General features: G+C 45.4%; 2 protein-coding genes across 3 annotated transcripts in view; one reads left to right on the top strand and one right to left on the bottom strand.

Annotated features, from left to right (window-relative positions):
• LOC120919288 (serine/threonine-protein phosphatase 4 regulatory subunit 1-like) overlaps window positions 1-16,618 on the bottom strand; it is a 77,917-nt gene extending 61,299 nt beyond the window's left edge. The window contains exons 1-2 of one of the 2 annotated variants that reach the window (XM_040331369.1): window positions 16,518-16,618; window positions 4,132-4,176 (exon numbers count right to left, since the gene is read on the bottom strand). In XM_040331369.1, coding sequence (XP_040187303.1) covers window positions 4,132-4,176; window positions 16,518-16,524 — 52 coding nt within the window. In that variant the 5' untranslated portion in view covers window positions 16,525-16,618. The remainder of the gene's footprint in view (window positions 1-4,131; window positions 4,177-16,517) is intronic. The other variant, XM_040331368.1, reaches the window with a different exon arrangement.
• A 16,610-nt stretch (window positions 16,619-33,228) lies between these two features.
• Window positions 33,229-58,031, top strand: RAB22A (RAB22A, member RAS oncogene family). Its single transcript, XM_040330747.1, has 7 exons — window positions 33,229-33,365; window positions 44,347-44,426; window positions 46,823-46,904; window positions 47,740-47,811; window positions 49,478-49,584; window positions 54,081-54,190; window positions 57,390-58,031. The coding sequence occupies exons 1-7, from the start codon at window positions 33,330-33,332 to the stop codon at window positions 57,482-57,484; spliced, it is 582 nt and encodes a 193-aa protein (XP_040186681.1). The 5' UTR covers window positions 33,229-33,329; the 3' UTR covers window positions 57,485-58,031.
• Window positions 58,032-61,542: the final 3,511 nt, after the last annotated feature.

Here is a 61,542-nt window from a genome sequence, read left to right as displayed (position 1 = left end):
CTTAAAGGGCTTTTCTAATCCAGTTAATCCAGCTCTGAGCAATCCTAATTTTATTGTTCAGTGAAACAAAACAGACTTCCAGATAAAGACCAAAGTCCTTGCTTGAGTGACAGGTTATTTACATATTTCATGCACTAGCTTGCAGACATGCACAGCTTCTGTAAAGTGCACAATTCACGTCCCCTCTCCTCTCCTCTACCCTCCAGCTCTCGCAGGATTGGCTGTCTTTCCTGTGTTTTGATTAAATGTTTTCAAAACATGGGGTGATCCACAGTACAGTGTAAATAAACAGCCATCAGAATATACATAGACAAGAAGCTGTGCATGTCTGCAAGCTAGTGCACGAGATATGTAAATAACCTGTCACTCAAGCAAGGACTTTGGTCTTTATCTGGAAGTCTGTTTTATTTCACTGAACAATAAAAAGAGGATTGCTCAGAGCTGGATTAACTCTGTGTGGCAAGACTGGGCACAGATGATAGGAAATCTTATAAGTTTTTTTGGGGGGTTTACATCCACTTTAATACATTCTATGCATTAAGATAAAAAACCTTTTGTGTGTAGCAACCCCCCCCCCCCCCTTAATTACCTACCTGAGCCCCATCTCTCTCCAACGATGTCCACAATCCCCTCAGCCACCCAGGACACTCCTTCTAATTGGCTGAGAAAGCAGTGGCGCCAATGGCTCCCGCGGCTGTCAATCAAAGTCAGTCAGCCAATTGGGGGTGGGGGGGGGAGTGAGGGGGTCAGGGCTGTGTCTGAATATATACACAGAGTTCTGACTCGGCTTTGGTGCCCCCTGTAGCAAGTTTCTGGCTGAGGGCCACTTAAAGGAGGGAGGGGCCAGGAGCAGCAAAGAGGGACCCAAGAAGAGGAGGATCGGGGCTGCTCTGTGCAAAACCAACTGCACAGAGGAGGTTAGTATAAACATGTTTGTTATTTATTTTTTTAAATGAGCCTTAACAATCACTTTTAGTAAATCAAATCTTATATCTGTGTGCTGTTTGATCTGCAAGGATACATAGAAAACAATGACTCTCTATGTATGTACACTGTGTAATCATAGCAGGGATGCTGCATTTGTACGCAGTGCAGCGAGTCACAACGTGCTTTCTGGTACATAGTGCTCAACTAAATGTCATAGTTACAAAAAAAAAAAAAAAAGAGCGAAGAAGTAGTAAACATTGTGGTGTGTTATAACAAGGCATTGCACTGCCCTTACACAGTGCACGCCGGCGTGCACGCGTTTTAGTGTACAAGTGGGTGTAAGCGAGATCTTACTCTGCCTGCGATTCTGGTACACTGTTGGTAGACTCGGGTTTAGATTGCTGTGCAAACAATGGAAAACTAGGCTCTGATAACTAAAACATACATCCCTGACCTTAGTGTTAAAGGGAACCCGTGTTCTGCTGCACCTCGGGCGCGCTGGCATACGTTGTGTAGGGGCTGGTCGGGTGCGTCAATACAGACATTTTTATAGAAATGGTGCAGTGACATTCCGTGGCGTGCCTGGCACTACATGTACAGGGTACTTCAATTACAATTGTGCCCTTGCCTTGAGCCTGCGTTTATATACACAGCTCGATGGATATCTGCTGTCTTTTACCGCCCGCTCCTCTTCAATAAAGACCTCCACCCCTGGGCCTGTGTGAATCTGATCTTTGCAGGTTCTCCTCTTACCTATCTCTTCACACCATCTGAGTCACTTACAACTCTACTTCCTCTTCTCCTCTTCCTCGTTCAATATTTCCCATTTTTTCTATTCTCTATCTACAACTTCTCCCCGGATCACCCGATGGCCTCCCATGCCTTTCAACTACCATGTCTTTGTTGATGACACCACAACTCTGTCCACTTCCACTTCACAATTATGTGCCACTTTGTGCTGGTCTATCACATAAAATACACTTAAGTTTTTGGTTGTATCATGACAAAATGTGGAAAATGTCAAGGTGAATGAATACTTTTTCAAGGCACTGTAAATAAACTGTACTTTTTCTATCAGCTCATCCCTAACACGTATAACCTTTTGTCTCACTTGACCCTTTCTTTTAGATCAGGGGTCTTCACACTTTCTACCAGTTTACTGTCCTTCAGACTTTAGGAGTGCTGGACTGTGGCCAGTGGAATTAGATAATGTCCTGGCATCAGTGGGAGGAATAGTGACCCACCATTGGTGTCAGTGGGAGGAATAGTGACCCTCCATTGGTGTCAGTGGGAGGAATAGTGACCCTCCATTGGTGTCAGTGGGAGGAATAGTGACCCTCCATTGGTGTCAGTGGGAGGAATAGTGACCCTCCATTGGTGTCAGTGGGAGGAATAGTGACCCACCATTGGTGTCAGTGGGAGGAATAGTGACCCACCATTGGTGTCAGTGGGAGGAATAGTGACCCACCATTGGTGTCAGTGGGAGGAATAGTGACCCACCATTGGTGTCAGTGGGAGAAATAGTGACCCTCCATTGGTGTCAGTGGGAGGAATAGTGACCCACCATTGGTGTCAGTGGGAGGAATAGTGACCCACCATTGGTGTCAGTGGGAGGAATAGTGACCCACCATTGGTGTCAGTGGGAGGAATAGTGACCCACCATTGGTGTCAGTGGGAGGAATAGTGACCCTCCATTGGTGTCAGTGGGAGGAATAGTGACCCTCCATTGGTGTCAGTGGGAGGAATAGTGACCCTCCATTGGTGTCAGTGGGAGGAATAGTGACCCACCATTGGTGTCAGTGGGAGGAATAGTGACCCTCCATTGGTGTCAGTGGGAGGAATAGTGACCCTCCATTGGTGTCAGTGGGAGGAATAGTGACCCACCATTGGTGTCAGTGAGCAGATGAATTTGATCATTCAGCTGCTGAGTTTCACACTTCCCAGAGTGCAAACACAAGAAGAGAGGGGCGGGACATGAAGGAGCATATCGTCTTTCTCCTCTCCCATCAATGCGAGGGAGGAGGGAGGGGGAACTGTCAGTGCAGGCTCTGGGCTGTATGAGAGAGGCGCTCTCACCTCAGAGTCCTGCTGAGGAGGCACTGATGGGTGGCATTGATGAGCACTGATGGAGCGGCACTGATGATCAGAGCCCCGATTATAAGTGTAAACAATGTACTGACAGTCTCTTTTCCTCACACAGACACAGTGTGGGAGGAATGTACTGCCAATAATCGGCAAGTCTGTTTACATGTGATCAGCTGATCACACTGTAAAGGGCTGTTGTGATTGGCCCTTTACTGTGATTAGCTGTGTCCTAAGGACACAGCAGTCACAGAGCATTGTAGAAGCGCACCCAGGGGGGCACGCAGCAGGCAGGGTTCTGGGAGGAAGTCCACGGACACCCTCCTATAACCGGAAGCCAGTCAGATGGAAGGGGATGGGGTCAGGGGTGCCCTTCATTGTTTCCTGAAGGTTCTAGTCAGGCCTTTGCTGTCTCCCTTTATTTTTTGTGACACAAACCTATGGCTCTATATAAATCTTGTATAATAATAATAATAATAATAAAACTATAGTATGAACAAGCCCTTAAAAGGATAAGTTCCCCTTTGGCACCATGTTACATGTTCCACCTGTGTTTAGGGTGGAACATACATGTTTCCAATGCTGCAGCCGCTGCCCGATTACCCCGCCCACTGTGACAGCAGTACAGGGAGAAGTTCCCTGTACCAGCTGTCAGTTTTTGAAATCAGCATGGCTGTGTGGTGCTCCGCCCACATGGCTGCATCATTCATACACAAAGCTCTATGTATGAAAGAACTACAAATCCTGACAGCCTTTGCGGTTGTTGGCTTGTAGTTCTCATTGAACTACCCCGGCACTGTGGAGCACTGTGGTAGTTCATCGATTCTTCCTGTCAGTGTATCCGCTTGCCTGTACGGGATCTACAGGTACACGGATATGTCTGCAGGAGACCAGTGATCTGCGGATGGTGGGTGCAATGCTTTGCAGGCCCCAGCAAAAAAAAATGTGCATTTATTATGTCTTTTTGAAGTCCTATTTCCCAAGAGTTTAAAAAAAAAAAAAAAACAGTAGTGATTAGTTAATAATAGAACTTGAAACACAGGCTCTGGAGGAAGTAAGAGTCAAGTAAAAGGAGGAAGTGGAGGCGTACGGTGACGTACTACCCCCGCAATGTAGACTTACAGTCATCCAGATCATCTTGAAGGTCCACGAAGTAGAGAGGAATCCCTGAGAGGAAACACAGCAGGAAGTCAGCAAGACAGAACATTGACATGTAGAGGACGAGGAACACAAATAACATATAAAAGGAACAGTCCATTCTATCTTCATGTGTATACAATGTATAGAACTAACAAATACAGATTACAGGACGGAGATACAGTCCCCATAGTGAGAGGCATGGATAGAGCTCTTCAACAACATCATCTTCAAACTTTCGGCATCCCTTACTTGCCGTTATCAGTAAAAGACTTACCCTTAAAGTGATAATAAACTATTTTTTTACTATATAGGATGCTTGGTGCTATGGAGCCCCGCTAGACCCACCCTTTCATGGGGGCTCCTGGGAAGAGTACCATGAGAGAACGGAATGACGCAGCCTATGCCTACCCAGCAAAAGATATGCGTCAGGTAAATGTTTGAACACGGTTTGCATTGGTGCTATGAATTATGGGATATGTAGTACGGAGGGAAGGGGATCAGTTAGTGTTCAGCAGTGCGCACTCCCCGACCAGAAATTCAAGGACGGGATTTTGGGACATTGCCCCTCCAGGTACATTTATGGTGGCTGTGATGGCTGTCGCTTCATATATCAAGGTTAAGAAGGTAACAGGATTTTTTTTTAAAGCAGTACTCCAGGCAAAACCAACAAGATCCAAATGAACAACCCCATAAAAGATAAAATAACCTAACCAGCTTTTACTGCAATACTTGGCTTCAATCCAATGACTTCCCCTGCAGTGCTTTATTCTGCCCTTAGATGTCCACAGTCTGATGAGCTCCGTCTGATGAGCTCTGATTTTCCTGGACCCGCCCCCAGCCTGTGATTGAACAGCGATAGGAAAGGCAGCAGACTCATGAGCTCATCTCTGTGGCAGTCTGCTCTCTCTCCTCCTATCAGCATGCTTTTTGTCACTATTAGCTAGATTCAGAAAGACTGAGGCCTCGTACACACGACAGAGTTTCTCGGCAGAATTCGGCGAGAAACTCGGTCAGAGCCGGATTCTGCCGAGAAACTCTGTCGTCTGTACACTTTCGGCCCGATGGAGCCGCCGAGGAACTCGTCGAGAAAATAGAGAACATGTTCTCTATTTTCTCGTTGTTCTATGGGAGCTCTCGGCCCGCCGAGCTCCTCGGCGGCTTCAGGGCTGAACTGGCCGAGGAACTCGATGTGTTTGGCACGTCGAGTTCCTCGGCCGTGTGTACGAGGCCTCAGGCTGGCGTATCAGTAGATACGCCAGCCTAAGTCTGAATCTGCGCCGACGCTAATTTAAGCGTATTCTGGTAACCAGATACGCTTAAATTAGGCTCAGATACGAGGGGCGTAAGTGTCTTACACCGTCGTATCCTAAAGTGTAATTTTTAGGCTGACCGCTAGGTGGCGCTTCCATTGCGTTCGGCGTATGTAAATCACTAGATACGCTTATTCACGAACATACGCCCGGCCGACGCAGTACAGATACGCCGTTTACGTAACGCATTATCAGGCCTAAAGTGATTCCATCAAATAGCTGGAATAGTTTGTTAAGTATGGCCGCCAATCCTGCGTCGAAATTCGAAAATTTTACGTTGTTTGCGCAAGTCCTCCGTGAATAGGGATTTACGTCATTTACGTCCACGTCGAAACCAATAGGACCGTGCGGCGTACTTAGCCGCAATGCACACTGGGATATGTACACGGACGGCGCATGCGCCGTTCCAAAAAAACGTCAATCACGTCAGGTCAACCCAAATTAACATAAAACACGCCCCCTCAGCCTATTTTGAATTAGGCGCGCTTGCGCCCGCCGCATTTACGCTACGCCACCGTTACTTAGCAGGCAAGTACTTTGTGAATCGTGTACTTGCCTCGCTAACTTACGGCGACGTAGTGTAAATGCCATACGCTACGCCGCCGCAACTATGCGCTCGCCATCCTGAATCTAGCTATACAAGTCTCCTTGTACTTCTTCCCCTCACACTCCAGTGCTACTGTACAGTGACTACAAGAGGCAGACACAGGTCAAACTCAGGTACTTACATTTACAAAATACATAATAAAAAATGTATTCATGTCTACAGAGCCATGATCCGGCTCCCTTGTGTCAACCAGTGCAGCTGCAGGGGAGAGGAGGGAGCACTAACAAGGGATGAGCCATTAAAGCCTATGAGTGACATCACTGCAAAAAAGTGACATCACCCAACCATTGTGGGAGTGCTCCGTACTCTCCCCTGCAGCCACCACTGGCTGACACAGAAGATTATGTAACCAGACTGGACCGGCCTGAAGATAGGTAAATATATACACCTTTCTTACACAGGTTAGTAAGAATAGGTGTTAGGAGGGAGGGAGGGGACATTTTAAAGACTAGTTTGGGTAACCGCTTGCTGCCTGTCCACAGTACATTTACTGCGGAAGGGCGGCATCTGCAGGCTAAGCCAGGGCTCGACAAATCCCGGGCGCCAGGTCGCCATGGCGACTAGAAATAGGGTCCTGGCGACTTGGCTTGGAAGGGGGGCAAAAAAGCTGGCTCCATCTGGTGGTGAGCCGTTGGTATTACAAGTTATTACCACCAGATGTGTGAGCTGGCGCCATCTGGTGGTGGCCGTTGGTATTACAAGTTAAGCATTACAAGTTAAACAGCAATTCTAATGTAATGTTTCACTATCATCTTCTTCCCTCTAATTATAACCCCCAAACATTATATATATTTTTTATCCTAACACCCTAGAGAATAAAATGGCGATCGTTGCAATAATTTCTGTCACGCCGTATTTGCGCAGCGGTCTTACAAGCGCACTTTTTTGGGAAAAAATTACACTTTTTTTAATTAAAAAATAAAACAGTAAAGTTATCCCCATTTTTTTTTTATATTATGAAAGATAATGTTACGCCGAGTAAATTCATACCCAACATGTCACGCTTTAAAATTGCGTCCGCTCGTGGAATGCCGACAAACTTTTACCCTTTAAAATCTTCATAGGCGACGTTTAAAAAAATCTACAGGTTGCATGTTTTGAGTTACAGAGGAGGTCTAGGGCTAGAATTATTGCTCTCGCTCTACCAATCGCGGCGATATCTCACATGTGTGGTTTGAACACCGTTTACATATGCGGGCGCTGCTCACGTATGTGTTCGCTCCTGCGCGCAAGCTCGGTGGGACGGGATGCGTTTTCTGGCTCCTAACTTTTTTAGCTGGCTCCTAGATTCCAATCAAATTTGTCAAACCCTGGGCTAAGCAATGTAACTGTATGTCGCAGCCTGCTTCTGGGTTTTCGGGCGAGCGTGTGCGTGTGCTGACCCGTGCTATGATTGGACACAGCACAAGTTTGTTAGCAGGTTTCAGCCAATGATTTTGGTTTGGCTGTGGCCAATTACAGCACAGAGTTTGGTGTTTACAAATACACTGAACTCTGTACACAGAAAGGGATCTGGCTGTTTCTTCTCCCTGAAATCAACTCTGAGTTCAGGGAGAAAAAGCAGCCAGATCTGTAGGTTAGAGCACCACATATTACACTTGTTAGGGACACAGTTAACCCCTTCCCAGCCAGTGTCATTAGTACAATGTACAGTATTATCAGTGTCACTAGAGATGTTAGTGTCCCTCCCAGCCAGTGTCTGTTAGTGCCAGATTGTCCGCCACACTACAAGTCACTGATTTTTGCTATTACTAGTATAGCTGTATCTGTATGGATTAATATTTTGATCACGATCAGAACTACACCAATGTCCCCAATAATGCAATTTGTTTTTTAACCACTTACCGACCGACCGCCCACTGTATATATATATACGTCCTGTTTTTAAAGATGGATATCTCGGTAACGGCAGCAGCTGCTGCCACAACCGAGATATCCATCTCTTCAGTGAGCAGTCCTGTAAACGATAACGGCGGTCTCCGTGGCGGATTCTCCGCAAGATCGCCGTTATCGGTGGCGGGAGAGGGCCCCCCCCCTCCCGCGTCCTCCGCTGCTTACCGGAGCCGTCGGTAGCGGCGGAGGCGATCGGGTCCTGCTGCCTGCTGTGTGAGGATGCGAGTGAGGGCAAGATGGCCCCCACCCGTCCTCATAGCATTGCTGGGCGGAAGTGACGTCAAAACGTCAGTCCCGCCCAGCGTCTTAAAGAGACATTTTTTTGTTGTCATTTTTTTAAATGACAAAATTTTTTTTTTAATATGAGATGTGAGGTCTTTTTGACCCCAGATCTCATATTTAAGAGGACCTATCATGCTTTTTTCTATTACAAGGGGCGTAACATTATCTTTCACAATAATAAAAAAAAAAATTGGGCCAAATTTATTGTTGTCTTATTTTTTAATTAAAAAAAGTGAATTTCTTCCCCAAAAAGTGCGCTTGTAAGACCGCTGCGCAAATACGGTGTGACAAAAAGTATTGCAATGATCGCCATTTTATTCTCTAGGGTGTTCGAAAAAAATATATTTAATGTTTGGGGGTTTTAAGTAATTTTCTAGCAAAAAAAAATGTTTTAGTCTTGTAAACGCCGAATCTGAAAAACAGGCTCGGGGGTTAAGTGGTTAACTGAAGCCATGCAGCAGAATATGTTTTGACCTAAATTAGATTTTATTGAATAGGTTCTATAACAGAAAGTAGAAATAAATAAAAAAATCCCAGTGGTGACCAAATACCACTAAAAGAAATCTCTATTTCTGAGGGAAAAAATAAATCATATGAGTACAGTGTAGCATGACCGCACAATTACCAGTTAGTAAGGATGAGCTCCGGCGTGTTCGCAAAGCCCACGTGCAGAGCACGCCAGGAAGTCGGCGCTGCGCTAATCACAGGCAGTGAGACATTGTCCCGATGCGCGGCTGCAGAGATCGGAGAATGTCTCACTACCTGTGATTAGCGCAGCGCAGTACCGACGTCCTGGCGGGGTCTGCACGTCGGCTTTGTGAACACGCCGGAGCTCATCCTTACCATTTAGACCCCTTTCACACTGAGGCTCTCGAAAACTGCCCATACAATTTTGGGGGTTTTTGCAGCCCCCTTTCATACTGGGACGTTTTTCAGGCGTTTTTGGGCTAAACATAGCGCCTGTAAAACGCCTCCCCTGCAGCCCCAGTGTGAGAGCCCGAGTGCTTTCACACTGGGGCGGTGCGCGCTTGCAGGATGTTAGAAAAAGTCCTGCAAGCAGAATCTTTGGGGCGGTGCGGGAGCTTTAAAGGGGTTGTAAAGGAAAAAAATATTCCCTAAATAGCTTCCTTTACCCTAGTGCAGTCCTTCTTCACTTACCTCATCCTTCCATTTTGCTTTTAAATGTCCTTATTTCTTCTGAGAAATCCTCACTTCCTGTTCTTCTGTCTGTAACTCCACACAGTAAAGTGAGGCTTTCTCCCTGGTGTGGAGAAAGCCTCTTGAGGGTGCGAGTAGGAGTGTCAGGACGCCCACTTACACACAGCTCCTCTCTCTATATGCAAAGTAGAGAGTGTCCTGACTTGCCTGCTCGCCCCCTCAAGAGGCTTTCTCCACACCAGAGAGAAAGCCTTGCATTACGGTGTGGAGTTACAGACAGAAGAACAGGAAGTCAGGATTTCTCAGAAGAAATAAGGACATTTAAAAGCAAAATGGAAGGATGAGGTAAGTGAAGGAGGACTGCACTAAGGTAAAGGAAGCTATCTAGGAAAAAAAAAAATTCCTTTACAACCCCTTTAAATACACCACTCCCTCCACCGCCCCTGCCATTGAAATCAATGGGCACTGCTGCCAAAGTGATTCGGCAGCGGTGCTTTTAACCCTTTATTTGGCCGCTAGCAGGGGTTAAAAGCGCCCCGCTAGCGGGCGAAAAAAAAAAGGCTACCACAACAGCGGTAAAGCACCGCTAAAATTAGCGACACTTTGGAACATGTGACATTCTAAATATGGGTGTAACACAGCTTGACAAATCCCAGGCGCCAAAAAAAAAAAAAAAAAAAAAAAATCGCATCCTGGCACCTGGGCTTTTGTCAGCCCATTCACTGCTGTAGGGATGCACAATTTGTATCGCAAGATGCCCGGGACATGCAGTTCCGAGCACCGGGCGGGTCGTTTGTTTTCTACATTTAGCCCTGCTGCAGGCAAGCAGCAGGGCTCACTTGTTACATATATACAGTGGGGATCGAAAGTTTGGGCACCCCAGGTAAAAATTTGTATTAATGTGCATAACGAAGCCAAGGAAAGATGGAAAAATCTCCAAAAAGGCATCAAATTACAGATTAGACATTCTTATAATATGTCAAAAAAAGTTAGATTTTATTTCCATCATTTACACTTTAAAAATTACAGAAAACAAAAAAATGGCATCTGCAAAAGTTTGGGCACCCTGCAGAGTTAATATCTTGCACTGCCCCCTTTGGCAAGTATCACAGCTTGTAAACGCTTTTTGTAGCCAGCCAAGAGTCTCAATTGTTGTTTGAGGTATCTTTGCCCATTCTTCCTTCCTTCCAGTCTTCCAGTTGTTTGAGATTTCTGGGCTGTCTGTCACGCACTGCTCTTTTAAGGTCTATCCATAGATTTTCAATTATGTTGAGGTCAGGAGATTGTGAAGGCCATGGCAAAACCTTCAGTTTACGCCTCTTGATGTAATCCCTCGTGGATATTGAGGTGTGTTTAGGATCATTATCCATTTGTAGAAGCCATCCTCTCTTTAACTTCAGATTTTTCACAGATGGCATCAAGTTACCATCCAAAATGTTATTGAATCCATTTTTCCTTCTACTGGTGAAATGTTCCCTGTGCCACTGGCTGCAATACAACCCCAAAGCATGATTGATCCACCCCCATGCTTCACAGTTGGACAGAGGTTATTTTCATTAAATTCTGTGCCCTCTCTTCTCCAAACGTACATTTGCTCATTTTGGCCAAAAAGTTCTATTTTAACCTCATCGGTCCACAGAACTTGTTTCCAAAATGCATCAGGCTTGTCTATGTGTTCATTTGCAAAGTTCAAACGCTGATTTTTGTGGGGAGGATGTAGAAGAGGTTTTCTTCTGATGACTCTTCCATGCAGACCATATTTGTACAAGTATCTCTTTATAGTGGAATAGTGTACCACAACTCCAGTGTCTGCCAGATCTTTCTGGAGGGATCGTGCAGTCAAACGTGGGTTTTGAATTGCTTTTCTCACAATGCTGCGAGCTGTTCTGTCTGATATTTTTCTTGGTCTTCCAGATCTTGCTTTAACTTCCACTGTTCCTGATGACTGCCATTTCTTAATTACATTCCGAACAGAGGATATTGACATCTGAAAACGCTTTGCTATCTTCTTATAGCCTTCTCCAGCTTTGTGAGCGTCAACTATTTTCAGTTTCCGTTTTCTAGACAACTGCTTAGAAGAACCCATGGTGCTGATTGTTGGGGCAAGGTCAGATGAGTCTGGGCATTTAAAACCTTTGAGATTGACATCACCTGGTCTTCCCAGACCTTCCCAGGACCTTCCCAGGTCTTCCAATCCATGACACTGGCAGGTCTCAGCTTTGCAAAGGGGGCAGTGCATGCTATACATTCTGCAGGGTGCCCAAACTTTTGCAGACGCCATTTTTTTGTTTTCTGTAATTTTGAAAGTGTAAGTAATGGAAATAAAATATAACTTTTTTTGACGTATAAGAATGTCTAATCTGTAATTTGATGCCTTTTGGAGATTTTTCCAACCTTCCTTGGCTTCGTTATGCACATTAATACAAATTTTTACCTGGGGTGCCCAAACTTTCGATCCCCACTGTAATTACATAGTAGGTGAGGTCGAAAAAAGACAGAAAAGTCCATCAAGTCCAACCTATGTCAGGTGGAGGCATTCGGGTGGCTCCTCTGCACACATGTAGGTAAAGTGTCCCCCCTCCTTCCGCTATGTATCCTGGTCTTCCGACTGCCCATCTGCAGGCCCAAGACTGGCATAGCGGGTGCCACAGGGCAAAGGGGAGGCTCTTCTCCCCATCTTGTTCCTGACCCAGAAGGGACGTCACTTCCCCGTTGATAGTTCCCCCGGCCAGCAGCAAAGAATGTAATGCAGTGTGATGTGCATTGTATTCTATTCAGTGGAGCACATAGGAGACATGAAGAGTCTTTTAGATCCTGGACGTGTCATTAAAGAGAACCTGTCACCAAAATATTATCACATAGTTAAAGTGATAAAGCAGACCTTCAGTCATTTTTGTTCAACTTTGCATCTAATAAAGCTCCTGCCCTTGTTTTACCTTTGGATAGTAAAAGTATATCTAAATAAAGCTACATCTCTAAAAAAAATTCTGCCAATAAATACCTTCTACAGCCCACTTCCTGTTTCTTGTCTGATAATGACCAGACAAGAAACAGGAAGTGGGCTGTAGAAGGTATTTACTGGCAGAATTTTTTTTTTTATGATTATGACACCATGCACAGCTCTCTCTCACTCTCCTGAGTTTGAAAGGAAGGGAGGAGAGATGAGTCATAAGAGGGCCAATGAGAGCTGCAGAGCTGGAGGTGTGTCTGTATAAATCCAGGAAGTGAACAGGCAGGAGCTTCAGCTGCCCACAGTTAAAATGGCCGCAGTCAGACTCAGTGGAGGGAGATTTCTGCAGCACATTTGGCAAGGACAGAATCCCAGTATATATAAAATAATATGCAAAGTGGTTGGAGAGAAGCTTCAGAGTGGCAAAGATGTTTTTATTACAAATTATGTGAGCAGACTGCAGTTCCTCTATTAGCACATCTAACACTTTCCTCCTCCCAGACTGACAATGCCGCTGTGTAACCGTACCCCCTGTGCTCCTTCATCCAGAATGGGGGCACTCTAATACAGGAGGTGTGCGTTACTGCCCAGATCACCAGGTGAAAACAGAAGGAAAGAAGCCTAAAAAAAACGAAAACAAATGCAGCCACCACATCTAATGACTTGTAAGCTGCAATATATTACATGTGTGGTTTTCACACCACTCCCTGCTCTTCCAGATTTGATGCCAAGGTGAGAATGGCATTGGTTGCGCTGGAATGCAGATGCACGAGTTTTATGGCCGCTGCTATGGCAACGTGTAAACCAAAAACTTCCCCATTAGAGCTCCAGAAACTTTTTTTTTTTTTTGCTTATACCAAATGCCACATTAATGCCAACGCCAGCACCGCCGATCCCCGCGCACCCAGTGATCTAGGGGTTACATGGTGCCACAGTAAGGACTACGAGAGCCCCCCCCAATCCCTGTGCATGCGCACCCAATGTGTAAGCCAAATGATTCCGGCTAGAGTGCAATGTGCACAGGAATCAGAAGCCTCTTGTTTATCCCTTACTGAGGTGACAAGTAAAGGGACAATGCCCCAGGTGTGCAATGTCCCCATGTGTCATAGAGTAGCAGGAAGTAAAGGGACAGATAATCCGACCAGAGAATATGAAAACAAGAGCCGGCATCTGCCAGGGAAGATCTCTTTTCACAACATTCTTATTTTATTTCCCCAACGCAGGTGAAGTTCCTTTGGAAGAAGCCGTCTCCCAGCTCCGGAGTTTGCACTGTTGGAGCTCGGGCAGGTGACAGGCCAGGAATCCCTCTGACCCCTGACCCTTAAACTAAAGCATCAGGATTGATGTAAAAGGGCAGAAACGTGATGTATACTGAAGAGTGCAGAGTAAACCAGACCAGGACTAGGGGGGGTCATGACACTGGCAGACATGGAACTAATCTGAGGGCATTATACTACCCATTGTCTGCATGGAATACATAAAACCCCTTTATTCACCCCGATCCATACATGGGCGTGTCTTCACTGGCAGCAAACAAGGCAGATTTGGGGTGCTTTATTTTTTTACACCCCAAGAGGTACTGTCCACACAGACAGGGCAATGCAAAAAAATTTTTCAAAACATGGAGGTGCAGCCAAAAGACGACTACATCACGGGCCTCCGGTTCTGGGAGGACGTCCACGAGGCACATACATTGTTTACACTAACAGGGCAGCCCCATGAATGCCACCTATCAGTGCCCAAGGCAGCCTCATCAGTGCAGCCTCATCAGCGCACATCACTGCAGCCTCATCAGCGCATATCAGAGCAGCCTCATCAGAGCAGCCTCATCAGCGCATATCAGAGCAGCCTCATCAGAGCATATCAGAGCAGCCTCATCAGCGCACATCACTGCAGCCTCATCAGCGCACATCACTGCAGCCTCATCAGAGCAGCCTCATCAGCGCACATCACTGCAGCCTCATCAGAGCAGCCTCATCAGCGCACATCACTGCAGCCTCATCAGAGCAGCCTCATCAGCGCACATCATAGCAGCCTCATCAGCGCACATCACTGCAGCCTCATCAGCGCACATCACTGCAGCCTCATCAGCGCACATCACTGCAGCCTCATCAGCGCACATCACTGCAGCCTCATCAAAGCAGCCTCATCAGCGCACATCGCTGCAGCCTCATCAGAGCAGCCTCATCAGCGCACATCAGAGCAGCCTCATCAGCGCACATCACTGCAGCCTCATCAGCGCACATCACTGCAGCCTCATCAAAGCAGCCTCATCAGCGCACATCAGAGCAGCCTCATCAGCGCACATCAGAGCAGCCTCATCAGCGCACATCAGAGCAGCCTCATCAGCGCAGCCTCATCAGCGCACATCAGAGCAGCCTCATCAGAGCAGCCTCATCAGCGCACATCAGCACAGCCTCATGAGAGCAGCCTCATCAGCGCACATCAGCACAGCCTCATCAGTGCACATCAGAGCAGCCTCATCAGCGCAGCCTCATCAGCGCACATCACTGCAGCCTCATCAGCGCAGCCTCATTACTGCAGCCTCGTCAGCGCACATCCCTGCACCCTCATCAACGCAGCCTCATCAGCACACATCACTGCAGCTTCATCAGCGCAGCCTCATCACCGCAGCCTCATCAGGGCACATCAATGCAGCCTCATCAGCGCAGCCTCATTACTGCAGCCTCATCAGCGCACATCAGAGCAGCCTCATCAGCGCACATCAGAGCAGCCTTATCAGAGCAGCCTCGTCAGCGCACATCGCTGCAGCCTCATCACTGCAGCCTCATCAGCGCACATCAGAGCAGCCTCGTCAGCGCAGCCTCATTACTGCAGCCTCATCAGAGCACATCAAAGCAGCCTCGTCAGCGCACATCAGAGCAGCTTCATTACTGCAGCCTCATCAGCGCACATGAATGTCACATCAGTGCCGCCTCATCCATACACATCAGTGCACATGAAAGCCTCTATGGACCAGGTGTCAAACACAAAGCCCACGGGCCGAATCCAGCCCTCCAGGCCATTTCATGTGGCCCTCACACCTCTCCTGCAGCTGCAGGAGAGCTCCAGCCCTCCTCTGGTCCTACTCCAGACCCCTACTTTCTGCTTTCAAGCAATGCACCCAGCAGCAGCATAAGGTAAGGGGGTGCACTGTAAGGGAGAGTGGGGGACTCAATTTCTAAAGGTGGGGTGTCTCTTGACATCTAATGTAAGGGAAGGGAATGCGCTGGACATCTAATCTTACAGATACAAGCGGCCCTTTTGAGGGCAATCATAATGCGGATGAGGCCCCACTATGACATTGACTTTGATTGGCATTTGCCCCATCTATGTTTTGGGTGCAAAATTTCTTGCCTCCTCCACCACCGTCGCCAGTACTGGGGCAGGTTTGTACACTGCTCAGGGCAAGGAATTGGCGCTGTGCCCCCCCCCATTAAACATAGAATGAGTGTACCACCCTGCACCCTCCACATGGAGCGGGCACTACACATGCGTGGCCAATCGCTCGCTTTCCATCAGATAGAAGGTACCATGCACGGTGTTTATATGTTCGTCGGGTAGGTTGGAAAGCGAACATGCTGTGTGACGGGAACCAGCCAATCATCTGGACTCAACTACTGCGTCCCCTTCTGCCCACCCCTTGTCTTCACCCAGCAACCGTCCCCCGATCACATGATCACTGTGGCAGCCAATCACGTGATCAGGAAGCCAATGTAACGCCATGTTGTACTCTTAAAGGGCCAGCAGGAAGGATTTTAAAAAAAACGTAAACGCACGTTTGTGAGCGCTCAATAGGCAATGCGCCGCCGTTCTTTATAATATACACCGCGCCAAAATCCTGATGTCACCGTAATCCCCCAATACAGGAACGTACAACGCCACCGCACATGACAGCGCTATGTATACAAATAACTGATTGCAATACATAGAGGAATAAATAATGACCCGGGGCTGTGCTACAACGCCACAGCACATGTCAGCACTATAATAACAGGTCACACAGTGTGTATACATATCTATATACATACAGTGTACAGGAGGGGAGTCTATGGGACACAACAATGGGCCCCTCCTCCTTCACCACACACACACCAACCACCCCACACCCCCCATTACCAGCACACAGGGCCCCATACACCTCACACACACCTCACTGTACACTTACCGGCCATCTTGAGGGCTGAGCCGGGAGGACGGAAGCGCGTACCCTGCGCCCAGGCGCGTCCCCGAAGCTCGCCCCGCAGCTTGCGCGCGCTCTCGGCTGAGGGGCTGGGGCTGCGGGGCCGAGGGGTACGAGCGCAGCGGCGTTGGAGGATTACCGTCACGTGACGCGCGCGCCCCCTAGCGGGGATTCCTAGCCTAGGCAAAGCGGGTGCAGGGGATTGGCTGTTTACATTTTCAAAGACTGTTGTTTGCTTCTTTTTCTTTTTTTCTGTTTTGTTTTCGGGAAATGTTACATTGTTCGTTGTTTATATTTTCTAACGATACCTGAGTTCTGTTCCATCTACAAGAAACCGATCACTGGTCATCACTTGACTGGTTCATGTTTAAACGTAAAAAGAAGAGAAATGCAACATTGTGGCCCAGATTCACATATAATTACGTTGCTCCTGGGCAGCGTAACGTATGTGATTTACGATAGACCGCCGCAGGTTTACAGCGTTAGTGCCTGATTCTCAGAACACTTACCTGTAAACTTGCGGCGGTGTATCATAAAAGCGCTCGGCGAAAGCCCGCCCAATTCAAATGGGGCGGGCACCATTTAAATTAGGCGCATTGCCGCGCCGAGCGTACTGCGCATGCTCCGTCGGGTAAATTACCCGACGTGCATTGCGCTAAATAACGTCGCAGCGCCATTCACGGACGTTTTACGCAAACGACGTTGATTTTTTAAATTTCGACGCGGGAACGACGGCCATACTTAACATTGGCTGCGCCTCATAGACCCCAGGGGCAACTTTACGCGTCGCAAAGGCTACGAAAACGTCGTAAATTCTCTGCGTCGAGCGCGCGTACGTTCGGGAATCGTCGTAATTTGCTAATTTACATAAGCAACGGGGAAAACAACGTCGGCGACACCTAGCGGCGGGAAAAAAAATTGCATTTAAGATCTGACAGCGTAAGAGACTTACGCCTGTCAGATCTAATGGGTATCTATGCGTAACTGATTCTAAGAATCAGTCGCATAGATACCCGGGGCCAGATTAGGACTTACGACGGCGCAAATGGTGTTGCGCCATCGTAACGCCTTTGAGAATCTGGGCCTGTATGTATAACAATATACAGTATATGTGCATTTATCTATATCTATCTATCTATATGTATTTATAGATATATATATACAGATTGTATGTATGCATGTGTGTATATATAGATATAGATGGGCCAGATTCAGGTACATCTGCGGCGACGTAACGTATCGCATTTACGTTACGCCGCCGCAAGTTTTACGGGGTAAGTGCTTGATTCACAAAGCACTTGCCTGTAAAGTTGCGGCGGCGTAGCGTAAATCCCTCCGGCGCAAGCCCGCCTAATTCAAATGATCCGGGTAGGGGGCGTGGATCATTTAAATTAGGCACGTTCCCGCGCCGAACGTACTGCGCATGCTCCGTTTTGAAATTTCCCGCAGTGCTTTGCGCAAAATGACGTCGCACCGACGTCATTTTTTGAACGTAGACGTGAGTTACGTCCTTTCCAATTCACAGACGACTTACGCAAAAAAAAAAAAAAATTCAAAATTCTACGCGGGAACGACGGCCATACTTTAACATGGCAGGTCTATCTATACGCCACGAAATAGCAGCTTTAACTATACGCTGGGAAAAGCCGACCAGCGACGACGTAAGAGAATGCGACGGCCGCGCGTACCTTCGTGGATCGCCGGAAAAAGCTAATTAGCATACCCGACGCGGAAAACGACGCAAACTCCACCCAGCGGGCGCCGAAGTATTACACCTACGATCCGAAGGCTTTTTCCGGCGTAAAGTTACCCCTGCTATATGAGGCGTAGCTAATGTTAAGTATGGACGTCGTTCCCGAGTCGAGTTTTGAAAATTTTACGTCTTTTGCGTAAGTCGTTCGCGAATAGGGCTGTACGTAAGTTCTGTTCACGTCTAAAGCATTGACGATTTACGGCGTAATTTCGAGCATGCGCACCAGGATTTTTTCACGAACGGCGCCTGCGCCGTTCGTAAAAAACGTAAGATACGCGGGGTCACAGTTACGTAACATAAAACACGCCCCCATTACATCCATTTGAATTCCGCGCCATTACGCCGCCAAAGATACACTATGCCGCCATAACTTACGACGCAAATTCTTTGAGGATTAGAAAAAAAAGAATAAAGTTACGGCGGCGTAGTGTATCTTAGATACGCTGCGCCCGGCGCAGAGGTACGTGGATCTGCCCCTATATGTGCATTTATCTCTATCTATCTATCTATATCTATTTATAGATATATATACAGATTGTATGTATGCATGTGTGTATATATAAATATAGATATATCTATATAGATATATACACACACACATATATACATACATACAATCTGTATATATATATCTATAAATAGATAGATAGATAGATAGATAGATAGATAGATAGATAGATAGATAGATAGATAGATAGATAGATAGATAGATAGATAGATAGATAGATAGATGCACATATAGGGGTAGATTCACAGAGCAAGTACGCCGGTGGATCTACTGATACGCCGGCGTACTTTCAAATTTCCCGCGTCGTATCGTTGTTTTGAATCCTCAAAACAAGATACGACGGCTTCTGGGTTAGATCCGACAGGTGTACGTCTTCGTACGCCTTCGGATCTAAGATGCAATACTTCGGCGTCCGCTGGGTGGCGTTCACGTCGTTTTCCGCGTCGGGTATGCAAATTAGCTATTTTCGACGATCCACGAACGTACGAGCGGCCGTCGCATTTTTTTACGGCGTCTCTAGTCGGCTTTTTCCGGCGTATAGTTAAAGCTGCTATGTTAAATATGGCCGTCGTTCCTGCGTTTAATTTGAATATTTTTTTTTGGTTTGCGTAAGTCGCCGTGAATCGGGATGGACGTAATTCACATCTATGTTAAAAAAAATGACGTCCTTGCGACATCATTTAGCGCAATGCACGGCGGGAAATTTAGGGACGGCGCATGCACAGTTCATTCGGCGCGGGGACGCGCTTCATTTAAATGAAACACGCCCCCTAATCGCCGATTTGAATTCCGCGCCCTTATGCCGCCAGAGATAGACTATGCCGCCGTAACTTACGGCGCAAAATCTCTAAGGATTCGAACTAAAGCCGGGTAAGTTACGGCGGCGTAGCGTATCTCTGATATGCTGCGCGGGTGCAGATCTCTGTGGATCTGCCCCATACTTGTTATACATACAATGTTGCATTTCTCTTCTTTTTACGTTTAAAAAGAAAAAAGTGAAACACACACTGTATATTAACAATCATAAATTATAACTTTTTATAATTATATAATATTTATTATTATTAATAATAATAATAATAAATATAATAATAATGCGCTGCATAAACTGTTGGTGCTAAATTGTGTATAATAATAATTATTATTTTATAATTATTATAAAACACATTAATATAAAGATATCGTGTTCCATTATCTGCCACTGATTAGAACAACAAAAAAGCTCAGTTTTAATCACTTATGATCACTATTTAAAAGAAATATACAACAAAAAAAATACAGTTTTCCTTTTAATAATAAAAATGCAACATTGTATATACAACAATATATATATATCTATATAGATAATATAGATAGATAGATAGATAGATAGATAGATAGATAGATAGATAGATAGATAGATAGATAGATAGATAGATAGATAGATAGATAGATAAATAGACTGATAGATAAAGATACAAATAAAACCTTGGCTTGCAAATATAATTTGTTCCAGAAACATGCATGGAATCCAAAGCGCTTGTATATCAAAGAGAATTTCCCCATAAGAAATAATGGAAACTCAGATGATTCGTTCCACAACCATTTATTCATTGGTCATTCAGTTTATAGTCCATATAAAAAGATCATAGCAATGTGATAGGTTGTGTAACAATAAAATGTCCATCCACAAATGGAAGCCTCCATATAGGGGATCAGAAGCCAAATCCAGCAGGAGCTACAGAGTATAGAAGAGAAGAGAGGCACCTCTAAGTGTAGCAATAAGTTGCTATATGTTGTACCTTCATTAAATGTAACCGTATTGCTACACTTAGAGGCGCTTCTCTTCTCTTTTATACTCAGTTGTGACATGACGCTACTCTTATATCAAGACATCACTTGTATATCAAAGCAAAATGTATTAAAACATTTTGTTCATCTTGCAAAACCTTCTCAAACCAAGGTTTTACTGTATAGCGCTGTGAATTTACGCAGCGCTTTACATATACATTGTACATTCACATCAGTTCCTGCCCTCAAGGAGCTTACAATCTAAGGTCCCCAACTCACATTCATATACTAGGGACAATTTTTTAGACAGAAGCCAATTAACCTATCAGCATGTCTTATGTTGCTAAATGTTGTACCTTCATTGAATGTAATCGTATTGCTACACTTAGAGGCACCTCTCTTCTCTTTTATACTCAGTTGTGATATGATGCTACTTGTATATCAAGACATTGCTTGTATATCAAGTCAAAATTATATTTAAAAAATTTAGCTTGTCTTGGAAAACGCTCTCAAACCAAGTTACTCTCAAACCAAGGTTTTACTGTATATCAGCTCCAAGAGTAGCCACAGCACTCTATGCATTGTCCAGTGCCAAGACAAGGTCATCTAGAGCCCGGGGCAAACATACCAAACTGCCCCCCCCCCCCCACAAGATGCATGAGCATTATGTGTCAGCAAAACTCCTCTCCACCCCCCCCCCCAAAAAGAAAACAAGCACTAATCTGCGATCTATTTACCCCCAAGCATAAATCCCCCCCCCCCCCCCTGCTGCTAAAATCCCCACTGCCAACACAAGTCTTTGTTTCCCCATCCCCTCTCCAAGCTCCAAACTTCTCTCTCACCAAATCCACCCCATACAAAAAATCACCTCTCCTAGCACAAATCCTCAACCATTTAAATTTCCCCTCCGAGCACAAATCATCCCCTGTCATCCCCAAATCATCCCCAGTCATCCCCAAATCATCCCCTGTCATCCCCTGTCATCCCCAAATCATCCCCAGTCATTCCCAAATCATCCCCTGTCATCCCCAAATCATCCCCTGTCATCCCCAAGTCATCCCCAGTCATCCCCAAATCATCCCCTGTCATCCCCAAGTCATCCCCAAATCATCCCCAAGTCATCCCCTGTCATCCCCAAATCATCCCCTGTCATCCCCAAGTCATCCCCTGTCATCCCCAAATCATCCCCAAGTCATCCCCTGTCATCCCCAAATCATCCCCTGTCATCCCCAAGTCATCCCCTGTCATCCCCAAATCATCCCCTGTCATCCTCAAATCATCCCCTGTCATCCCCAAGTCATCCCCTGTCATCCCCAAATCATCCCCTGTCATCCTCAAATCATCCCCTGTCATCCTCAAATCATCCCCGGTCATCCCCAACACAAATCCCACCCAAATCTCCATCGGTAGCATCCCTCCTAATTTCCCCTCCTAACCTCTTACACCATCCAACCTTTCCCTCCTAACACAAATCATTCCTCCCATCTCCTCGTGGAGCCCCCCCACACACACCTCCTATGATACCACATTTTAGTAAATATTTTCTTCTATCTTCTCATGTGACAACACTGAATAAATTACACTTTGCTACAATGTTGTGTAGTGAGTGTACAGCTTGTATAACAGTGTACATTTCCTGTCCCCTCAAAATAACTCAACACACAGCCATTAAAGGGTTAGTAAAGGAATTTATTTTTTTCCTTTAAAATAACAAACATGTGATACTTGCCTCCACTGTGGCCCCGATCCACGTCTTCTGGGGTCCCTCGGCGCCTCTCTCTGGTCCTCCCCATAAGTACTGACCACACTCATGTGAGAGAGCTCGCATGGTTGTCAGTAATTGCAGGCGCACTCCCGTGATACAGCGAGCGGCCCCGCCGCTCGGCGAGCCGCATCACTGGATGTGATTGACAGCAGTGCCAGCCAATGGCTGCGCTGCTCTCAATCCATCCGCTCTAGCCAATCAGTGGCCAGGCTGAGCGGCGAAGAGGATCTCGGGACTGCGCTGGACTTTCGAGGGGTCGCGTAAGTATAACGGGGGCTCGGGGGGGCCGGCAGCATCAGATGTTTTTTTACCTTAATGCTTAGATTGCATTAAGGTGATTTTTTTTTTACTTTACAGCTCCTTTAATGTCTAAACCGCTGGCAATTGATGGGGCACACAGCAGCGACCAATGCAATGCATGAATCTATCTATGGCGATAGACAGGTGAAGGAGAGAGGGGGAGGCGCTTCTGCTCCCTTTATGGACGCACCGCCACTGGGCTTAACTAAAAACCCGTCCCCCCATGCCAAGGTCCTAGATGTGTGTAATCCTAGACTCTGACCTATCCTTTGGGTCCCACATCCAATCACCGTATTGACTCGAGTATAAGCCTAGGGTGAGAATGCAGCAGCTACTGTAAGCGGAAAAGAGGGTCAACAATGCCCATTTGCAGCTTCACTGTGCCTATTTGCAACCTTACTGTGCCCATTCTCACTGTGCCCATTGTAGCCTTACTGTGCCCATTGCAGCCTTACTGTGCCCATTCTGACTGTGCCCATTGTAGCCTTACTGTGCCCATTGCAGCCTTACTGTGCCCATTCTCACTGTGCCCATTGCAGCCTTACTGTGCCCATTCTCACTGTGCCCATTGCAGCCTTACTGTGCCCATTCTCACTGTGCCCATTGTAGCCTTACTGTGCCCATTGCAGCCTTACTATGCCTATTCTCACTGTGCCCATTGCAGCCTTACTGTGCCCATTCTCACTGTGCCCATTGTAGCCTTACTGTGCCCATTGCAGCCTTACTGTGCCCATTCTGACTGTGCCCATTGTAGCCTTACTGTGCATATTGCAGCCTTACTGTGCCCATTCTCACTGTGCCCATTGCAGCCTTACTGTGCTCATTCTCACTGTGCCCATTGCAGCCTTACTGTGCCCATTGCAGCCTTATAGTGCCCATTTTCACTGTGCCCATTGCAGCCTTACTGTGCCTATTCTCACTGTGCCCACTGTAGGCTTACTGTGCCCATTCTCACTGTGCCCATTGTAGCCTCAGTGTACCTGTATTCTTGACAGGCTGCGGGCATCCATTTTTCAAAAGTCGTGGCTTCCTTCTGATTCCATTCGTTCTGTGATAGTGTACCTGTCGGGTCGCGGGCGTCCATTTTTCAAAAGTCGCGGCTTCCTCCTGGTCCGTGATAGGCGTTTGACACTGTGTTTTCGTCTACCGCCTATCGCGGAGGTCCTCTCATCCTCGGACTTTCCCAGCAGACACTGTGTTCAGTGTTCCACCAATCACGGACCTTCTTTCATCCTTGGACAAGAGGACGCCCATGATAGGTGGAACACTGAACACAGTGTTTGCTGGGAAAGTCTGAGGATGAGAGGACCTCCGTGATAGGCGGTAGCGGAACACAGTGTCAAAACGCCTATCACGGACTTTTGAAAAATGGACGCCCGCAACCCGACAGGTACACTGACTCGAGTATAAGCTGAGGGGGCTGAAAAACTCGGCTTATACTCGAGTATATACAGTATATACCGTATTTATCGGCGTATACCACGCACTTTTTTGCCCTGAATATCAGGGCAAAATCGTGGGTGCGCGATATACGCCGATCCCCGCTTTCCCGCGCCGAGTTTGAATGCTGCGCCGGCATATACCGAGCGCAGTACACTCGTGTATAGTCGGGCAGGCTCGGCTCCTCTCGCGCTTACGTCCTGGACGTACAGGACGTGAGCGCAAGAGTAGCCGAGCCTGCCCGACTATACACGAGTGTACTGCGCTCGGTATATGCCGGCGCAGTATTCAAACTCGGCGCGGGAAAGCGGGGATCGAGCGGGGAGGACGCCGCAGAAAGACGCCGGACCCGACGAAGAGGACACCTGAAGCCGCAGACGGACGCCGAACCCGACGAGGCCGCAGATGGACGCCGCGCAAGACACCAAAACTGTAAGTACTAAAATCTTTTTTTACAGGAATGTCGGGTCCACTTTAGGGGTGCACGCTATACGCCGGAGCGCGCAATACCCCGATAAATACAGTAATCAAATCCTTGAAGTCGGTGACAGATGTGAATGTAAAGTGCTGCCAAGGTTGTCTGCACTACATATAGTAAATAATAATAATTATTGAGTATATGATAATAAAGTGGAGCTTCAGTCCCCATAAAGCCGCCCTACCCCCTCACCAGCACCGCCATCTTTAAAAATCTGGCACATGTGCTGTGGTGCCAAAAGGCTTTGCCCGTCTTTCAGGACTTGGCAGAAATCTGCGGCACACGTGTGCAGGCGCCAAGTTTCATAAATATAAGAGAAATCTAAGGAGGCAAAAGTTTGACAATTGCACAAAAATTTGCAGCTGGACTTTTTTGGAAGGCAGTTGATGGCGGCAGTTGATGGCGGCAGTTGATGGCGGCAGTTGATGGCGGCAGTTGATGGGCGGCAGTTGATGGGCGGCAGTTGATGGGCGGCAGTTGATGGGCGGCAGTTGATGGGTTCCTTTTTATTGTCGATAACAAATATGTATTATCTGGTTTGCGATTCACCCTGAATAAACAGATGAGCAGGTTGTGAGTCATGGGATGATGTGCATTATTCCTGTGCACAGCGCACTTCCTGCTGGCACCCGTATTTGCCCGGACGCACAGGGCGGGGTCACATGATTCTGTATCACCTCTAATCACAGAGAAGGTTCGGGATTAGGTGCTGACAAAAGTGATTGCAACAGTAATGCTGAAATAAATATAACAGGTGCAGCAGATGTCATGAGATCCTTTTCTGTCCTAGTGACAACTTCTCCCTCATTACAGGTGTCAGAGAGACAGGAAGTGAGGGGAAATCTTCCCAATGGGGTCACACACAGAAATAAAAAGCTGTCGTACATTTTAAAGCTGAATTCAAGAAATTATGGGCCAGATTCAGGTAGAATCGCCCTACGCTGCGGCGGCGTAACGTATTACATTTACGTTACACCACCGCAAGTTTTCAGCGTAAGTGCTTGATTCACAAAGCACTTGCCTGTAAACTTGCGGCGGCGTAGCGTAAATCCGCCCGGCGCAAGCCCGCCAAATTCAAATGGAGCGGGGACCATTTAAATTAGGCGCGTTCCTGCACCGAACGTACTGCGCATGCTCTGTCCCTAAAATTTCCAGACGTGCATTGCGCTAAATGACGTCGCAAGGACGTCATTGGTTTCGACGTTAACGTCAATGGCGTCCAGCGCAAACGACGTGAATTTTCAAATTTCGATGCGGGAACGACGGCCATACTTAACATTTAGTTTTACGCCACGTATCTCTACGGAAACTACGTAAATTTACAGCGACGGGCAAAGCGTACGTTCGTGAATCGGCGTAACTAGTCATTTGCATATTCTACGCCGACCGCAATGGAATCGCCACCTAGCGGCCGGCCTAGAATTGCATCCTAAGATCCGACGGTGTAAGTCCATTACACATGTCGGATTTTAGGGATATCTATGCGTAACTGATTCTATGAATCAGCCGCATAGTTACGACGGGTGGATCACAGAGATACGACGGCGTATCAGGAAATACGCCGTCGTATCTCTTTTGTGAATCTGGCCCCATGTTTTGTTAAATTTCCATTGGTCCAGCTTGGCTGCATCTAATTCTTCATATCTCACATCCGAGGGGCTGCTGGGGATGCAGATCTTCACTCTAGTAGCCTGTGCTACTTAACCACTTTAATACCAGGCACTTTCACCCCCTTCCTGCCCAGGCCAATTTTCAGCTTTCAGCGCCGTCGTAATTTGAATGACAATTGCGCGGTCATGCTGCACTGCACTCAAACAAATCTTTTATCATTTTGTTCCCACAAATAGAGCTTTCTTTTGGTGGTATTTGATCACCTCTGCGATTTTTAATTTTTTGCACAACAAATAAAAAACGACAGAAAATTTTGAAAAAAAAAAAAAGTTTTTCTTTGTTTCTTTTAAAACTTTTTGGAAATAAGTAAGTTTTCTTCTTCAATGACGGGCACTGATATGGCTGCACTGACAGGCACTGATAAGGCGGCCCTGAGGGGGACCGATGAGGTGGCACTGATGAGGTGTCACTGATGGGCACTAATGATGGGCACTGATAGGCGACACTGATGGGCACTGATAGGTGGCACTGATGGGCACTCATAGGCAGCATTAATGGGCACTCATAGGTGGCACTGATAGGTGGCACAGATGGGCACTGATAGGTGGCACTGATGGGCACTCATAGGCGGCAATAATGGGCACTCATAGGCGGCACTGATATGTGGCACAGATGGGCACTCATAGGCGGAATTAATGGGCACTCATAGGCGGCACTGATAGGTGGCACAGATGGGCACTGATGGTCACTGATGGGCATGGATGGGCACTGATAGGTGGCACTGATGGACACTGATTGGTGGCAGCTTCCTTGGCTGAAAACGATAGGAGGGTTTACTTCCACATTAAACTCAAGACGTTCTCTGATTGGACGATGTGGAGATTGTGAAATCATCCTCCTGTCCAGCAATCCCAATGACAATTGTCATAGAGCCTGTTATGTTCTGGGAATGCTAGACATGTGCATGCCAGGAAATTTAGGGCCAGATTCACCAAAGAGATACGACGGCGTATCTCCTGATACGCCGTCGTATCTGTTGTTCTATCTATGCGACTGATTCATAGAATCAGTTACGCATAGATATCCATGAGATCCGACAGGTGTAATTGTTTTACACTGTCGGATCTTAGGATGAAATACCGCGGCCGCCGCTGGGGGGAGTTTGCGTCGTAAACCAGCGTCAGGTATGCAAATTAGGAGTTACGGCGATTCCCGACGGATTTTCGCGTTCACTACGTCGCTGCTAGTCTAGTTTCCCGTCGCAAAGTTAGTCGTCGTTTGACCTGCCCTAACTTTACTCAGCAATCGTATTGCTGTTTAAAGTATGGCCGTCGTTCCCGCGTCGAAATTTAAAACTTAACGTCGTTTGCGTAACACGTCCGGGAATATGGAAGTACGCTACGCGCGTCGCCGTTCGAAAAAATGACATCAGGGCGTGCAAAGCACAACGGGAATTGCCCCTTTGAATTGACCCGCCTTGCGCCGGAGGCCGCCGGCGTAGGTTTTCATTGCAAGTGCTCTGTGAATCAGGCACTTGCGATGAAAACTTGCGCCGGTGTAACGTATCTACGATACATTACGCCGCCGCTCACCTACGTGAATCTGGCCCTTAGTTTTGAATGCATTTGTTAGGTTGATATTAGTTTCTTTGCATTTGTTTTGTTGGTCTGGATAAAAAAAAAAAAAAAAATCGGGATTCCTTTCTTTTCTTTAGGATTTGTTTCATACAGTGCCTTGAAAAAGTATTGGGCCAGATTCACATAGAATTGCGGCGGCGTAACGTATCGCATTTACGTTACACCGCCGCAAGTTTTACGGGCAAGTGCTTGATTCACAAAGCACTTGCCTGTAAACTTGCGGCGGCGTAGCGTAAATCCGTCTGGCGCAAGCCCGCCTAATTCAAATGGGGCGTGTATCATTTAAATTAGGCGCGTTCCCGCGCCAAACGTACTGCGCATGCTCCGTTTTTAAATTTTCTGCCATGCTTCGCGCGAAATGACGTCGCACCGACGTAATTTTTTGAACGGCGATGTGCGTTACGTCCTTTCCTATTCACGGACGACTTACGCAAAAAAAAAAATTAAATTCAACGCGGGAACGACGGCCATACTTTAACATGGCAAGTCTAAATATAAACCAAGAAATAGCAGCTGTAACTTTACGCCGGGAAAAGCCGACTAGCGACGACGTAAGAGAATGCGTCGACCGCGCGTAACTTCGTGGTTCGCCGTAAACAGCTAATTAGCATACCCGACGCGTAAAACGACGCAAACTCCACCCAGCGGGCGCCAAAATATTACACCTGCAATCCGAAGGCGTACGAAGCCGTACGCCTGTCGGATCGAAGCCAAAAGCCGTCGTATCTTGGTTTGAGGATTCAAACTAAAGATACGACGCGGCAAATTTGAAAATACGCCGGATTATCAGTAGATACTCTGGCGTATTTTAGCTGTGAATCTGGCCCATTATTTTTATTTCTAATACACTATTTGTGTTGATCCAGGGTGCGCAGGCTGAAGGGCTCTTTCTATCCCCCTCTGTTTTCTACGTTGCTGGCTGGGGAATCTCTGTCCTCGGTACCTTGCTCTGTCTCAAAAGTGAGACATCAGGGGTCTGTTTAGACCCCTAAGGCCCCATTCACACGAGGCGGACTCCGTTCCTACGGAGTTCGCCTGCTCCCGTCGGCTCAGCGGGAAATCAGTCCGCAGATCTCCGCTGAGCCGACGGATGACAATCTCCTCTCTGCTCACTGAGCGGGGAGGGGCTTGTCGGGCACCACTATCTCCTATGGAGCGATCTTTTCATCAGATCTTACCCGATCCGATCCGCATGGACGGATGGGGACGTGCCCCCCATACGTCTGTTTTTAGCGGATCGGATCGGGTCGGATGTCATGTCTCCGCTGACATCCGACGCTCCATAGGATTGCATGGAGCGGACATTCAGGTCCGCCGTCAAAACTGACAGGCGGACCCGAACGGTCCGTCGTGTGAATGAGGCCTAATACTTCACCAAAGCCCCCCAACAGGGCTTCTAAAAATTTGAAATAATAATAATGCTAAATTATTGTAAAATAATAATAATACATTATTGTAAAAAAAAGTATTGTAAAAAATAAAATTGTAAAATAAATAAATAATAATAATAGATTGTAAAAAAAAAAAAATATATTGTAGAAAATAATAAAATTGTAAAATAATAATAATAATAATAATAATAATAATAATAATAATAATAATGTTAAATTATTGTAAAAAAAAGTATTATGAAATTGTAAGATAATAATAATAAATGATTGTAAAAAAAGTATTGTAAAAAAAAAAAAAAAAAAAAAAATAATAAATGATTGTAAAAAGTATTGTAGAAAATAATAAAATTGTATAATAATAATAATAATAATAATAATAATAATAATAATAATAATAATAAATGATTGTAAAAAAAAGTATTGTAAAAAATAATAAAATTGTAAAATAATAAAAATAATAATAAATTATTGTAAAAAACATATTGTAAAAAAGAATACAATTGTAAAAAATTGTAAAAAAAGTTATAATAATAAATTACAGACTTTCTCTGTCTCAAAAGTGAGACATCAGGGGTCTGTTTGGCCCCCTAATACTTCACCAAGGGCTCCTAAAAAATTGAAATAATACTAATAATAATAATAATAATGTTAAATTATTGTAAAAAAAAGTATTCGAATTTTTTTTATAAAAATTGTAAAATAATAATAATACATTATTACATTAATACATTATTGTAAAAAAAAGTATTGTAAAAATAAAATTGTAAAAAATAATAATAATAATAATAAATTATTGTAAAAAGTATTGTAGAAAATAATAAAAGTGTAAAATAATAATAATAAATTATTGTAAAAAAAAGTATTGTAGAAAATAATAAAATTGTATAAAAATAAATAATGATAATTATTTTTGTAAAAATTATTGTAAAAAATAATAAAATTGTAAAATAATAATAATAAACTATTGTGAAAAACATATTGTAAAAAATAATAAAATTGTAAAAAAAGAAATAAATAATAATGTTATATTATTGTAAAAAAAAAAAGTATTGTAAAAAATAATAAAATAATAATAAATGATTGTAAAAAAAGTATTGTAAAAAAATAATAAAATGGTATAATTATGATAATAATAATAATAATAATAATAATAATAATAATAATAATAATAATAATAATAATAATAAATGATTGTAAATAAAATTATTGTAAAAAACATATTACAAATATAAATTACAGACTTTCTCTGTCTCAAAGGTGTTTTAGACCTCTAACACTTCACCAAAGCCCCCCAATAGGGCTCCTACAAATTTGAAATAATCATAACAATGTTAAATTATTGTAAAAAAAAGTATTGTAGAAAATAATAAAATTGTAAAATAATAAAAAAAATTGTAAAAAAAGTATTGTAAAAAAATAATTAAAAATAATAATAATAAATTATTGTAAATAGTATTGCAGAAAAAATAAAATTGTAAAATTATAATAATAATGATAATAATAAATTATTGTAAAAAAAAAAGTATTGTAGAAAATAATAAAATTGTAAAAAAAATATATATTATTGTAAAAAAAGTATTATAATAATAAAAACATAATAATAATAATAAATGATTGTAAAAAAATGTATTGTAAAAAAATTATAGCAATAAATTATTGTAAAAAAAATGATTGTAGAAAATAAAATTGTAAAATAATAATAATAATAATAATAAATTATTGTAAAAAATAATAATGAATGATTGTAAAAAAGTAGTGTAAAAAATAATAAATATGTTAAAAAAATATTATAATAATAAAAAATGATTGTAAAAATATATATATATATTTTTTTTCTCACGAGGAAGTCAGTAGGTTTTGGGGGTAAAAAGGGGGAAAACTATTTTTTCTCCCCTTAAAATTAATAGAAATATAGAGAAGTCACAGGAGTTAAAGGGTAAGATATGGGGTGAATATACATGATGCACTTTAAATAATATAGTATGGGTGGGTAGGAGGGTTTCTTCCCCCCCCCCCTCTTTTTTTTTTTTTGAGAGAGAGGCAAATAGGCAATGGGGTAAGAGAAAATGGAGGTCACAGTCACTAAAGGATAAGAAATGGGAAATTGGGTACTCAGCACTTAAATAGGTGGTTGTGGGTAGGGGTTTTTTTTTTCCTTCTTAGGAGGGAGAGGGCTGAGGTAGAAGAGAGATGAAAAATCAGGCGGATGTAGGATAGACCCATATTGTTGTTATTTATGTTCATGTAATGTTAAATTCATTTTAAATGTGATTCCTTTTGTACGCTTATTGGAAATGAAATGTAAATTATATCTGTGTTTTAAAAAATTTAATAAAACAAATTTAAAATAAAAAAAAAATATTGTAAAAGAAATAAAAAATGATTGTAAAAAAAAATAATAATAAATTATTGTAAAAAACACATTGTAAAAAATAATAAACTTGTAAAAAAAAAAAAAAATTATTGAAAAAAATAATAAATATTTAAGAAAATAATAATAATAGATTATTGTAAAAAAAAGTATTGTAAAAAATAATAACATTGTTAAAAAATAATATTGTAAAAAAAGTATTGTAAAAAATAATAGACTTGTAAAATAATAATATTATTAATAATAATAATAAATTATTGTAACAAAAGTATTGTAAAAAGAAAACTAATAACATTGTATAATAATAATAATAATAATAATAATAATAATAATAATAAATTATTATAAAAAATAATAAATATTTAAAAAAAAAAAATAATAGATTATTGTAAAAAAAAAAGTATTGTAAAAAATAATAACATTGTTAAAAAAAATTATTGTAAAAAAAGTATTGTAAAAAATAATAAACTTGTAAAATAATACTATTATTAATAATAATAAATGATTGTAACAAAAGTATTGTAAAAAAAAAAAACTAATAACATTGTATAATAATAATAATAATAATAATCATAATAATAAATTATTGTAAAAAATAATAAATATTCAAAAAAAAATAATAATAGATTATTGTAAAAAAAAGTATTGTAAAAAATAATAACATTGTTAAAAAAAATTATTGTAAAAAAAGTATTGTAAAAAATAATAAACTTGTAAAATAATACTATTATTAATAATAATAAATTATTGTAACAAAAGTATTGTAAAAAAAAAAACTAATAACATTGTATAATAATAATAATAATAACAATAAATTATTGTAAAAAATAATAAATATTTAAAAAAATAATAATAGATTATTGTAACAAAAGTATTGTAAAAAAAAAAAAAACTAATAACATTGTATAATAGTAATAATAATAATAATAATAATAATAATAATAATAATAATAATAATAATAACAATAAATTATTGTAAAAAATAATGAATATTTAAAAAAAAAATAATAGATTATTGTAAAAAATAATAACATTGTTAAAAAAAATTATTGTAAAAAAAGTATTGTAAAAAATAATAAACTTGTAAAATAATAATAAATTATTGTAAAAAGTAATACAATTTTAAAATAGTAATAATAATAATTATTATTACTGCAAAAAAAGTATTGTAAAAAATAATAATTGTAAACAAAAGTTATAATAAATAAAAAAAATAAAAAAATAACCGAATGACACCAAGCACTGCTCTACTGTCATATATATATATATACACGCACGTGTGTGTTTGAGCTTGAGATGCACGCGCCTATGGGCCTAGAGCTTTGAGAGAACTATCCTGTCTGGATAGAGATCTATGGCCATGCTGGGACTTGTAGTCCTCCCCACATACAGAGACAGAGCAACAGCTGGGCTGAGGCTGCTGAGGACAATATGGGCGTGTTGGGAAGGGGGAGGGGCACAAGGAAGAATGTGGGGGGCGGGCCTTAGACAGTGGGTTGAGGGGGCGGGCACACAGTGGTAAAGACCGGTGAAAGTGAGAGTGAGGCGGGCCGGATGGAGACGCAGGCAATAGGGCGGAGTATGGAGGCGGGGTAAAGGGCGTGTCCTGCAAGGGAAGACGCCGCTGTGAGTGGTAAAAAGGCGTGTCTGGAGGGGGGAAATGGGGAGGTGCAGGATGGGGAGGCGTGTCCGGCTGCAGTGCAGGGCCCCCGGGAAGGCCGAGGTGCTGAAGGCCGGAGATCCGCCGCTGGTCCCGGGTTTGTGTGATCGGACATGGCCCTGAGAGAGCTGAAAGTCTGCCTGCTGGGGGTGAGTGAGCGGAGATCCGCATATCCTCCACTGAGCCCATAGGGGGCGCCTACATTGAGTTATGTAATGTCTGTGACATCATATAGCGCTCCTCTGTATGTGTACAATAACACTGACAGCACATCTCTGTGTGTAGATCTATGTATGCGCCCTATATCATATCCTGTATATAACTAGAGATCTATATCTATCTATATACAACCTATCTATGTATAGACTGTGTATGTCATAGTAATAATATAGGCTGGTCTCTAATATAGATCAGTGATTGGCTGATCTCTCTGTGATGTCACAATGGTACCCAGGAAAGTACTTTATTTACTATCACCGTCTTCTCTGGAGGAAAGTATCTCCATGGAGTCCTAGAATGCAGCCCCTCACTGATGGCAGACCTTGGCACCCCAGATGTTTTGGAACTACATTTCCCATGATGCTCATGCACTCTGCAGTGTAGTGGAGCATCATGGGAAATGTAGTTCCAAAACATCTGGGGTGCCAAGGTTCCCCATCAGTGTGGGGGTCCCCTGGCTGGGGACAGAGTGTACCTCCAGGGGGCCCCTGACCTCTTCCTGGGTCACATCTGATCAGTATAATCATAAATATAAAACTGGCTATACGCTATCAATGGGTGCGCAACCTGCGGCCCTCCAGCTGTTGCAGAACTACAACTCCCATCATGCCTCTTGCCTGTGGGAGTCATGCTTGTAACTGTCAGCAGCTTGCAATGCATCATGGGACTTGTAGTTCCGCAACAGATGGTGGGCCACAGGTTGAGCACCCATGCGAGACTATGCAATCTGATTGTACAATCCCCCTTTAGATCTCTGTTGCCCAATCCTAAACTGGCCACATACAATACAATCCTAAGCTGGCCACATACGCTACAATCCTAAACTAGCCCCATACGATACAATCCTAAACTGGCCACATACGATACAATCCTAAGCTGGCCACATACGCTACAATCCTAAACTGGCCACATACGCTACAATCCTAAACTAGCCCCATACGATACAATCCTAAACTGGCCACATACGATACAATCCTAAACTGGCCACATACGCTACAATCCTAAACTGGCCACATACGATACAATCCTAAACTGGCCACATACGATACAATCCTAAACTGGCCCCGTACGATACAATCCTAAACTGGCCACGTACGATACAATCCTAAACTGGCCACATACGATACAATCCTAAACTGGCCACATACGATACAATCCTAAACTGGCCACATACGATACAATCCTAAACTGGCCACATACGATACAATCCTAAGCTGGCCCCATACGCTACAATCCTAAACTGGCCCCATACGCTACAATCCTAAACTGGCCCCATACGATACAATCCTAAACTGGCCACATACTATACAATCAGATTGTACAATTTCCTTTAGACTTACCAACTATGAGGATAAACTGGAACAATCCATTTAATTTGTGTCTAGTCAGGTAGGTCCCTTGTACTACATTATACAAGAATCTACCTGATTGGATGCAAATGAAATGGATTGTTGAGTTGAGTGTACACACACGCACGCGTGCGCGCGCGCACGCGCGCACACACATATACACTCACCGGACACTTTATTAGGTACACCTCGCTAGTACCGGGTTGGACCCCCTTCTCCCCTCATTCTTGGTGGCATGGATTCTACAAGGTGTTGGGAACTTTCCTCAGAGATTTTGGTCCTCAGTGACGCAGTTGCTGCAGATTTGTCGGCTGCACATCCATGATACGAATCTCCTCTTCCACCACAACCCAAAGGTGCTCTATTGGATGAGATCTGGTGACTGTGGAGGCCATTGGAGTACGGGACTGTCCAAGATGTATACAAAGGGGAAGGGACTGTCCAGCATGTATACAAAGGGGAGGGGACTGTCCAACATGTATACAAAGGGGAGGGGACTGTCCAAGATGTATACAAAGGGGAGGGGACTGTCCAACATGTATACAAAGGGGAGGGGACTGTCCAAGATGTATACAAAGGGGAAGGGACTGTCCAGCATGTATACAAAGGGGAGGGGACTGTCCAACATGTATACAAAGGGGAGGGGACTGTCCAAGATGTATACAAAGGGGAGGGGACTGTCCAACATGTATACAAAGGGGAGGGGACTGTCCAAGATGTATACAAAGGGGAGGGGACTGTCCAACATGTATACAAAGGGGTGGGGACTGTCCAGCATGTATACAAGGGGGAGGGGACTGTCCAGCATGTATACAAAGGGGTGGGGACTGTCCAAGATGTATACAAAGGGGTGGGGACTGTCCAAGATGTATACAAAGGGGAGGAGACTGTCCAAGATGTATACAAAGGGGTGGGGACTGTCCAGCATGTATACAAAGGGGTGGGGACTGTCCAAGATGTATACAAAGGGGTGGGGACTGTCCAAGATGTATACAAAGGGGAGGAGACTGTCCAAGATGTATACAAAGGGGTGGGGACTGTCCAAGATGTATACAAAGGGGTGGGGACTGTCCAAGATGTATACAAAGGGGAGGGGACTGTTCAAGATGTATACAAAGGGGTGGGGACTGTCTAAGATGTATACAAAGAGGAGGGGACTGTGCAACATGTATACAAAGGGGTGGGGACTGTCCAAGATGTATACAAAGGGGGGGGGGGACTGTCCAAGATGTATACAAAGGGGTGGGGACTGTCCAAGATGTATACAAAGGGGTGGGGACTGTCCAAGATGTATACAAAGGGGAGGGGACTGTCCAACATGTATACAAAGGGGAGGGGACTGTCCAAGATGTATACAAAGGGGAAGGGACTGTCCAGCATGTATACAAAGGGGAGGGGACTGTCCAACATGTATACAAAGGGGAGGGGACTGTCCAAGATGTATACAAAGGGGAGGGGACTGTCCAACATGTATACAAAGGGGAGGGGACTGTCCAAGATGTATACAAAGGGGAGGGGACTGTCCAACATGTATACAAAGGGGTGGGGACTGTCCAGCATGTATACAAGGGGGAGGGGACTGTCCAGCATGTATACAAAGGGGAGGGGACTGTCCAAGATGTATACAAAGGGGTGGGGACTGTCCAAGATGTATACAAAGGGGAGGAGACTGTCCAAGATGTATACAAAGGGGTGGGGACTGTCCAAGATGTATACAAAGGGGTGGGGACTGTCCAAGATGTATACAAAGGGGAGGGGACTGTTCAAGATGTATACAAAGGGGTGGGGACTGTCTAAGATGTATACAAAGAGGAGGGGACTGTGCAACATGTATACAAAGGGGTGGGGACTGTCCAAGATGTATACAAAGGGGGGGGGGCCTGTCCAAGATGTATACAAAGGGGTGGGGACTGTCCAAGATGTATACAAAGGGGTGGGGACTGTCCAAGATGTATACAAAGGGGAGGGGACTGTTCAAGATGTATACAAAGGGGTGGGGACTGTCCAAGATGTATACAAATGGGAGGGGACTGTCCAAGATGTATACAAAGGGGTGGGGACTGTCCAAGATGTATACAAAGGGGTGGGGACTGTCCAAGATGTATACAAAGGGGAGGGGACTGTTCAAGATGTATACAAAGGGGTGGGGACTGTCTAAGATGTATACAAAGAGGAGGGGACTGTCTAAGATGTATACAAAGAGGAGGGGACTGTCCAAGATGTATACAAAGGGGTGGGGACTGTCCAAGATGTATACAAAGGGGTGGGGACTGTCCAAGATGTATACAAAGGGGAGGGGACTGTTCAAGATGTATACAAAGGGGTGGGGACTGTCCAAGATGTATACAAATGGGAGGGGACTGTCCAAGATGTATACAAAGGGGTGGGGACTGTCCAAGATGTATACAAAGGGGTGGGGACTGTCCAAGATGTATACAAAGGGGAGGGGACTGTTCAAGATGTATACAAAGGGGTGGGGACTGTCTAAGATGTATACAAAGAGGAGGGGACTGTCTAAGATGTATACAAAGAGGAGGGGACTGTGCAACATGTATACAAAGGGGTGGGGACTGTCCAAGATGTATACAAAGGGGGGTGGGGACTGTCCAAGATGTATACAAAGGGGTGGGGACTGTCCAAGATGTATACAAAGGGGGGTGGGGACTGTCCAAGATGTATACAAAGGGGTGGGGACTGTCCAAGATGTATACAAAGGGGTGGGGACTGTCCAAGATGTATACAAAGAGGAGGGGACTGTGCAAGATGTATACAAAGGGGAGGGGACTGTCCAACATGTATACAAAGGGGAGGGGACTGTCCAACATGTATACAAAGGGGAGGGGACTGTCCAACATGTATACAAAGGGGAGGGGACTGTCCAACATGTATACAAAGGGGCGGGCACTGTCCAACATGTATACAGCGGGTTCCCTACTACGCATGTGTGAAGCGCGCTTCGCTTTCTAATTGGCCCGGTGTCGGTGGAAGGAGGAGGGGGGCCACACTTCCTGGAGATCAGGCCGCGGCCTGTCTCCTGAGAGTGGGGAAGGGGGGCCTTTCAAAAACAGGTCCTCCGCCCCCCCAGAAAGGTGCGAAGTGTGGCACTGGAGGGGGGGGGGGGGTGTATAAGCAAGAGTTCCACTTTTGGGTGGAACCCCCGCTTGTAAACAGTCCTTTTTAATTGGTATCAAATCAGGCAGGCTCTAAAACCACATAGTTGATGGTAGATCCAAATGTGATTGTACAATCAGATTGTATAGTGTATAGTCAGCCTAATATGGAACACTTTGGGCGAGTTCTCTGATATAATTGGCTATTTACTGTACAATCCTTCTTTTTTTTTTTTTACAGAACTGTCCAATCTTCTGTCAGACAGAACCTTGTATTACATGAATGTTGACAATTGTATCCAATCAGACAGAAGCTTGCATTACATACATGTTGGTGGATCTAAGGCTGACCTATGCGGTTTGCTTTTGGTCGTTTTTGCCGTGCTGTTTGCTGTGCATGTAAATGCGATTTTACTGCGATTTGTCCTTTTTTATGCTTAATTTTTTTGGAGCCAAATTGTTGTCGGGCAAATTTAAAAGCGCAAATCATGTCAAAAACGCACTACATGCATTTCTGCAGCTTCTCCATTGTAGTCTATTGAGCCAAAAAAGCGGAAAAAAAATCACTGCTTTGCGTTTCAAAAAGTACCTGACCCTTTCCAAAAACGCAGCGGCTGAAAAAAGCACAGATGTGACGCTGCCCCATAGGAAACCATGTTAAATGGACTGAAGTGCGTTTCTGCAAAAATCGCCAAAAAACGCAGAGGTGTGAACCAGGCCGTAAAGGAGATTGTACAATTGGATTGTAACCTGAATTTCGATTCATGTATGTCCACCTAACGATCGACTTCTGTACAACCGCCCTGTCTGATTTTATCCGCTCGATCTGCACTGCGGTCTATGGACTACATTGGAGATCTGTGTATTCTGATGGTGGGGAAGCTCTCAGAATATAAAGACACAGCGGGGAGGATCCCCGTTCACATCCAGTGTGTGGATGGGGGAAATCAACCACCTGAACAAAATGGACTCCTCTGTGGGCAGCTTTACTGTGTATTTCTAGGTCACCGAGCAACCAGTGACACCATTCCTGAGTATTGTGTACAGAACTCCTTGTGTTACCTGGTAATGGGGAGACAATAGAGAGGAATGTAGAGGAGGCCATTGCTGACATTTCCTTCTGAAGATGTTTGTTGCCTGGCTTTCACGTGATACTCACAGTTCTCCAAACTGTGGCCCCCTTTTTGCTTTTTTCCGGCTCTTGGGGCACTATTTTCATCCACTAATACCAACAATGGGGCATAATTCCCCCCCACTAATCCCACTGATCCCAATGATAGTGCGCTATTCCTCCCACTGATCCCAATTAAGGGACACTATTCCTCCCACTGATCCCAATGATGGGACACTATTCCTCCCACTGATCCCAATGATGGGACACTATTCCTCCCACTGATCCCAATGATGATGGGACACTATTCCTCCCACTGATCCCAATGATGATGGGACACTATTCCTCCCACTGATCCCAATGATGATGGGACACTATTCCTCCCACTGATCCCAATGATGATGGGACACTATTCCTCCCACTGATCCCAATGATGATGGGACACTATTCCTCCCACTGATCCCAATGATGATGGGACACTATTCCTCCCACTGATCCCAATGATGATGGGACACTATTCCTCCCACTGATCCCAATGATGATGGGACACTATTCCTCCCACTGACACCAATGCTGGGGCACTATTCCTCCCACTGACACCAATGCTGGGGCACTATTCCTCCCATTGATCCCAATGATGGGACACTATTCCTCCCATTGATCCCAATGATGGGACACTATTCCTCCCACTGATCCCAATGAATGGACACTATTCCTCCCACTGATCCCAATGCTGGGGCACTATTCCTCCCACTGACACCAATGCTGGGGCACTATTCCTCCCACTGAATGAAGAATGAAGCTGCAAGCTGTCACAGCCGGATGCCCACAGTAGTATTGCCAGTGCTGTGGACAGGCGACAAACTACGGTACCTAAAAATCTCCATAGGCAACACTTTAAGAAAAAATAACCATTACCAGGTTAGAGTTCCAGAGGAGATCTAGTGCTAGAATTATTTCTCTCGCTCTGACGATCGTGGCGATACCTCACATGTGTGATTTTAACACCTTTTACATATGCGGGCGCAACTTGCTTATGCGTTTTCTTTGCTGCGCGGGGACGGGGGCGCTTTGATTTTTTATTTTTTTACATAAATGTTTAATCACTTTTATTGATGTCACAAGGAATGTAAACATCCCTTGTGACAGTAATAGGTGGTGACAGGTAGGTGGTGACAGGTACTCTTTATGGAGGGATCGGGGGTCTAAAAGACCCCAAATTCCTCCTTTACACTTCAAAGTATTCAGATGGCCAAAAACTGCGATTCTGAATACTGTTTTTTTTTTTTTTATTGGCGCCATTGGCAGCCGAGTAAACCGGTAGTGACGTTGTGACGTCGCCTCCGTGTTTACATACAGACTGGAACAAAGCCGACGCTTTGTTCCAGTCTGTCTCTAGCCGGCGGAAGTAGTGGCTCGCGGATCGGATCTCCCGGGGGGACGGGAGGCCCGGTAAGATCAGCGGGAGGGTGGGATGTCCCCTCCCCCCAGGATAACAACCGAGCGACTTTTAGCCGCATCAGTTGTTATCCCTGAAAAGCCGACTGCCTGCTCTAAAAAACGGTACTGGGATGATGCCTGCAGCTGCGGGCATCATCCCGGTATAACCCCCTAAAGCCAAGGATGCAATGTAATTTAGTAACTTTTGTGAAATGCCAGTAAAAACTTTTTCTGCGCCAGTAAATTTCAATCTGGTAGGTTGGCAACACTGCCCGCAGGCCGCAGTTTGGACACCACTGATCTAGATCAACCATTTTCAACCAGGGTCCTTCGTGATTCGGGTGTCCCCGATGTAGCATCGATGCATGCGACCAGGACAATCGATGCATGCGACCAGGCCCCTCGGTGCCAAGGGGTTAGTGGCTCTGGGCGCTCTCTCGGGAGGGGCGGGGCAACCTCCCGGAAATCGATTGTCCTGGTCGCATGCATCGATGCTACATCGGGGACACCCGAATCACGAAGGACCCTGGTTGAAAATGGTTGATCTAGATCAGTGGTGTCCAAACTGCGGCCTGCGGGCAGTGTTGCCAACCTACCAGATTGAAATTTACTGGCGCAGAAAAAGTTTTTACTGGCATTTCACAAAAGTTACTAAATTACATTTTTAGGTGCAAATTTTTGTATTTAGGCTACAAACAAGTACGCTGGGCAAATAGCAATGTGATTGAAGGTAGATATTAAGGTAAAAAAAAAAAAATAGTGTTATTTTCGATATAAAAAGGGGCAAATTATTTAGTCACATCACCCTCTGCCTCAACCCCCCCTCTGCCACTAACACCCCCTGCCTTCACCCCCCTCTGCGGTGCCACAATCTCCCCCTGCCTCCAATCATCCCTCTGTCTCCAATCTCCCCCAGGCCTCCTGCCTCCAATCACCCCCTGCCTCCAATCACCCCCTGCGGTGCCACCAACAACTAGGGTGACCACGTGTCCCGGATTGCCCGGGACAGTCCCGCATTTTGCAGGTCTGTCCCGGGCACCTTCATTCCAGGACAATACAGTGTCCCGGAATGAAACTGACACAGCCACCCCCTGGGCCAATCTGATGCCCCAAAAAAGGCCACCACATCACCGCTTTACTCACTGACAGCACTTGTCCTGGTCAGGAATGCCTGGAGGAGCACAATCCCCGCCCCCTGCTTGTGATTGGAGAAATCATAAATCCCGCCTCTTGTGTCCAATCACTGTGCTGTGATTCATTACAGCACAAGCTGATTTTTGGGAAGGGGGGTGTCCCTGAATTGTAGTTTGGAAATGTGGTCACCCTACCAACAACCTCTGTCTCCATCCCTCTCTGTGGTGCCACCAACAACCCCTGTCTCCATCCCCAGCCTCTGCGATGCCACCATCCCCCTCTGCGGTGCCTCCAATCACCCCCTGCCACTAACACCCCCTGCCTCCACCCCCCTCTGCAGTGCCACCGCAGCCATAATCACCCCCTGCCTCCAATCACCCCCTGCCTCCAATCTCCATGCGCAGTTCCAAACCGAACCGATCTCGGCTATTTTTACTGGCACATTCCCGCAACCACGGACATTTACAAACAGGGGGAAAAAGTGCCCGTTTTTTACGAACTGTCCGTAAAAATACGGACGGTTGGCAACACTGCCTGTGGGCCAGATGTAGACCTTTGCTTGCCTTTATCGGGTCCTTGGGGGAATTTTTTATTTTCAATCTTATTTTATTGGAAGATATGAAAATGACATGGATTAATAGCGTTGGAGTATTACAGTGATGTCAGTTGTATACAGTACAGGTAGGTTAAAGTGTGCAAAGTTTGTTGTCCAGGGGACCTACGGCCGGGGAGCACCGATTTTTCAAATTCGGGCACCTCCTTCCATAGACTCCCATGTTAAATGGTAATTTCTCCAGTAACTTTGAGGACCCGGTACCGGCTGTAGGTCCCCTGGATCCGAAACTTGGCACACATGTAGCCCCAGTTCTTCTCTACAAGTGTGCAAAGTTTGCTGTCTGGGGCACCTACGGCCGGGGAGCACCGATTTTTTTTTTTTTTTTTTTTTTTTGCACCCCTTCTATATTCTCCTATGTTAAACGTACTGTAAGTCTAGGCATGGGCACAGTGAGGCATGGGCAAAGTGAGGCATGCACATGGACACCCTAGGCTTATACTAGAGTCAATCATTTTTCCGACTTTTTTGTGGTAAAATTAGGTGCCTCTGCTTATATTCTGGTTGGCTTCTACACGAGTATATACGGTACTTTGTGCCTAGGCAGCACTTGTTAAAATGAAGTATTATGCCTTCTAAATATATCTGTGGGTGTTCCTGTGAATCAGATGGCGGTAGCCACGTGTATGTATTGCCTTGTGACCTCTTCTATGTAACATTACGAAAGCTAATGTGTGTTGCCAGGAGCCCCATACAAACAGATGTACGTTTTATTAAGTGCGGAGCAAATATTCTCTGCAACCACATTCCGAGAGAGAACGTTCGGGAGGAAATATGTAGAACTGAGATATTTCTTATCTACAGCAGCTTGGAGCGTTAATGCGGAACTCCGGTCTTTAGGTTTTTCGTAGGGTTGGTGGAACCTCTAGCGGGTATTAATGGCCTTCTGGGTTCCCGTTTGGAAGATTGTCTTCCTGGATCAGTGAATACGGTTCCTGGGATGGGGATCGAGGAGGGAGTCTTCCTAACAAGGATGCAGACAGCAATAAAACCCTGTCCTAAATCAAGAAAACCTGTTTGGTTTGCGTTCTGCTTCAAATTAAAGGGAACCCGTTCTTACATTAACTTTCTGTTTACTCTGCTGCGCCATTTGTCTGCCGGTGTAGTGTCAGTCTGCTGCCTATCGTAGAATGCTGCGGAAGTCACGTGGCGGCCAACTGCGCATGCGCAATGCGTTCCAAACGCAAGTGCGATGCGTTCCAATAGATTTACGACCGTACACACCAGCGAACCCGGCATCCAGGGCGACGTGGATTTAGAGGAAAGTGGCCAGTAAGTACCTCCCGCAAGTACTGACCACAGTCATGCGAGAGCTCGCATGGTGGTCAGTAATTGCGGGCGCGCTCCCGTGATAAAGCGAGCGGCCATATCCGCTCACTGTATCACTCGCCCACCCTCGGCGTGACGCGTCACAGGATGTGATTGACAGCAGCGCCAGCCAATGGCTGCGCTGCTCTCAATCCATCCGCTCTAGCCAATCAGCGGCCAGGCTGAGCGGCAAAGAGGATCTCGGGACTGCGCGGGAATTTCGAAGGGGTCAGGTTAGTATAACGGGGGCTCGGGGGGGGGCGGCATTATAAGATGTTGTTTCACCTTAATGCATATATTGCATTAAGGTGAATTTTTTACTTACAAGTAAGTTCTCCTTCTCACTCTCCTGAAGTCTTTTGGGACACATGATGGGTCTCAAGGAGACTGTGGAACCATTCACCGTGTACGGTGCCGCTCGTGCATGTGCAGTGGCCACCTGGCTCTGAAGTCGCAGTAACAGCTGTCACAGCCGGGTGCCCATAGTGAAGATGACGGCGAGAGAGGACGCAGGGAGAAAATGGCTGGGGTGAGCCCCCCGCCACATCGTGGGACAGGTGAGTGGTTGCTTATTAAAAGTCAGCAGCTACAGTTTTCAAAACTGACCAGCTTTAGTGTAATAAGAGGATCAGCAAAGCGCAGTCATTGTGCCGTATTACTAGGCAGGAAGCCTGCAAATGGCAATTGGGGGAAAATATGAATCATCCCAGCTCGTTAATTCATTGAAATTGGGTTTTGTTTTTGTGCAGCTGTAATGTTCCCATCCCTTGTGTGTAAAATGCAATGGCTAGAGCTCTTACACTAAACTGCCTGTCGCCATTCTGACTCTGGTTTGTTTTTCTGCAGGACACTGGTGTCGGAAAATCCAGTATCGTCTGGCGGTTTGTAGAAGACAGCTTTGATCCGAATATCAATCCCACAATTGGGTGAGTTTCTTTTGTTCGGATATCCTTGTTCCCGCTAACATTTTTAAATAGAGGGGTGTACAGTTAAAGGGGTTGTTTTTTCCCCCCTAAATAGCTTCCTTTACCTTGGTGCAGTCCTCCTTCACTTACCTCATCCTTCCATTTTTGCTTTTAAATGTCCTTATTTCTTCTGAGAAATCCTCACTTCCTGTTCTTTGGTCTGTAACTCCACACCGTAATGCGAGGCTTTCTCCCTGGTGTGGAGAAAGCCTCTTGAGGGGGCGAGCAGGAGTGTCAGGACACTCTCTACTTTGCAGATAGAGAAAGGAGCTGTGTGTTAGTGGGCGTCCTGACACTCCTGCTCGCCCCTTCAAGAGGCTTTCTCCACACCAGGGAGAAAGCCTTGCATTACTGTGTGGAGTTACAGACAGAAGAACAGGAAGTGAGGATTTCTCAGAAGAAATAAGGACATTTAAAAGCAAAATGGAAGGATGAGGTAAGTGAAGGAGGACTGCACTAAGGTAAAGGAAGCTATTTAGGGAAAAAAATGTTTTCCTTTAAAACCCCCCCTTTTTTTTTTTTTTTTTTCCTTTCTGTATTCTGTTGGAGAGATTTCCCTTCACTTCCTGTCTTATGCCGCGTACAGACAATCTGATATTCTGACATCAAAACCGTGGATTTTTTTCAGACGGACTGTTCGCTCAAACTTGTATTGCATACACACGGTCTCACAAATGTTGTCGGAAATTCCGAACGTCGAGAACGCAATGACGTACGACGAGCCGAGAAATATGAAGTTCAATGATTCCGAACATGCATATGATTTTTGTGCGTTGGAATTGGCTACAGGCGATCGGAATTTCCGACAAGAACTTTTGTTGTCGAAAAAAATTGAGAACCAGCTCTCAAACATTTGTTGTCGCAAACTCCGACAGCAAATGTCCGATGGAGCCTACGCACGGTCGGATTTTCCGATAACAAGCTCACATCGAACATTTGTTGTCGGAAATTCCGACAGTGTGTACGCGGCATTAGAGACACAGTGGAAAGCGACAGAAAATCTCTTTAAGCCGTGGTTCACATTGATGCGGGATTGAAAGCGGGTGAGTTCAGCTGAACGATTTCAATCCCGCGTGTCAGTCCTTACTTCGGGGGCGATTTCTGAGACACCTGTGTGGGTTTCTGCACAGATGTCAGTGCAAATCGCGCCCTCAAATCGCCAAAAGGAGTACAGAAACGACTTTTGGGAATCGGTGCGACGCCGCAACGATTCGGAGGCTGCCAATTCGGCATGAGATATGACTGGGTAGATTCAGGTAGGGGCGCCTAAAAATGGGTCGGCGTAGCCTAGCGTATTTACACTACGCCGCCTTAAGTAAGAGAGGAAAGTACATGATTCAGAAAGCACTTACCTCCTTTCTTAGGGCGGCGTAGTGTAAACACGGCGGGCGTAAGGGCGCCTAATTCAAATGGGTTGGGGGGGGGGGGCGTGTTTAATGCTAATGAGGCTTGACCTCACGTTTTTTTACGTTTTTTCTTACTGCGCATGCACCGGGCGCCTAAATTTCCCAGGGCGCATTGCGGCTAAGTACGCCGTACGGGCCTATTGATTTAGACGCGGACGTAAACGACGTAACTCCCGATTCGCGGACGACTTGCGCAAACGACGTAAAAAATTCGAACCTCGCGGCGGGAACGGCCGCCATACTTTAACATTGTTATTCCACCTCATAGGTGGAATAACTTTAGGCCGCCTAAGGCCTTACGGAAACGACGTTAATCGACTGCGGCGGGCTCGCGTACGTTCGGGAATCGGCGTAAACGCTCATTTACATAATCTACGCCGGCCGCAATGGAAGCGCCACCTAGCGGCCATCCAAAAAATTGCAAGCTAAGATAGAACGGCGCAAGCCGTCCTATCTTAGCTTTGTTTAAGCGTATCTCTGTTTGAGCATACGCTTAAACAAACGCCGGCGTAGATTCAGAGTTAGGCCGGCTTATCTACTGATTGGAAGGAAATCTGCCCCATTATTGGTGTCATTGGAAGGAAAATCTGCCCCATCATTGGTGTCATTGGGAGGAATTGTGCCTTTTCAGTGGGGAGGGATTATGCCCCATTGTTAGTTTCAGTGTATAAAATAATGCCCCAAGGGCCACATAAAAGCAAGCAGAGGGCCGCATCTGGCCCTCGGGCCACAGTTAAGAGTCCACTGATCTAGTCAAATGCAAAGTTAAAATTGTCCCCCTGCTGCCTGTGAGCGGCCTCATCTCCTGCACCCTACACTTGGAAATTGACAGCTGATGAGGTCAGGTCAGGGACAGGCTAAAAGATGTCAGGTGACCTCTGACCTTCTGACGGCCTCAGCAATGGCAGCCCTCATAATTCCATCCTGACCGACTCCTATGTTTTGTTTCAGGGCTTCTTTTATGACCAAGACTGTACAGTATCAGAACGAACTCCATAAGTTTCTTATATGGGATACGGCTGGACAAGAGCGGGTAAGCTCAGATTAAGACTCTAACTTTTGCCCGGGCGTAACATATCCGATTTACGTTCCGCCTCCGCAACTTAGACGGGCAAGTGCTGTATTCTCAAAGCACTTGCTCCGTAAGTTGCGGCGGCGTAGCGTAAATCGGCCGGCGAAAGCCCGCCTAATTCAAATTTGGATCAGGGGGGGCGTGTTTTATGTAAAACTACTGTGACCCGACGTGATTGACGTTTTTGCGGAACGGCGCATGCGCCGTCCGTGGAATTTCCCAGTGTGCATTGCTCCAAAGTACGCCGCAAGGACGTCATTGGTTTTCGCAGTGAACGTAAATGACGTCCATCCCCATTCATGGACGACTTACGCAAACAACCTAACTTTTTCATTTTTTTTCAAAGATTTCGACGCGGGAACGACGGCCATACTTAACATTAGTACGCCACACTTATGCCTCATATAGCAGGGACAACTATACGCCGGGAAAAGCCTAACGTAAACGTCGTAACTTTACTGCGTCGGCTGCACGTAAGTTCGGGAATTTGCGTATCTAGCTAATTTGCATACTCGACGCAGAATTTGGCGGAAGCGCCACCTAGCGGTCAAAAAAAAATGCAGTTAAGATCCGACGGCGTAAGAGACTAACGCCTGATGGATCTAATGGATATCTATGCGTAACTGATTATAAGAATCAGGCGCATAGATACGACGGGTCGGTTTAGGACTTACGACGGCGTACATGGCGCTGCGCCGTCGTAAGTCCTTTAAGAATCTGGGCCTTGAACTCCAGGAAAGGTAAGTGAACTTTTTTACTAATGGTGTTTATAGCGGCCTGTCTTATTTCCCTCTAGTTCCGTGCATTGGCTCCAATGTATTACAGAGGATCGACGGCGGCCATCATAGCATATGACATTACAAAGGAGGTGAGAAAAACTTGGTCCTGGCAGGGGTTGGGCTTCAAGCTCTTCAAGAGAACCTGTCACTTTCATTCTTGCCTTTTCTCATCTGTGACCCTAAATCTGTGCTGTAGATCAGTGTTTCTCAACTCCAGTCCTCAAGGCGCCCCAACAGGTCATGTTTTCAGGATTTCCCTCAGATGACACGGCTGTGGTAATTACTAAGGCCGTGAAACTGATCAAACCACTTGTGCAAACTGATGGAAAGCCTGAAAACATGACCTGTTGGGGTGCCTTGAGGACTGGAGTTGAGAACCACTGCTGTAGATGACCAGTTTCTTGTAGAAATACAATCATCCACAGGAGTTGGGTTATGGGAGCCCATTAGCCTTGGCTAAGGAAGGTATAGATGGCCATGGATGTTTGATGGTGGCCAGATAGGCAAAAACCTCATGTCTTTGGGCACCAGGGTAGGGTGACCACATTTCCAAACTGCCATTCAGGGACACCCCGTCCCCCTCACCTTCCCCACAAAAAGATGAGGGGGGGGCGGGGGAAATGTAGTCTCGGGGTTGATGGGGAATTTGTCAGTGGGTTATTTGTCAGGTGAATGTGCCACTTGCCATCAGATGCAGTGCCGCTTGCCACCCATAGCCTGCCACCAGATGCAGTGCTGCTGTCACTCCCTTTGCATGAGCCACGTGCATTACAGGAAAGGAGTGGAGTCGCTATCTGGAGAGTGAAGATCACACCAGTCCCTGCTGCTTGCCGCTAGGTGCCGGAGAAGGAGGAGATGCCGAGGTGGGTGGGGATAGTAGCGCTGCACTAGGCGCAGGCCTCGCTACTGGCTTCACTGTCTGAGAGTAAATTGTCACTGGTTGCAAGATGCCAGGCAGCTTCAGCCCTAGCAACCAGTTCCGGAAATGTAGTTATTAGTTAATAGGGGGTGACTGTGTCCTCTATTTCATTCCAGGACACTGTATTATCCCGGAATTAAGGTGCCCGGGACCAGGGACAGACATGTCAATTGCGGGACAGTCCCGGGCAATCCGCCGGGACAGGTGGGCACCCTACACCAGGGGCCATCATGTATGGCTGTTATTAGACGTAATAGGGATCAGATATGTTTAAAAATCTTGTCTGAATGCAATTTTTTTCTCCTGTAGTAATCCGGCGGTAGAGGGGCCTGGATGCACCCATTCCTTCCTGCTCCTCCGCTAGGGAGATCCAGGCATGCATGTTTATATGGAAAACTGTAAAAAGGGAAGATCTTAAAGTGAACTTTCCTTTCACTTCCCCATTATACTATTCAGCTAGGGGAAAAAGAGGAAGCCAATGATTCTTGGATCTTACACAGGGCTAAGGACTCTCCCCACTCTCATGTGACAGCGCTCCCAGGCAGTCAACAAGCTCCTTCACTGTCACATGGAGAGAAGGGGGGTGAGTCACATGCCCCAATACGTGGAAATGTTTTGGTTTAGCTCCCAGTGAATTAATATAGCAGCTAACGAGCTGAAAAGGTGAGCAAAGGAAGAAAGTGGGCAATAAGTGAACCTGTTGCTTTGCCCTGCCTAGGCAAAGCAAAGGTTCACTTGCAGACCATTGGTTTCAGTTCTGCATGACTTTGTATTAACGTGCCTGACTTCATATAGATAAGCTTCTAATATTCTGCCGATCACCCCCTCTTCTACAGGAAACGTTTTCAACGTTGAAGAACTGGGTGAAGGAGCTTCGTCAGCATGGGCCCCCCAACATCGTGGTGGCAATAGCTGGAAACAAATGTGACCTGAATGACGTCAGGTACGTCTGGTTACCTTCGTACAAATATTGTCTGTCATTCTTTCTATAGCCCTGTATGCAAGCCGTGTCTTATCCATGGTGGGTTGTCTATCGGCTCTGCATGTAGAAAACACTGGGAAGGTGATATGTTGGTAAATGGTGTAGCCTGGAAGTGTACAACCAATCAGATTCTTCTTTCCATATCTAACCTGCACTCATAGGGCCAGATTCGCGTAGAGCGGCGTATCTTTTGGCCGGCGTAGCGCATCCCATTTGCGCTACGCCGACGTAACATAGTGAGGCAAGGCCAGTATTCACAAAGCACTTGCTCCGTAAGTTACGTCGGCGTATCGAAAATGGGCCGGCGTAAGCCCGCCTAATTCAAAATAGGCAGGTAGTGGGCGTGCTACATTTAAATTAACCGTGACCCCATGTAAATGAAGGGCCGCTGGTACAGCGCATGCGCGCGCATGCTCAGAATCACATCGCAAATACTCCCTAAGATACGTCGGCTCAATGCTTTCGACGTGAACGTAATCTACGCCCAGCCCCATTCACGTACGGCTTACGCAAACGACGTAAAATACGACGTCTGTTTCGTCGTCCATACCTTGCATGGGCTGCGCCACCTATAGAGGTGTTTTATCTTTACGCCGGCGTATGTCTTACGTAAACGGCGTAGCTTACTGCGACAGGCGTATGTACGTTCGTGAATTGGCGTATCTTGCTCATTTACATATTCGACGCGTAAATCAACGTAAACGCCCCTAGCGGCCAATGGTCCCAAATATGTGTCAAAAGTGTCCGATATGTCCGCCATAATATCGCAGTCCCAAAAAAAAAACGCAGATCGCTGCCATTACAAGTTAAAAAAATATTAATAATAAAAAATGCCATAAATCTATCCCCTATTTTTGTAGATGCTATAACTTTTGCGCAAACCAATCAATATACGCTTTTTTGCAAATTTGTATACATATATAATCCATATCGGCCTGAAAAAAATCTTAAAATTTAAATAAAGAACTTTGAAGCAAAATAAGGGTCAGTGCCCATCAATGCAGCCTAATCAATGCCCATCTGCAACCTTAAAATTGCCCATCAATGCAGCCTGATCAATGCCCATCTGCTGCTTCACAATTTCCCATCAATGCAGCTCAGTGCCGATCCTGACCTCCCTGGGGCCCTAAGCAAAATAACATGTCACATTAAAGTTGAGAGGGGGGTGCTGCCGACAGTGACAGGGGGGAGGGGGTGTTCTGCTGTCGGAAATGACATCTTACATTAAAGTGAGAAGCAGGGGGTGCTGACTTCTTACATCTTATCCCATGCAGCCAGCTAGTTGAGAAGCGGGGTAAGGGGGCGAAAATTACTTCTCACCAGGCGGGGCCTCTAGTATTTTGGGGGGCCCTCCGCAGCTTTGCGGGGGCCCTAAGCGGCTTGCATAGTGAGCCTATAGGGCGGATCGGCCCTGATGCAGATTGATCAATGCCAATCTGTAGCCTCACAATTGCCCATCAATGCAGCTTGATTAATGCCCATCTGCAGCCTCCCCATTGCTATGAATGCAGCCTAATCAATGCCCATCTCAGGGAGGGGGGCGGGATGAGCGCCGTCAGATTAGAAACGGCGAGAATCTCCTGTTTACTCGGCGGCCTCTTAAATTCAAAGTTCCGTCTCCTGGGCCGCCTTCTATGAAAGACAGAACACTGGTCCAATGCCGGCCCAGGAGACGGGACTTCCTATTACAGAGGCTGCTGAGTAAACAGGAGATTCTCGGTGTATGTAATCTGGCGGCGCTCGTCCCGCCCCCCTCCCCATTTTCTCAGAGGCAGCCCAAATTGCAGTATCCGCGTATAACACGCACTATTTGTAACCGATTTTCAGTTATACGCAAATAAATACAGTAATTAAGCCTAAAGCGTCTCCTGCCTCCCCCCCTCAACTCCTATACCAGTGATGGCAAAACTTGGCACCCCAGATGTTTTGGAACTACATTTCCCATGATGCTAATGCACTCTGCAGTGTAGTTGAGCATCATGGGAAAGGTAGTTCCAAAACATCTGGGGTGCCAAGGTTCACCATCGCTGTCCTATACTAACTACCCTATAGAAGGAAGATGCATATACTTACTTATTCTCAAGGTGCTTCAGACTAAACGCTGACGACGGCTGCAATTCCTCCAGTGACATCACACATAGGCATAGGGTGTGCCCAATCTTACCCGGCACACCCTAATTCGCCCTGTGCAGCGCAGATTCCCCCTGCTGATAATTCACCAAAACCCCCATTAACGAGGCGCCTAAAAAAAAAATTGTAAAGAATAATAAATAAAATAATAAAAAGAAAAATCTATTAACACCGTCCGCTGCCATACTGACACCCAACTTCTGCCCGATAGACAAGTCCATTGCTCTACGGACACCATCCACTGCCCTACTAACACCGTCCATGTTTTAATACATTTGGGGTGCACACTCTAATGCAATAGGCTGCACATACCTATGCCCATAGGCTTACTATGGGGCACCCGTTGTTGGCTGTCCTTTCTCTCCCCTGAAGCTGGCGCTGGAGCTTGGAATTCCATATGAAAGAGGAGTTACAAAAAAAGTGGAAAGTCAGCAGCTACAAATGCTGTAGCTGCTGACCTTTACTATAAGGGCATTTACCTATTCAGGCATCCAGCGGTGTTCTCACCCGAGCCGATTCTTGGATCAGTTCTCAGGTGCTAGTGTCGCCATCTTGGCTAAGGGAGGGGGGCCACTGAATTGTGCTGCGCTCTGTGAATAGGCTGGCTGCGGGGGGGGCCCGAACATCCGGCTAACTTCCCCATGGTAAACTGAGCCAGAAGTGGGAGCAGGCACCTGTCAAAACCAGGTACCCGCTGTCCCCCGAAAGGTGCCAAATGTGGCAGCGGAGGGGGGAGGCAAACAAGTGGAGCTTCCCCTTTTGGATGGAGCTCCGCTTTAAGTGAAGCAAGGCAAACAAGTGGAGCTGCCCCTTTTGGATGGAGCTCCGCTTTAAGTGAAGCAGTGTAAATACCTTATTTTGGTGTAGCATCTTTAATCCTTTTGGGATGTCTCGTCACACATTCTGCAGTGTTTCACTTGGGGATGAGTATTGCGGGACCCGGAAGACCTGCAATATCTTGCGCATGCGCATAAACACTACAGGTCTGCCAGGTCCCAAATACATGGAAGACCTGCAAGATCCCTCACGCAAGCGCAGGCGTACCACAGGTCTCTCCCAGCCCCATATATCTGTCGGATGTGCAAACAGGAACTTTAAGATGGCAGCATTCTAGGAGAGGGGTGCATGGAGAACTTCCGCAGAAAGCAAGACGACACTGGAATCCATGGACTAGTGAGTATGTTTTTTTTTTTTTTTTTTTTTTATCCTTCGAAGAGGACAGCTGTTATCGGGCTAAAAATTTATTTTAGCAAGGTAGAGTGAATTTAATACATATACCTAGTGCTGTGTAGAGTTCTTTAACCACTTCCCGACCGCCGCATGTATATATACGTCCACAGAATGGCACGTACAGGCAAATGGGCGTACAGGTACGTCCTTGCCTTTCCGCGGGTCGGGGGTCCGATCGGGACCCCCCCCCTGCTACATGCGGCGGTCGGATTCCCGCGGGGAGCGATCCGGGGCGACGGCGCGGCTATTCGTTTATAGCCGCTCCGTCGCGATCGCTCCCCGGAGCTGAAGAACGGGGAGAGCCGTATGTAAACGCGGCTTCCCCGTGCTTCACGGTGGCGGCTGCATCGATCGAGTGATCCCTTTTATAGGGAGACTCGATCGATGACGTCAGTCCTACAGCCACACCCCCCTACAGTTGTAAACACACACTAGGTGAACACTAACTCCTACAGCGCCCCCTGTGGTTAACTCCCAAACTGCAACTGTCATTTTCGTAATAAACAATGCAATTTAAATGCATTTTTTGCTGTGAAAATGACAATGGTCCCAAAAATGTGTCAAAATTGTCCGAAGTGTCCGCCATAATGCCGTAGTCACGAAAAAAATCGCTAAATAAAACTATCCCCTAATTTGTAAACGCTATAAATTTTGCGCAAACCAATCGATAAACGCTTATTGCGATTTTTTTTTTTTTTTTTTTACCAAAAATAGGTAGAAGAATACGTATCGGCCTAAACTGAGGAAAAAAAAATGTTATATGTTTTTGGGGGATATGTATTACAGCAAAAAGTAAAAAATATTGCATTTTTTTTCAAAATTGTCGCTCTATTTTTGTTTATAGCGCAAAAAATAAAAACCGCAGAGGTGATCAAATACCACCAAAAGAAAGCTCTATTTGTGGGGAAAAAAGGACGTCAATTTTGTTTGGGAGCCACGTCGCACGACCGCGCAATTGTCTGTTAAAGCGACGCAGTGCCGAATTGTAAAAACGCCTTTGGGCATTTAGCAGCATATTGGTCCCCCCCTATAATAAATCTGATATTGTAAGAAACCTTCACCTTCGTCAACAGAATTGATTCAATTTTTCCTTTTAGGGAAGTGCTGGAAAAAGATGCTAAAGATTATGCTGATTCCATCAATGCTGTGTTTGTGGAGACAAGTGCCAAGAACGCCATCAACATTAATGAGCTATTCTTAGAAATTAGTAAGTATACAGGCCGTATCTTTACCAACCAAGTCAGCTCCATATCTTTGTCATCATAGATTGTCTGTCTGTAAAGAGACCACATGGGCAAAGTGAAAGGGCCTCCTTAAAACCCACCCAACCCATTTTGACTTTGCTTTTCAGCACAGGACCTCTTTAAAGCCCACCCACGCCCATTTATAATTCCTCTTGTGAGCAATCCCGCCACTGCATCTAAGTTGCACGTACAGAGTTGGTACCGTACTTCTGCTCATGTGAACATGTGTTGAGGTCGGACAATTGGCCACTAGGGCCCAGATTCTTGTATATCGGCGTATCTATGCGGCGGCGTAACGTATATGATTTACGTTACGCCGCCGCAACTTACACAGGCAAGTGCTGTATTCTCAAAGCACTTGCTCCGTAAGTTGCGGCGGCGTATCGTAAATCACCCGGCGGAATTCAAATTCGGCGGGTAGGGGGCATGTATCATTTAAATCAAGCGTGTCCCGAACTAACTGCGCATGCACCGTCCTTAAAAATATCCCAGTGTGCATTGCTCCAAATGACGTCGTAAGGACCTCATTGGTTTCGACGTGAACATAAATGACGTCCAGCCCCATTCACGGACGACTTACGCAAACGACGTAACTTTTTAAAATTTCGACGCGGGAACGACGACCATACTTGACATTGTTGCGCCGCACTTATGCCACTATATAGCAGGGGCAACATTACAAAAGCCTAACGTAAACGTTGTAACTTTACTGCGTCTGCCACGCGTACGTTCGGGAATTCGCGTATCTAGCTAATTTGCATACTCAACGCGGAATTCGACGGAAGCGCCACCTAGCGGGCAAAAAAATAATTGCAAGAGACTTACGCCTGTCAGATCTAATGGATATCTATGCGTAACTGATTCTAAGGCCCCATACACACGATAGAATCCATCCGCTGAAAAATCCCAGCGAATGGGTTTCAGCGGATAGATCCTATGGTGTGTACACTCCAGCGGATCTGTTTCCCCGGATTTTTCTCCCCTGGGATGGATTTCCAGCGGATAAATATATGATGACATGCTATCAAATCTATCCGCTGGAATCCATCCCAACGGATGGATCCGCTGGTCTGTACAGACTCACCGGATCCATCCGTCCGAAGGGATCCCCCGCATGCGTCGTAATGATACGACGCATGCGTGGAATTCCTTATATGACAGCGTCGCGCACGTCGCCGCGTCATAATTGCGGCGACGGCGCGACACGTCATCGCCAGAGGATTGCGGCGCGGATTTCGATTCGATGGTGAGTACACTCCATCGCATGGAAATCCGCGCAAATCCTCGAGAGGATTTATCCGCAGATACGGTCCGCTGGACCGTATCCGCGGATAAATCCTCTCGTGAGTATGGGGCCTAAGAATCAGTCGCATAGATACGACGGGTCAGATTAATGCCGCGTACACACCATCACTTTATGTGATGAAAAAAAATGACGTTTTTAAAAACGTCACTTTAATTGACTGTGTGTGGGGGAAAACGTCGTTTTATGTCTTGTAAAAAACGACCAAAAAAAATTGAAGCATGCTTCAATTTTATGTGTCGTTTTTCAAAAGTGCACTTTTTACTTCACAGAAATTGACCGTGTGTAGCAAAAAACGTCGTTTTCTAAGACGTTTTTTCATCCACGCATGCCCAGAAGCTACTTATGAAGCAAGCTTCAATGGTAAAACGTGGTGGAACGTAACCTCGCTTTGCTAGAACATTGTGAGAAAAACGATGGTGTGTAGGCAACTTCGTCTTTGAAAATTGAAGTTTCAAAAACGTCATTTTTTACTTCACAGAAAGTGTCGTTTTTTTTCATCACATAAAGTGATGGTGTGTATGCGGCATTAGACTTACGACGGCTTACATGGCGCTGCGCCGTCGTAAGTCCTTTGAGAATCTGGTCCTCAGTCTGCACATTGCATCATGGGAGGAGGTCATATGCTCCTCCATACCTGGAGGTATTGGAATTTCTCAGCAACTCTAGCATTGGAGAACTTGGCTATAATCAGGTTGGAGGTGGGCACATTGGTGGTTCTGTCTCTTTGACCTAATAGGTGAGATGGTAGTCTCTTTAACACCTTCCCACTTGGCCTATAGCAGAATGACGGCCAGGTGGTGGCTTTAAGATCCTGACTGCACATCATATGACGTCCTTCACGCGTGCCGCTTGATCGGTGGTGAGCTGTGTCCAAGAGAAAGAGCCAATGACGTTGGCTCTTTACCATGTGATCAGCTGTATCCAATCGCATGTAAACAAATTCAGTTTTTTTTTAGCACTGTCAATGTCTGAGGAAAGGAAAGCCAATCATTTCCAGATACAGGGGACATTTACACTTATAATCAGGGCACTGATCATCAGTGGCGCCTCATCAGTATCCATCAGTGGCGCCTCATCAGTGTCCATCAGTGGCGCCTCATCAGTGCCCATTATTGCAGCCTATCCGTGCCCATCAGTACAGCATATCAGTGCAGCAGAAAAATTACTAATTTACAAAATTTTATAACAGAAAACATTTTTACACAGTGGTGATTAAAGCGGAGCTCCGCCGTAAAATAAAAATTGTAAAAGCCAGCAGCTACAAATACTGCTGACTTTTAATAAATGGACACTTACCTGTCCTGGAGTCCAGCGACGTAGGCAGCAGAAGACAAGCAATTGCTTGTCTCTCTGCTGCCCCCACCACCATAATCGGTGAGGGAACCAGGAAGTGAAGCGTTGCGGCTTCACTGCCCGGTACCCTACTGCACATGCGCGAGTCGCGTTGCCCTGTCCTCACTGTTCCCCGCTGTGTTCTGGGAGCCGTGTGTTTCCCAGAACACAATGGGGGGGGGAGACGGGAACTGACGCACTACCGCAGGCTCTATGCCGGAAGTGGGTGCAAATACCTGTCTTAGACGGGTATCTGCACCCCCCCTCCCCGCTGAAAGGTGCCAATTGTGGCACTGGAGGGGGGGAGGAATCCGATGACCACTTTAGGGTGGAGCTCCGCTTTAAATACCACCAAAAGAAAAAGCTCTGTGTCAAAAAATGTCATATTGGTACATTGTTGCATGACCGCTCAATTGTCATTCAAAGTGCGACAGCACTGAAAGCTGAACATTTTGCCTGGATAGGAAGAGGGTGAAAGTGCCCGGTATTGAAGCAGTTAAATAGCTCTTTTCTTTTTTCTTTAGGTAAAAGAATCCCATCAACCAATGCCAGCGCCACATACGGAAAGGGATTTAAGCTTCGAAGGCAATCTTCAGAGGTGGAGCGCCGATGCTGCTGACCAGATGGATGTGTAGACTGTTTGAGAATGGTGCCTCCACCAGTCTAGTTACCACTATGCACACAGTGTGTACGCTTCCTCCGCTGTAAGCTTTCCACAGAAAGGGAAAATGTATAGACCCCGTCCGTCTATATAGTGTTGTTTTTATTTTTTTTGTTTTTTATATATACTATAGCTTAGAATTCTTCGGTACTCATGTTGGAAGGATCTCTGTTCTCCCTGCTTAACCCAGAGCTCCATCGTTCATCTTTCCATGCTTGTCCTCTAGGAGGACATGGAGGCCATTCAGATGGAAGACTGGGGCCATTCCAATACTCGGACAGGTTCAATCGTCCACATTAGATAAGATATTATTTAAGAGCAAGTGGGTCAATGACTCCTTTCTGTGTTTTTTATTTTTTATTTTATTTTTATTTTTTTAAAGCTCAACATCTTCTCGAAACAGATCTGTTCAGAGAAAAGATTGACCGGTTGTCGTAAGACTTAAAGTGGAGTTCCACCCATAAATATAACATTACATCAGTAGTTTTAAAAAAAATGTCATTAGTCCTTTCCGAATTTTTTTTTTTTTTTTTTTAGATGCCTTCAAAGTGTTGTTGCTAGGCAGAATAGTTAATCTTCCCACTTCCTGCACCTAGGTGCTTAATGCTTCCTAACCTACACCGCACAGACTCCTGGGAATGTAGTGGGTGTAACTTTCCAGGAGTCTGTGCACTCCCCAGTCTCAAAGAATCATGTGACTTGGACAGCACAGGTGCTGAAACCTGATCTGACACTGCTTGTGCAGCACTGAGCATGTGCGAGATCTGCAAGGCTGAAATCCAGGAAGTCATACAGTCTGGCTTCATGATGCCCACGCTTAAGATGGCCCCAGTCAATTTCTATTTTATAAAGTGTCTAAATGCTGTAACAGCCTAACAAAACGGACCTTAGTTTACAGACTAACTTTACTAGAATACATTAAGCTTGTGTATTACAGGGGTATTTATATTTAAAAAGTGAAATTGTGGCCGGAACTCCGCTTTAAACTCCCAGCACAATAAGATGGTTTTAGTTTTTGTATGATGATGATAATACTAAAGACTTTGAAGCTTAAAGCGGTAGTTCACCCTCCTTCACCTCATTATTCCATTACTTTAAGCATCCTAGCGCGAGCTATGGTATGCCGGTCTTACATTTTTTATCCCCGTACTCACTGTGCTATTGTTGATTGAAGAATCCGACTCCCGCGGGGAATGGGCGTGCCTATGGAGAGGGAGGATGATTGACGGCCGGCTCTGGCACGTCACGCTCCCCGAAGACAGCCGGAGTAGGTCTCGGCTATTCACAGCGCCTGCGCACAGGCTATGCGCAGGCGCCGTGAATAGCCAAGCCTATTTCGGCTATTTCCGGAGAAGCGTGACGTGCCAGGGCCGGCCGTCAATCACCTTCTCTCACCATAGGAACGCCCATTTCCCGGATTCTTCAATCAACGATAGCACAGTGAGTACGGGGATTAAAAATTTAGGACCGGCATACCGTAGCTCGCGCTACGATGCCGAAAGTAATGGAATAATAAAAAAAAACATTTTTTTTTTTTTTTAACAGGGTGAACCCCCGCTTTAAAGAGCATTAACAGGTTTACTCAATTAGGACAGACAGTTAAAGATTTTACCCAAACACTACATGTATATAAAATGCAGCATAACATCATTTTACCAGACCCACTTCCTTTCCGTAAAAAGATGTATTTTTTGCTGTAGGTTGTTTGAATTTTCAAGCCTTCCTTAGCCGTCCTATACTACTTTGTGCATTTGATACGTTGTTGTAAATGATAATGGCGTCACAGTACAGCACCCTCAGCATTCCTTTAGTGGTGCATTGAGCATTTAAGTAACATATGGCTTTTGGGAGCACTGTGGATTTCATATTAAAGGGGTTGTAAAGGTACAATTTTTTTTTTTTTTTCCTAAATAGCTTCCTTTACCTTAGTGCAGTCCTCCTTCACTTACCTCATCCTTCCATTTTGCTTTTAAATGTCCTTATTTCTTCTGAGAAATCCTCACTTCCTGTTCTTCTGTCTGTAACTCCACACAGTAATGCGAGGCTTTCTTCCTGGTGTGGAGTGTCGTGCTCGCCCCCTCCCTTGGACTACAGGAGTGTCAAGACGCTCTCTACTTTGCAGATAGAGAAAGGAGCTGTGTGTTAGTGGGCGCCCTGACACTTCTGCCTGCCCCCTCCCTTGGACTACAGGAGAGCCAGGACGCTCACTAACACACGGCTCCTTTCTCTATCTGCAACGTAGAGAGCGTCCTGACTCTCCTGTTGTCCAAGGGAGGGGGCGAGCACGACACTCCACACCAGGGAGAAAGCCTCGCATTACTGTGTGGTGTTACAAACAGAAGAACAGGAAGTGAGGATTTCTCAGAAGAAATGAGGACATTTAACCACTTGAGGACCGCTGCACGACGATGTACGTCGGCAGAATGGCACAGCTGGGCACATCAACGTATATGTACGTTGCCCTTTAAGCCCAGCCGTGGGCGTGCGCCCGCGACCCGGTCCGAAGCTCCGTGACCGCGGGACCCGCGGACCCGATCGCCGCTGGAGTCCCGCGATCGGTCCCCGGAGCTGAAGAACGGGGAGAGCTGTATGTAAACACAGCTTCCCCGTTCTTCACTGTGGCGCCGTCATCGATCATGTGATCCTTTTTATAGGGGGACACAATCGATGACGTCACACCTACAGCCACACCCCCCTACAGTTGTAAACACACTTGAGGTCACACATAACCCCATCAGCGCCCCCTGTGGTTAACTTCCAAACTGCAACTGTCATTTTCACAGTAAACCATGCATTTTTTGCTGTGAAAATGACAATGGTCCCAAAAATGTGTTAAAATTGTCCGAAGTGTCCGCCATAATGTCGCAGTCACGAAAAAAATCGCTGATCGCCGCCATTAGTAGTACAAAAAAAAAAATTACCAAAAATAGGTAGAAGAATACGTATCGGCCTAAACTGAGGAAAACATTTTTTTTTGTATATATTTTTGGGGGATATTTATTATAGCAAAAAGTAAAAAACATTGCATTTTTTTCAAAATTGTCGCACTATTTTTGTTTATAGCGCAAAAAATAAAAACCGCAGAGGCGATCAAATACCACCAAATGAAAGCTCTATTTGTGGGGAAAAAAAGGAAGGTGAAGGAAGCTATTTAGGAAAAAAATTGTTACCTTTACAACCCCTTAAATTCCCCAGACTTCCCTTCTCCCTGTTCTTCTTCAAGCCATCAGCTGGCTTATTAGCAGCTCTCCTAGAGCCAGAATCATGAAACGTGGGTATAGTAGTGGGCTCATCGGTGGTCATTCAGAATGGAAAAAATCTTAAGAATTTTCCTTCTCTCTGCAGTCTCATTTTTAACACTAGAATTTTCGTACAAAACAGGAAACTACAAGAGACACCAGACATTTCACTAAAAGCCTGCCCACTAGTGGTAAGAATCGAATCTTCTTCTTGATGCCGGACTTCTATAAAACAAATTTGCTAATCATTTTATTGTGTCATTGTGGCATGTTTTAATGCTGGCATCTAGAAACCCTTTTTTTTTTTTTTTTAAACGCTCTTTCCCATCCTTTATTTTTTTTTATTTTTATTTTTTTTATCTTGCCGAAAAGAAAGAAACCCATGTGGACCTCCAAAAGCCATATCCATGACTTAAAGCGCATCACATACTAGCTCATTATGAAATACTTACCTTAGAACGAGGCATCGGTAACTCTCCTGGTCCACGCCAAGGTAGCTGACATGTTGCTTGGCGTGTCTCCTGGGTATCGCGGCTCCAGCACTGTGAGTGGCTGGAGCAGTGATGTCATCACTCCCGCGCATACACGCAGGATACTTCTTTCCGGAAAGGTCCGGCATCTGCTGTCACAGTTTGAATAAGAATGCGGCCGCACGGGGCTCCGCCCAAACGGGGTGCGCCATTTATTTACAGAGATCTGTGAATGAATGAACTACAAGTACCAACGTTCTTTGCGGCTGATGGCTTTTAGTTCTTGATGAACTACCAGGGTGTGTTT

Source organism: Rana temporaria, chromosome 12 (assembly GCF_905171775.1).
Source record: "Rana temporaria chromosome 12, aRanTem1.1, whole genome shotgun sequence".
Taxonomy (NCBI): domain Eukaryota; kingdom Metazoa; phylum Chordata; class Amphibia; order Anura; family Ranidae; genus Rana; species Rana temporaria.
Note: the sequence above shows the minus strand (reverse complement) of the source record. Positions and strands in the feature narration are given on the sequence as shown.

Coding starts and splice junctions, on each gene's coding strand:
- RAB22A (XM_040330747.1), top strand. CDS start 33,330: ATGGCCCTGAGAGAGCTGAAAGTCTGCCTGCTGGGG. Junction 46,905..47,739: donor ATACGGCTGGACAAGAGCGG/GTAAGCTCAGAT, acceptor ATTTCCCTCTAG/TTCCGTGCATTGGCTCCAAT. Junction 49,585..54,080: donor TGTGACCTGAATGACGTCAG/GTACGTCTGGTT, acceptor TTTTCCTTTTAG/GGAAGTGCTGGAAAAAGATG.